The 55,768-nt window shown below is 47.8% G+C and overlaps 8 protein-coding genes across 9 annotated transcripts; 3 read left to right on the top strand and 5 right to left on the bottom strand.

The window, feature by feature from the left end:
• Positions 1 to 4,812: 4,812 nt before the first annotated feature.
• LOC101782226 (transcription factor MYB41) lies at positions 4,813 to 6,763 on the bottom strand. The gene is made up of 3 exons (XM_004957953.3): positions 6,433 to 6,763; positions 6,209 to 6,338; positions 4,813 to 6,046 (listed from the first exon to the last, which is right to left on the bottom strand). The coding sequence occupies exons 1-3, from the start codon at positions 6,563 to 6,565 to the stop codon at positions 5,221 to 5,223; spliced, it is 1,089 nt and encodes a 362-aa protein (XP_004958010.1). The 5' UTR covers positions 6,566 to 6,763; the 3' UTR covers positions 4,813 to 5,220.
• A 9,126-nt stretch (positions 6,764 to 15,889) lies between these two features.
• LOC101782630 (putative PAP-specific phosphatase, mitochondrial) lies at positions 15,890 to 20,260 on the bottom strand. 2 transcript variants are annotated; one of them, XM_004957954.3, is made up of 9 exons: positions 20,114 to 20,260; positions 19,857 to 19,995; positions 18,491 to 18,593; positions 18,178 to 18,413; positions 18,003 to 18,062; positions 16,976 to 17,358; positions 16,480 to 16,558; positions 16,319 to 16,369; positions 15,890 to 16,221 (listed from the first exon to the last, which is right to left on the bottom strand). In XM_004957954.3, the coding sequence occupies exons 1-9, from the start codon at positions 20,215 to 20,217 to the stop codon at positions 16,078 to 16,080; spliced, it is 1,299 nt and encodes a 432-aa protein (XP_004958011.1). In that variant the 5' UTR covers positions 20,218 to 20,260; the 3' UTR covers positions 15,890 to 16,077. The 2 variants fall into 2 exon arrangements, with proteins under 2 accessions (XP_004958011.1, XP_022680246.1); XM_022824511.1 differs by lacking the exon at positions 18,003 to 18,062.
• Positions 20,261 to 22,064: 1,804 nt separating this feature from the next.
• LOC101783042 (chlorophyll a-b binding protein CP29.1, chloroplastic) lies at positions 22,065 to 23,347 on the bottom strand. Its single transcript, XM_004957955.4, has 2 exons — positions 22,777 to 23,347; positions 22,065 to 22,690 (listed from the first exon to the last, which is right to left on the bottom strand). Exons 1-2 carry the CDS (start codon positions 23,281 to 23,283, stop codon positions 22,325 to 22,327), a joined length of 873 nt encoding a protein of 290 aa, XP_004958012.1. The 5' UTR covers positions 23,284 to 23,347; the 3' UTR covers positions 22,065 to 22,324.
• A 1,509-nt stretch (positions 23,348 to 24,856) lies between these two features.
• Positions 24,857 to 29,233, bottom strand: LOC101783442 (protein THYLAKOID FORMATION1, chloroplastic). The gene is made up of 5 exons (XM_004957956.3): positions 28,926 to 29,233; positions 27,319 to 27,589; positions 26,619 to 26,835; positions 25,607 to 25,722; positions 24,857 to 25,313 (listed from the first exon to the last, which is right to left on the bottom strand). Exons 1-5 carry the CDS (start codon positions 29,080 to 29,082, stop codon positions 25,220 to 25,222), a joined length of 855 nt encoding a protein of 284 aa, XP_004958013.1. The 5' UTR covers positions 29,083 to 29,233; the 3' UTR covers positions 24,857 to 25,219.
• A 5,902-nt stretch (positions 29,234 to 35,135) lies between these two features.
• Positions 35,136 to 40,413, top strand: LOC101783846 (vesicle-associated protein 4-2). Its single transcript, XM_004957957.4, has 7 exons — positions 35,136 to 35,592; positions 37,374 to 37,444; positions 37,567 to 37,648; positions 37,746 to 37,861; positions 39,578 to 39,655; positions 39,748 to 39,867; positions 39,959 to 40,413. Exons 1-7 carry the CDS (start codon positions 35,286 to 35,288, stop codon positions 40,016 to 40,018), a joined length of 834 nt encoding a protein of 277 aa, XP_004958014.1. The 5' UTR covers positions 35,136 to 35,285; the 3' UTR covers positions 40,019 to 40,413.
• Positions 40,414 to 41,924: 1,511 nt separating this feature from the next.
• LOC101784258 lies at positions 41,925 to 42,997 on the top strand. Its single transcript, XM_004957958.2, has one exon. It carries the CDS (start codon positions 42,227 to 42,229, stop codon positions 42,650 to 42,652), a length of 426 nt encoding a protein of 141 aa, XP_004958015.2. The 5' UTR covers positions 41,925 to 42,226; the 3' UTR covers positions 42,653 to 42,997.
• A 3,676-nt stretch (positions 42,998 to 46,673) lies between these two features.
• LOC111256292 lies at positions 46,674 to 47,406 on the top strand. Its single transcript, XM_022824080.1, has one exon. The coding sequence runs from the start codon at positions 46,816 to 46,818 to the stop codon at positions 47,059 to 47,061; it is 246 nt and encodes an 81-aa protein (XP_022679815.1). The 5' UTR covers positions 46,674 to 46,815; the 3' UTR covers positions 47,062 to 47,406.
• Positions 47,407 to 49,091: 1,685 nt separating this feature from the next.
• On the bottom strand, positions 49,092 to 50,833 carry LOC101785046. Its single transcript, XM_004957960.4, has 2 exons — positions 50,034 to 50,833; positions 49,092 to 49,711 (listed from the first exon to the last, which is right to left on the bottom strand). The coding sequence occupies exons 1-2, from the start codon at positions 50,493 to 50,495 to the stop codon at positions 49,346 to 49,348; spliced, it is 828 nt and encodes a 275-aa protein (XP_004958017.1). The 5' UTR covers positions 50,496 to 50,833; the 3' UTR covers positions 49,092 to 49,345.
• Between the last annotated feature and the right edge of the window lie 4,935 nt (positions 50,834 to 55,768).

Here is a 55,768-nt window from a genome sequence, read left to right on the forward strand (position 1 = left end):
CCTGTTCCTGTTACTAAGTTTGAGCTATGCTCGAGCTTAGTTGGTTTAATCGCATAGTACAATAGACAATGGTGGACACACTAGGTTTAATTATGCTTAATAGATTCATCTCGCAGGTTAAGATTCCACTTATGTAATTGGTTCTGTAAATAGTCTACGTTTACTACTCCTAATTAGTATCTAAACATTCGATGTGACACGTGCTAAAAATAAGACACGGGAAGAAAACGCCCCCATAGCTCGATCCAGCCTCCAGGAACACCAGGAGACCGCCATCATCTGCCTGACAAAAGCGTAGCCATGGACGCATATATATGCAGCGAAGAATCAAACGTGCTGCTGCTGGTGCAGCTGCATTGTGGCCTCGTTTGACCACAAGGCCCACAGTGCCATTTTGAGCGAGCGATCGACGTCGGGGCCTGTTCTTTTCAGCTTATAAGCCGGCTGAAAAGCTGAAACGACTGATTTCTTGTGAGAGAAAAATACTGTTTGGTGGTTGAGTTGATAAACCGACTGAATAAGCTGAAGCGAACAGACCCGAGGCTGCTTCTTTCGTCGTTATCATGTGCAGAGTGTTTCAAAGTTTCAAAAAAAAAATAATGTGCAGAGTGTTTTCAGATTTGCACCAAGGTCGAAAAGGCGTTTTCTGTAGCGTTCCTCGCTTGCACGCATCGCACGTGCCACGCGTATTGGCAGTTTGTCACACAGTACGTCGACAGCCAATGCAATAGGCATGGGCATATGGCAGCACAGCTGCCTTTCCGGCCGCCAAGGACAGACAGAGAATAGTTTGAAGAATAAAGTGTGTGTTCTCTTGATCTCTTCAATTTCGACGTGACAGTCGAGCATATTTTTTTTCTTTCGAAAGACGACACTCGAGAGCATATGAACCTACAGAGTTCGTTCCAACAAAGTTCCTAGTGGTAATAAGGTATGAACCCCTGTCCTATGCAGTACGAATTCTCATGTTCCCTACCTAAATTCCTAGTGAAGCACATCTTGCTATGTGTGGGATGCATGGCCGCGTCGGTCAATGATTCCACTGCTTCGAGCAACCTCTCCCGCGCGATCTTCATGCATGCACGCTTCACGCGTAGCAGCACTACGTGGTCAGCCTAGTACTAGCTATTAGTAGCACCAACACTCGGGATGCACGTGCTACAGGTCCGACTAGCTAGGCCGGTCCGGTCACAACGAAAAGCGAAAGGATATTTGAGCGCCATGCCGCGATAGAGGACAGACAAAACGGAACTTTTGGTTTGGTACCCCCGGTCCCCCGGGTCGGGACGTCGTGTGGCCCGGGAGGCCGCGTGGCTTTCACCCCGTGCGAGACAGGGCACGGGTCACGGATCCCCGCGGCCGTTTCCGTGGTCGGCGGGGGGCCTGGAAACGGGGGGCCGCGCGGATCGCCCACAGGTCAAAAACGCCACCGCCTGGGCGGCAAGAGCGGCGCTACTACGCGCTGCTGTCACACACGCCCGCGGTGAACTCGCACCGTGACCGAGCCGTAGCGTATTTACTCCCGGGAAAGCGACGCGCGGCCCCCCTCCGTAGCATCCTTCCTCGATCAGTCCTGATCCCGATCGAGTGCTAGCGCCGCGCCGCCTGCCTCCCGCAGTTTCTTCTGCTCCTCCCTGTCTGCTCTCCGGCCGGGCCGGCCCGCAGGTCAAACCGCGCAGAGCGGGCGCAGCCCGCAGGCACGTACAGCGACGTATGGGGCGCGGCTGCACGCTGCTAGCTGGTGGATGGTAGCCCTACAAGGCCGCGCCGAGAGGGGACGGACGCCGGCGGGACCGGCTCGTGCAGATCGCTTTCGGGCCACCTATGCGCGCGTGTCGCCGTGGTCCTGGCCCGAATTCGGAGCCTGCGCTGCGCGTTTCTGCGGCAGGGAGGGGTTTCGTCGAGGCGAGCTGGCCGAGCGCTGTACAGGCGCACAAGTGTACAAACACTACAGCTCCGGTCAAACCAACTGTTTGTAGTGCGTAGACGTAACGTGGAGAACGGAGCGTACGGGCGACTGGTGCCGTCTTGCGTACGTACGTGTGCCGTCATGCTTACATGCAGTAGAGTAGTCGTGATGGTCCCGTGCATGGGTATACATAAATGCGCGATTCAAGCCGTCCTTCCATGCATGTACATGTACTGATGTACACGGCCGAGCGGCCGGCCGTCCTATCACCAGATCTCCCTTCCCTCTACGTGCGCTATCGAGGTCGAACGGACGATCACCTCGGCAAGTACGTGTGGCACGTACCTCCTTGGTTTCAAAGAGAAGCGTGTCACATACTTTGACATGATTGGATGAACGTCGTCGCGCACAATTGCCCCCGATCATGACCGTCGCCATCTATCACCATCAGGCGGCGGCGAATTGAAGCAGCAGGTAATAAGGGGAGAGTTTTCGTGGTAATTCTGTAGTACCACTCCGTCTGGACGATTCATTCAAACAGCTGTAACTAGCACACGCCGTGCCTTGGCTAGCGGAGTAGTACTACGCCCACAGAAACTGCACGACGCGACGCCGCGGGCGGCGGCGAAGCGATCGAGGTGATGTATGAGCCTATGAGGCGCCGGCCCGTACGTCGTCCATCCGTGTCGACCCGATGGGGGGAAGTCAGCCGCGTATATGATTGGCAGATTGGGGCCGGGGGAGGCGACAGCGACGGCCGAGGCCGCGCGCGGAGGTGGCAGCCCACGCGTCCCCGCCGAGGCGCGCCGGACGGCCGCGACGCGACGAAACCGGCCAGCCACGCCACCGCGCGGCGACGGAGCATGCCGCGATCGCGACGGTCGCGCGGGCCCGTACGCACGCACACAGACCGCGACGGCGGTGAGAGGACCGCGCATCGCTGCACGTACACACCCCTATCGCCGGCGCCGGAACGGATGCATGCGGCGGGCGTACCACTACGGCGACCTCACAGCAGGAACGCTACTTTGTTCTCTCGCTCCGCCGGCCGTGCGTGTGGCTAGCGGCTGCCCGGCCTGCTGCTCGATCCTTTTTCTACACGTGAGCGACGTGACACGGTCTCGGCCTCTCGGGTCGAAACGATCCACTAGTACGAACGGAGTACCGAGTACGTACACCCCTCTGGCAACAGCAGTCCGCCGGCATCCACACGTCGATTTGTACCCTCTTGCGCACTGACACACGTCATGCTGCACCAATTCCAAGCTTTTTACTTTCTCTCGGATTTCACATTTTCACTCTCCCTCGCTAGCATCCTTATCCCTCAATCACAACTTTATCATTACGCTTTATTTTGTCCTCTAGTTACAGCTTTTGGTGCATACCCAGTCACTGGACTTGACCAACCTATATCATAAATGTTATAAAAACACGTGACAATTAGAGGTAAGGTGGTCAACCAGCTAGTTACTGTAGCTAGTAGTAACACGTAACTGAATTAACTCCACACTGATGACACTATTTGTTATAATCATTAGTATTGATCAAACTCATATTCACGGACCAGGCCTCGCTCTAGCGAGTACCCTCTCTGTCCCAAATTATTATTTATTTTATTTTTTAAGATATTTATTATGTACCTAAATATATAAATTTTTAAGAAAAATTAAAATGGATAGTAATTTAGGATGGAAGAAATACTAATCATATATAGAAACCCTACAATGCTACAATAGGCATAGTTGCCACGTCAATTTGCTTCCTATTTTTTTCTCCATTTTTATTTACAGGACATCCTTCGTTTCATTATTAGGACAAACCTTTGACACATAACTACTCTATTAATAATTTATTTATGTTATATAAAAAGTATAATATTTAGAAAGTATTTTTAATACAAATCTAATGACAGTAACATTGTGTATTAATAGATTAATTGTTGGTCAAAAGCTTATTCTAACTAAATGAAAGAAGGGGTATAATTTGCAAAAAATGGAGCTGTTAATATAAGAAAGAAGAAGTCTAGCTCATGGTACCTAAGAGGCCAAGATGTTCCACTTTTTTTTTTGAAGGGCAAACAAGATGTTCCACATTGATGCATGTGAATACAGGCCTCTAGAAGGGTACTGATAATTGCTCGTAGTAGTACATACGTGAGAAGACTCCACGTCAATGTGCAGTTCAAGACGAGGTCATGGCGGCTGCATTCGTCGCGGATTTAATCAAAGGGGAAATCTTATTAGCTGCGATAATAAGCTTGTTTATACGTACACGATTACGTGCATGCATGCAAACGTTGACTTTCCGTTTGTAGATACCGTCCAAGAGACAAAATGAATGTATCGATCAGAGGTCAGTTGCGGTGTGCCACTTCCGATACACACTTGGTATCAGAAGATTGGCCGTAGTACATCTAGCTAGCTACTGTATGTGCCGCGCGTAGGCACATGCAAGATTGCAAGTCGTGTCAAAATGAGCCATCCATTACCTGGTGAACATAGCCACACAATATTCTACACAAATATCAAGCTCGATCCGACTTGAAAAGTAATAATGTGTCCATCGATGGAAATTTACTTGACTTGTCACAAAACCCAACAGGAGTCCAACATATATAGTTTATATTTTGTCAGCAGTTGATCGATGCAATTGTACGCCGCTCATCAGAGGGAGCAGGCAAGCATCCGCAATCATTAAGTTACGTTGCACACCACACCAGTGCTAGCTAGTGATCTGTTTTTCTCAACCATTTTAAAGAATTATTGCCTATATCATGTGACTATGACAGTTACTGGTGTCCTTATTCAAGCTTATTTCCCCGTCCTTTTTTGATGATTTTCTCTCCTTTTTTTATATTCGCGCCACACAGGGCCCCCAATCACACAGTGACACAAGGAACCAAAGAAAGCAAGGGTGAATAAACTAGTAGCATTCTAAGAAAAGCAACCCTAATTTTTCTTCGCTGGGGACAAGGCGGTGATGCGAGCGAGAGCGACAGCGGCCGCCTCCACCAATCATGCGAGGACACCTTCGCCGTGGTTCCCCACACTGACACGCACCACACGTCCAATTGAAACGACGAGAATTACAGTGAGCCGAGAGAAAGAAATTCAAGGGAACTGAAGCTTCTAACTGTAACCACATGAACGAACTGGCACAAAGGAGGTGCAACAATAATCCTGTACAAAAATGCGTCCCTGATGATGACATAGATTTCGATGCGTTCGCTCCTTGCGGTGGTACGAGATGAAGTGTTGGACTTGGACCTAGCTTCCACGGATCGTCGGGTCCCGTGGGATTTTCTGGGTGTGTTACATGTAGTCGCTCACATCGAGGAGCTCCGACAGCTGCATGCTGAACAGCGCGGCGGCGTCGCTGCTGGCGCTCGCGCCGCCGCCGTACGTCGTGGCGGTGGAGGCGGCGGAGTGATTCAACCCGGCCGCCACGGGGCTGGACGACGGTGTGGACACGCCGGAGCCGACGTTGTTGTTGTTGCTGCTCGTCACCGTGCTGCTCCACTGCTGCAGGTTCGACGCGTCGGGCTGGACCATTTGCATCAGCGCCGGGACGTCCAGGCCGTCCACGTAGCCGGACGGTGGCGCCTGCATGCTATTGCAGGCGGCCGCGGCCATGTCCTGGTGCTGTTGCTGTTGCGCGGCGGCCGCCAGCTGCTGCTGCTGCACCATCGGGTTCGCGTGGACCAGGTCCGGCATTTGGCACGCGGCTCCGGCCTGCTGCTGCTGCTGCGACATGAACTGATGGTCGGCCTGCTGCGGCAGCGCCATGGCGGCCGCCTGCGCCATCTGCGCCTGCAGCAGCCACGGCAGAAGCTGCTGCTGGTCGCCGATCGCGGCGGGCGCGGCCGCCGAGCCCGACGAGAGCAGGGTGGAGGCGAGGCGGAGGAGGTCCGGGTAGCTGGCGAGCGGCTCGAAGGCGCGGAGCGCGTCGAGGTCGGCCTGCGTGGGGTAGTATGCGGCGGGCTTGAGGAGCGCGGAGAGGTCGAGGAGGTCGAGGCGCGGGGCGTGGGTGACGGGGTCGATGCCCATGCGGAGCAGGCGCTTGCGGATGTGCGTGTTCCAGTAGTTCTTGATCTCGTTGTCCGTCCGCCCGGGCAGCCGCGCCGCGATCGCTGACCACCTGACCAGCAGCCAATCATGCACCCATCCATCAGAAACCGTACTAGTACGCCTACCTACTACTACTGCTAGTACGTAGTAGTAGAGCAGAAACAGCGAAGCTATGCCAGCTAGTAGCTGTCGATGCGAGGAGGAAAAAAAATCACTTGATTGTGATGCTTACTTGTTGCCGAGGATGCTGTGGAGCTGGATGATGGTCTCCTCCTCCTCGAAGGAGAAGCGGCCGCGCTTGATGTCCGGCCTCAGGTAGTTGGTCCACCGCAGCCGGCAGCTCTTCCCGCACCGCGCGAGCCCTGCCACGACAAGGATCAACCAAGCGAGGTGAGCATATATACAAAATTAAACCGAGTCCGGCCAGCATGTACGGCGATCGGTCGGGGCGCTCACCAGCATTCTTGGGGAGGGTGCGCCAGTTGCCCTGGCCGTGCTTCTTGATGTAGGCGACGAGCTTCTCGTCCTCCTCCGGCGTCCACGGCCCCTTCTTCAGCCCGCTCTTCTCGCAGCACGGCGCGCGCCCCATGGATCGATCGACCGGCCGCTACCTCGGGAGGACGACGACGACGCAGCTCGTGTGGAAGGGCGGGGGAGCGAGGGAAAAGGCCCGGTTTGTCTCGCAGCTAGCTGTAGCCGCGCGCAGCAGATGGAGGAGAGCGAGAACAGGACGGACAGGCCGGGAGAGCGTCGTCCAGCTACAGGGGTGTGAAATGAAACTGAGGAAGCAGACAGGAGATCCGAGTAGGGGGTGGGGGCGGGGGGATGGCTTATAAAGGGCGCGAGGGCGACGGGGACCGGGCGTGGGAAGTCAACAGGATTCGGTGCCGGCCTTTGTGCTTAGCGCCCGCGACGTGGCTGCCAGCCGCGCCCCCCGGGCCACGGCCTTCGGAGGAGCGGGGCCGCAGAACAGCGGCTCAGCTTCCGTTCGGCGGGCACCAGGAGACGGCCAGACGGGAGGATGCATCCACCCATCCGTCCGTCGATCGGGTGAAAAAAGTTGCTGGAGCACACGCAGGGGCATCGCCCTCCGCCCCTCCCGGTCCCGGTCCCGAAAAGTAACCGCTGGCGCTGCCCGTACCAGGCAGCTGTGCCACCGGCCCACCGCAGGTCCAGCGCTAGCTAGCCGAGCGTTCTGAGCAAGAGCGTCAGCTCCCAGAAGGCAAGGAACACCAGTGGAGCAGAACAGAACAGAACGACCCTACCATACGACGGCACGGCTAATCGGCTCCATGCATGGGCACAATCTCGCTTCGAGCCTATCGACCCGAAGCTCACAGAATCTCCTTTTTACTGCTGGATCGATAGGAGAAGATTACCGACCAGGCTTGTTACCGCACACGCACAGGACTGTAACCGTGCTGCCAAATTTGTTGGGTATGTCAGCCCCGTTTAAAATATCTATTTTTTAGCTTTGTCAGAAAAAATATCTGTTTTTCTCCCTGTTCTTGTTGGTTATGTTACGTGATCTTTCTCAAAAGTCATGCAACGTAACGCTGCTAAATGGAACTTTGCTGTGGAAAATGTCAATGTAATGGATGGATGTCAAGGCCAGTGATTCGGACCGTGTTGGCCATCCAAGAAATGGCAACTACCTTTCTGAAAAATCATAATTGATTATAAAACCACAAATTTGTATTCGAAATGGTTTCATGTGAGATTGGTTGATTTTAAATTTCTGTTTACAAGCAGTCATGTTTTCTCCCACAGGGTCTGTATATAAGAACTGCTGGCACCCCTAAATAAGCAACAACTAAAACTAATAATAAATGATACCCTAGAAACTAACAAAACGGATGGTGGGTGCGGTGGGTTCGATATTTATGATCTCTTTTTGGCATAACCTTGATGGGACTTAATCGCGGAGAAAGTAGAGAACAAGTATATGGAACCTAAAGTAGTGGTTGAGAAATGTTCAAAAATAGATTGGTCTCCTTTTGCCATCAGCACGCACTTTTTGCGTGGGCCTGTATATGTGTGTGTGAACTCAATTGAAGAAACTATTTTAGTAAAAAGAAAATTTTGAAATGACTACCTATTGGTACTTGTTGCTCCCTAATAAAGGAGGTTACACACCAGCAAGAAGCAGTTCCATATTCCCCAATTCAACTACCATATTGGAAGAATTGGTGAAAAAAATAGTGCGACAACACTCCCTTTACCTTTACCTTTTTCCCAATAACTATCGGGACAAACCAATAATTCACCCCAACTCTCCCCAGATAAAGGAGAGTTGTGACTCTCTCAATATGGTAGTATGATTGGGATGTGATTATTGGGAGACTACAAAAGCAACTCTCCCAATAACAATGAAAGTGATATTGGGACATCCCCATTAACTAGTAATTGGGAAACATTTATTAGGGAACTGCTGGAGATGCTCTTAAGTCCCCCATTAAAAAAGAAGAATTTCCGCACCATATATCAAGATAGATTTCCATCGGTTAGTTTAAGAAAAAATAAACTTTTGCATCCTTTTCATCGGTACTTAGTCAAAACAAAAGTCCTTTTTATTATATAATATTAATAAAATTATAGTCACATTTTAGTATGGAAAAATGACCCAATCTCCAGTTAAGAGCCTTGAAGGAGCCTTAGGAAGAATGAGTCTCTCCAACCTTATCTGAGGGAAAAGCCGGCCGATGGGTTCTAATCCAAATTGACCCTTGTTATATACTTGGGGGTGGAGGCAGCATATCTCCTCTTGGAAAATTGCCAAAGGGTCCCCATATCTCCATGAAAATTACCAACATATTGAATTTTAGAACTTTGCATTAGAGGCCACCGTCACGTTCTGTCCTAACTAGTAAGCGATGTACATTGACCAAGAGGTCGAGATCCCCACTCCAAATGGTGAACATGAGTTGATAGGAATCATGTACACTAGTATTGGTTGACCATGACAATATTGATATCATGGCAGGTCGATACTCAATAACGTTATACGGTGGCAATACCAGCAGTGGGTCGTACCGAACTGCTTTGAAGGGGTACCTCTGCAAAGATGCACCTCTAACTATAATTTGAAATGGAGCGGGTAACTTCTAATTCCGGGCCAAAACAAAATGAGCAAGTAGGGGAGAGAAAAAGCAGCCAATAAACACTATATAGCCTGAAAAGACACAACATGATTAAAGGCGGTTAAGATCAAATTTCGCACAGGTGCTCCAAGCAAACGACAAGGATCCGGGACCGTTCCCTTGGCCCCGTGCGCCTGTGTGCCTTTTCCCCTCTCCGCATCACCTGGCGTTGACGGGCTCTGGGGCGCCTGCCACCTTGGACGGCTGACGGCACGGGGCAGCGCTGGCCCCCACGCGCCCGCGCCCGTACCCAGCCAAATAGCCAATCCCCCCTCGCGAAACCTGCGCGCAGGCCGCAGGGCATGCATGCATGGCTCGCGCTGCCGGCTGCCCCCCGCTGCGCCCATGGCAGCGGCGGAGCCTGGCCTGCCCGGGCCCGCCCTGCCCGCCTTTAATTCCTGCAGCGAGCTGCCAGCGTGGCAGGCACTGCCGCCCGGCCGACCAAACGTCCCAGCGCCGTACCCGTACGCCAGCCACCGCCACGTACCCTGCCCGCGCCGTGAACAGGATCTCCCAGAAAAATGGGCACGCGAAGCCCGTTTCACTATGTTTCAAAAAAGAAACCCGTTTCACCCAGCGCGCGCGCGCTAGCCACAAGGCTCCGCGCGGCTCGTCTCCACCATCCTCGTGTTGGTAGCTCCGACCCTCCCAAAAGTTTTGAGCATCGAAATAAACCACCGGGGATCGTCGACGACGACCGTGAGCGCGCGGCGGCCAGCGCGATCCGCCGAGACGGGTACGTGTTCCGGTTGAAAAGTTGCCGTGATCCGGCCTCGCTCGTGCGCGGCGTGCGTGTCTCGCCGTGCGCGGCAGGGCGCGAGAGGCTCCTTCACCAAAAGATAATATTTGTTAGTTAAAAGCGGGAATCCAAAATGTCAAAAAGTTTGCCCGAGTAAATAAAGCTGAGGCGTAAAGGGACGTGACAGCGACCAGAGAGGGAAGGCAAAAGGCAACCGAGAGAGAGGAAAATCCCATCCAAATGTACACGTCGTGAACGATTAGCGTGCCAATGTAAAGTGATGTTTTTACCGCGACAATATTATATGTTTCGAATGTAATCAATCCGTGGTGGATAGCGCCCACTTGTTAATTAACTCGGTGAAAACTAAGTCTTTTTTAGCTACAAGTCATGTTCGGAAGAAGAAGACAACTACTACTGTTTACCGCGGAATTTCTACGGAGTTACTGTGAGCCTGTGACACGAACCGCCTTAGCTGCACGCACCAAAACTCTGTGATAAGCACCGTTCCACAGCGACGCGTGTCCCGGCAGCCTCCGGTGTCTATGTCAGTTGACTTTGAGGCGAGAAGATCACAATAATTGCTTGGCATAAAGACACGTCCACTTGTACAAGCCAGTACATGCGGTATGTTTCAATATTCGATTAAGGTTTTGACCGTTCAATGCGCGCACACACCCCTCCCCGGACGAAATTAAAAGAAAAATTAAACTAGACACGGATGACTGGGACACTTGCACTTTACTGGTAAACTAACACGTTACAGAACGAAATTGCCTTGTTATATTAGTTAATTTGGATGGCTGGCCTATAGGGAATAGTAAGACTATTTCAAAGATGAAAAAGGACTGCAAAATTTTGCAAATGTCAGCAGAACAGCAGAAAAAAGGACTGCAAGCTGAAAGATCAGTACGTAGCAAAATTATTCTAGAAGCTAGCCTCTTGGGAAATTTTAAGCTAAGTGGGAAAAGCACGTCATAAAAGGGGGAGCGTGAGTTGCTGCAATATTATTTAACTATTTGTTAATAAGCTTGCATGTTACGGTTTTCATGTAGCTGACTGGTAATACAATCATCTGAAAATGGATGGCCAAACTATGTGAGATTGGAGATTCAACCTGCGGCCTCCACAATTCTAGGCATTGGCTTTTGCTGCTAATAGGGGGAACAATTTGTATGCTAGTGCAGTGTGTGCGTTTGGACGATTGTTATATCAGAAAGAAGAAAGAAAATAGCATCAGTAGTAGCTATTAGTAGATGTACCCTAGGTCAGCATTCCTGAAACAGGATGGAGAGGGAAGGTGGAAAGGATACAAAGAGTGTAGCTTAAGAAACAGTGATGTATCCAAGAGGGAGACAGGGTCGGGGGAGACGAGAAGATCTCATCCACTTCCATCAAACGTGCAACTAAAGGAGTCAAATCACATCGAATGCTTGTAATGGCAGTTTTGGGCTAATTGACTTGGTCATCCAACCAGCAGGCACCTGAACGCCACTCCCTAATTTAGCTTAGCCACCAACTAAGCACCCGTATTAGTTTAAGGAAGTGGCTGCTAAGTCCAGATTAGGCAACCGCAAGTTCTCAAGTTGCTCCACTAACGGTACGGATTCACACTATTTTCCCGTCGACTCTTTCGAAGCTCATCATTATGGGAAGGAACATCATCTCATGAAAAGAACCTTGCATCTACTTGGACTGTAGCTGTTTAGACCACTTGAGTCTCGTCCTTCTCGAATTCATGGAGGAACGAAAAGATATTTCATGTGATATACTATGAAGTATTCTGTATTCCCTGTCACTGTTTCAGTCAAGTGAGCTTCCTGTACGTAGATGCTGCTGGTCTTTAAGAGACAGTATTAGACTTCTAGAGAACCTAATTAAAGGTGCATCGCATCGATTTCTGATTCATTGGTTAATTGGTGTCTCTGCAAATGAAATGACACGTAAAATGAGAAATGACACGTAAAAAGTTTTGCACGACATTGCAGTAAGAAGGAAGGAAAGGAAAACAGAAGGGCCGACGCGCGAATCCTAGCTCGATCGATGCACGTTCTTCCGTGTACCCGCCGATTCAACTATTCAAGCACGAAATGCCAGGAAGACATTAAAAAGAATTAACTCGATCAAGAAAAGCTAGCAAATGTGCGCAGCAACTGCTCACGAGATGAATTCTCATTTGACAACGTTCCATTCGCATGTAACGTAACTGATCACGCAGCGCGGCAAATGTGCGCAGCCACACACATCGCTGGCGCGCGGCAATCTTATTTCACAAGGTCAAGTCTTGCTGAGCTCAACAGTACGTGCCGATCCAACGAATTCGGAGGAAATTCAGCTGGTGGGGCTAGATTAGCCGACGCCATATTGACAGTGCCTCGTGCCGCCCCCTGCACACACGTGTGAAGCTCCAGCACGCGATGCGTGCGGACGCGTCCAACCTGCAGCTGATCATCTCGATCGCGCATATTATTCTTACAGCGCATTCTTACTTACTTTAATTCGGGCCGTACACGGGCCGCAATTAAACTAAGGCAAATTTAAATTCATTTCGACGGTTTCAGTGAGATCATCACACACACGACTGGTGATCTCCTGTAACTTCCAGTGATCAGTATAGAATAATACACACACCGGCATGCATACACACATACACGTATTGATATATACATACACAAATACTACTATATACGTACAGTTAGTAAAATACCCTAGCTATGTACTAGGTATATCGTAGCTAGATTACGATAAGTTTCAACATCCCAGCAAGATAAACCGGGCTAGATTTGGAAGTAACCTTTTAAATAGTGCCCCCATGTCTCTCGGCAAGGAGACACCCGCCATCTTCCAAGCACTGTCCAAATTATATGAAGCTAGCACACACGCAGCCCAAATTAACTATGGTTTCGTCAAAGACAACAGCAATTGTTATCTTCCTACGTGGCGCTTCCCAAGTGTTCCCTGGCGTATGGTTGCCCAAACTTAGTATACACCTGTTACTTGTTATATACTCCTTCCGTCCCAAATTACTGTTCGTTTTGATTTTTCTAGATGCATAACTTTTGATATGCACGTACATAGCAAAAATAATGTACCTAGAAAATCTAATATTAATATTAATTTGGGATGGAGGGAGTATATAATATGTTTATATATTTATATATATGCATATGCTTGCATCGGCGGTTTGACCACCCCTACCATACATGCGTACGCGAGCAGCGAGAGCGAGACACGAGAGTTGTTACGAATAGACGCGACATGCACACGCACCACCAGCCTACGTGTCCCGGAGCTCCCCAATAATCTAGTGGCGAGCATATGCTGCCCCGGCCCTGATCCGCGCATTAGTTGGGCGATTATTCGCGTGATCTGCCGTGAGGTCACCGGTCGCGCCTGCTTCATCCAAACGTTGACGTTTATACTATTATACACGTACACCCGCCGGATTAATTATTAACTTGGCCGGGTTTAATTTTCTTTGCTTCTTTTGGGCCGTGCTTTAGTTTAATCGTCTCGGGCCTTTGCTTGGATGATTATTCTAGAGGGGGAAAAGTACCAGGAATGGTTTGAAAATTTGGGTGTAGACATCTTCGTGTGATCTTGTCGTGAGTGACTCGGCGAGTCAAGGCGCTGCGCTGCTAGCTGATGCTGTGGTCTACGGAGCGGATCGCCCTGTAGATACTATATATAGAGTAATGGAAAGTGTCGAGCGGCAACGACGTGCTCTGACTTTGCTGTAATTTGACACTTGGGTGGTGTTCGTGCCCTTTTGTGGGTAACACCGTACCTGTGATCGATGGTCGTGTGACGTGTATGGATCAGGACTACTGCCACCGGGATTGAAGGGGCCGGCCGGAATGAAGTCACATGCAATGGATCAAGGTAAAATACTAAACAAGTACGTACACACGACGTAGCTTATCCAATAATCTACACCTCTCTGCTGGGACGACCCTGCTGGAACATTCATCTGCTGATGATTAGGCATGCATGACGAAGGTCTTAATGTAGGATCGGAGTAACAGCTGTGTCCACCTCTAATCCGGATTCTTTTATGCATGTTTTGGTGTTTTCGAATTGCAGCCGTTCATTACATGGCCTCAGTTTTTAAAATTTTTTGCCCCCGCTCAGATGATCATGTCATCATGTGGCCTGTGGCCAGAACGCTCGATCGAGGTGTACATGTACGCCGACGATGAGGTGTCCAGTTAGCAGCAACAACCTTTGAATTGAAACCGCACAAGACGCACCGTACCTGTTCTCGCTCTCACTCTGCTTGCGTTTGCTGATCGATGTCGTCGCGTTGCACACATCACGAGCCCTAAAAAACAATGCCCAGATATGGGGGCCTGGGAACGACGCGCCTGTGGCTGTGTGCCGCTGTGACCTGGACACGATCCTCTCCCATCTCCGATCCCTTCATTGCCCGGAGTTAGCAGGAGTAGATGGCTGGAGACCATTATGGTTTCGCCCCGTCACCACTTGCATGGCCCATGCACACGCCAGGGCACGTACTTGCTCCGATCCCGCCATTTCTTTATGCTCCATCATGTGGCTCGAAATGGCAAGAACGATCGATCCGGCGAGCAGTGTGTATCTTATGTGGTATTATTGACATCTGGATCAGGAATAGTTGGTGGCACGGACAGCACACTTGCTGCCAGGTCCTTGATTTCTTCCATGCTCTCCGTCCGGCGGCGGCGGCATCATCAGAAGCTTCACGATGAGCTCCCCCAAAAAAAAAGGAAAAAGAAATGGTCGGTTCTGTGACTGGAAATGCACGCGGCTGAGAAGACAGAGAACGATGTCTCTTCACGATTTGGAATTGTATATTCAGCGGTTTGACATCTGTTTTCGGCGGTTCATACACTGATGATATGACGGTTTGGTTGGTCGTCCCTGAAAGCTCGCAGCTGATCTTGCTCTTGCCAGCTCGGAGTAGATCTGTAGATGACATGATTTGTTGTGTTCTTCCAGAAGACGTCGCGTGTTTAACTGAGTTTCTAAGACAAAACTCACCCAGGACGCAACAAATGGACTGTAGTTTAGCACACAAATATCAGAGCCATATATCTCACTTGGATAAAACAAATTAGAAGTTTTTTGACACCGTTTCATCAGTTTCCGCTGTTATCTGAAATAAACGACTCTGAATTGAATCCGGGTTCATTGGTCCACCTGTACATGAAGAACATGTGATTTCCGTTCGTCAGGCAGGCAACACTTGCCGGAATGGTTGACTCGGAGCCAGCATGGTGGATTTTCTGCGATAACAAGCGACAGGTACCCGGCAGCTAGCGCGAGGCCGCCCGGGCGGTTTCAGATCAGGATAAACTCCTCAAACCCCAGGGAATTTTCACCGTGCTTACAGAGACAAGAATTACATTATCCTGAATAATTCCTCTAACGCGCAAAAGCAAGCGCGACTTTTTTTTCTTCAGGAGAAAGAACATCCGATGGATCAGTGGCGCCTCTTATGCAGGGTGGCAAAAGTCAGCATGGATTGCAACGACAAGCCAACCACAAGTCATCTACTGGAGCTTCATTCGTGGAAGCCTGACGCGTCGCCGTTGGGGAAAACAACGCTGATCTGGGCAGGGCTTTTCTGCAGCCAGAGTTTTCGTGCTGACCATGCAGGTTTTTGGTTGGGCTAATCATGCTTTAGAAGCTGCCAATCCTGCATTAGGACCTGAATGAGCAATCAAGGTCGTTATCCTAGCGAAGATGCAGCCCTTTCCGCGTCTTTTTCTTCGGTTTGAATTGGTGGCCAAACATCATATGCCCCTGCATGGCGCCCTGCTGCAAGATTGGTCAGAGATTTCTCCCCTTTGTTATTGGAGGATATCAGGTGTGCGTGCGTGGACGTCGTACGACCATGAGAGCAGAGCATCAGGGTTGCACAACAAATTCACACATTGTGAAGGCAAATGTTCAGGAATTTTGTGAGAAATTGGGCACAGAGACGACGAAGGCGAGCATCACGGCTCGCATGAATTGCGTCTGAATGAAGTTGCTTAAGGAGTTGTTCAGCACATTGCTCCGAGGTAATAGTGTGTTTCCATCCATTTAATTTTGTGGTAATGGCAATGGAAGTCATATGAGTATGTTTTGCGGTTTCTCTGCTGAATCTGAATGTCAGACAGAATACAATTTGATGGGGGGTCAATAAGGTAAATTGGTTCCAAAAAAATCAATGTGTTGATGTGTGAAGTATCAATGCAGCTACTTGTAATTAGCTGAGATCATTTCAACAAGCTTGTCATGCAGAGCTCCATTTGTCACCAGAACACCGCCCGAAGGGTAGATGATTCTGCGAGATGTTAGGTCAGCTGCAAGATCCAACGGTTTTCCACTCCAGTCACTAATCTGTCAGTTTCAGAAAGTTACAAGATCATCGTGATGAACTGGGAACTGGGTTGACATTTGGGATAATCTTGTCTTAACAAGCAAGGAAGGTACAAACCTGGCCACCGGCTTCCTGCACGCAAATTACCCCAACAGCATGATCCCAGGACTATGTAAACAGTATGAAAAGAAAGGGTCATCAGTGCACCAGTTAACTAAGTCAACAAGCTGTTTAACTTGTCATGCAGGACAAGGGGAAATTGTAGGCAAACAAGGCACCTTGATCTGAGTTGTCGTCCGTGCTCGAAGGACAAAAACGGAGGCTCTCCCGGAAGCTACAGTTAGATACTTGCACAAGCTATAGAATAGCAACAAGAAGAGCACATCAGGATGAACTCATATGCAGCCGACCAATCGATAAACATTAATCGATCTAATATAGTCATCATCAACCTCAGCCAGATTTTTATAGGAAATTCAATGATAGCAGGACAGCACAGTAATAGAGAAAGATATTTAACATTTTAGGCTATGCCAGAAAGTCTACGGTACATAAACAAAAGAGCATAGTATCCATAGCTAACTTGAGGATGGGGAGAAAAACAGTCATTGATTTCAAATGACTGTTGGTCATCGTTAGCACCATATGTTGGAGAAATCAGTCATTGTTTGGAATGCCTTAGCTCATTAGCTAGCATCATATATTAACTTGCTGGAGGCATGATAACAAAAATCTTATGCAAGTATCAAATCATGAATGGAAGGTGCAACAAACCTGCCACAGAAAACCGATAGGAGAAGAATTTCATTCTCATTTCTAGGATCAGATTCACCCGTTGTTGAATTGAAGAGAACAGATAATGGTATCATATCCCATGTTTGGCTATCTGGAATGCAATAGCGTGCCATGTGAACAACTGAACATGTATCAACAAAGCATCTTTTCCAAATATCCGGTGCGGTAGTGAATTGGCCAATCTCAGCAGACAAGCGCCTAGTCCATGTACCACAGCCTAGATGAGATATCATAAGAATCCCACGGCCATTACATGCAGCAGCACTGTCATCTTTCCCGTTGGCTACGGTATAATTGGTCCAATTCGGACATCCCATCACTCCAACTGTTACCTTTCCATTCACCACAAGAGCCAGACCCACCTTAAGAAATGGCAAAAATGTATGTTAGAAGAAAAAGAACACGTAAATAAAAGCAAGCCAGGTTAATAACAAATAATTTAATAAAGAATCCTGAATTAGCCAGTCCATGCTGAACACGCTTGGTATTCAGATGCGTGAAGTTTGTCACCAAATAACAAAGTGCTGCGGAACTCAAAAGGCAAAAAAGGTGCCTCATAAAAAATCTGTATGAACATTCTTAACCTCAGTTAATCGTTAATGATGTGAAATCATATAATGTCTTGTAGTAATGAGGGTGAGGGGCTATCTGGAAATCCTCTAATCACATGCCTTGGCATTCCATGAATCTTGTGACAAGTAAATAGCTGAGAGCATCTGGATCACTTATGCTATATGAGGAAATTAACAGAGGCTCTGAACCAACCTACAGTAATATCAATATAGAAAATCCCAAGACAGAGGAACATGCCTGGCACAAATGTGGCACCAAGAAATTACCCAAGAGACCGTGCTTGCAGAATGGAAGACATTTTTCGTGCAAAAATTATTCAGCCTAGGTAAAATTGAAGAATATGTAGCAGGGGCTGAATAAAGCATATCAGTGCCAGATCAACAGCATGTAAAGATGAGTTTTACTGTTTTAGAAAGAAATTAGGGGATCATACCACATAAAGAGCATCATCCCCTCTCAAGAAACCTTTGGTGCCATCAATTGGATCAAGTACCTCCAAACCAAAGCATAAACTTTATGACATATTAACTTGGCAGATACCAATAAATGAATTAACTTCAAAGAACTGAACGTGTATGATAAATAAAACATGACAGCTTACTGATTACCCAATAAGTAGCAGGGTTTGAATCAAATGAGACAGCATCCTTGCCTCCTCTATCAATTGCTCTCAGCACATCATCTTGAGTTAAAGGTGAACCACTGTTGCTCACTTTGTCTGCAACTGCACTAAAAATTGACTCAACAAGTACATCACTACTATTATCGTCAGCTTCTGATGACCTTAGAGATGCCGAGTCCTCTTCTGCCACCAGAGGTATTGATGGGAACAGTCTCTGGAGTTCTTCCAATAGCAACATGGTAAAATATGGCATTAGACAAAGCCACAAAACTGAACTTCGAAATTGTGCTATGGATTACCCAAACTAACAAGGGCCTGCACCCCGAAATCCGCAATTGTGACAGGAGTTTGGTCATTCTTTTCAAGAATACTCTTGCCACCTGAAAACAGTGACCTCTTCACCTGTCAAAACATACAACCGACCAAGCAAAATGGAGCTCAGACATTTTTGTAGTGAGACTTCAGTCAAACATTCAGATTTGTTCCATCATATCTGAATGATAACTCACAAAAATTACATATTGATACAGTGCAGACTATTGGCTGCTCAACATACAAAGCAAACCCTGTTGAGCTTCCCAATTCTACTATGCTTGTTTAGTAATATCTCAAATTCAGACTAGATCAATGTCAATTCTCTTTTTGAATGATCCATGAATAATTTGTTTATGAGTACATTCAGCATTGTGTGAATTATTATACGTCAAACTTTTTATTTCCTAATGTAACCCATATAGTATGAACTTGCCTCTACCATGGTTAGTGTTTCCTGTCCCAGGCATAAATGATATATCCTGCTAAGACTTTGACCCATTTTGTCTAGGAAAATGGAGTGGCGTGCTCTAGGTATAAAAAGAGGGCGTAGCCGGTGCTGAAAGATCCCACACAAGGTCTCTGGGGAAGGGAATTTCTAGAAAGCCTTGCCCTTCTTAATTACAAGGAGGCTGGGGAAGGGAATTTCTAGACCACGCCCACCCTTAGGTAGTCCATGCATTACTAAGCGGATAGTAATTTTTAATCTTTTTGTTTGACAATAACTAAATAACATTTTATGCGATTAATGCACACTTACTCGTAAGGCAAACACAAGCCTCATTGGATGGTTTTACTGAAGCTTGTGGGTACACAGAAAATCAATGCTATTAGGATCACAAACCTATGTAGCAGTGGCGGAGCTTGAAGGAAATAAAGCGGAGGCAATCAGTACTATATTGTTGCCCTGTGCAGATTTATTAATTTCTAAGCATCAGGAAATGTAGAGCGAAACTTTGGATTGACCAAGTTTCATGGCTCTTGAAAGCATGGCATCAGATTGACAGCCTGGTGCAGTGGTGCTCCACAAATTCGTAAAGACTTATGTTTCTAAAGAAAAATCAACACAATGTTGCTCTCAAAAGGTCAATCCTTATGCAAACTAGTTGACCATTTAGATCATTTCTGTTCAGCCGTACTATTGCATTGCCAAGAAGCTGTGAGCTTGTGAGAGCCCAGTTTGTGATTTAGAACATCTAGTGTTTCCCCAATGCTGCACGAATTATATGCACGGCTGCCTATACATCAAGTGATCCCGCCAAACAGAAATTTATCCCGCGCTGATACCTAAGCAGAAGCCTCTAATTTCACCGAACCAGTAAATCAGGAGGAGAGGGGATGAGGTCAACTCACGTCAACGCAGAGGCGGCAGGCGCGCTCCACGGCGGCGATGGCCGCGGCGAGCTCGTGGTGGTGGGAGGCGCGCTCCGGAGGGAAGGGGAGCCCGTAGGTCTCCGCTGCGACTGACACGGCTGCATCCCCAGCCGCCGCCCTGTCCAGGAACGAGCATGAGTGAGCAGAAGCGGCGGCGGCGGTCGGGTTCTTAAACTCGCGCGCATGTGACGACAGGGTAGGGTTAGGATCCGGAGGAGGGTCGTGAGTTTGTTCACCTGAATGAGAGGCGGGTATGACGGGGAGCCGGCGGGAAGCACAGCCGGCCGCGGCCGGCGACGAGGAGGCGGTGCGGCGGGAGCGAGAGGTGGAGGAGCGGCATGGCTGTGTGTGGCGGGAGCGAGACGCGCGGCGCGGTTGCGATGCCGCCGCACGGAATACGTATACGTATTCGGTGGGTATATTCGCGACATACTAGTGGGAAGACAAAATACGCGTTCAAGAGCTGGATACGCTTCTCTCTCTGATACGCGATCACGAGCATAGTAATAAACTAATAATGGCCCAGTCCCTTACTTTCCTAGTTGGGCCTAAGTTTTTTTCTGAGTTCGTTGGGCCTAGAAGTAATCGGGCTATAGCAGGTAGAGAAAGTGTTTGTAGCGAGCACGTTGAATTTGGGGGTTTTTTTTTTAGAAGAACGTCAATGTGCTCCGTCCATTTCAAATCTTTCTCCTAAATCTAGTCTTGATCAAATTTATCGAAAAATGTAAAAATATCTATAACATCAAACTAGTCTCACTAGATGAACCATGAAATATATCTCAATAATGCATTTTATTTGCTATTGCAAATGTTAATATATTTTTATATTAACTTAATCACAACTAGTCACGTAAGTTTTCTACGTTGCCTCGCTGGTTGTGTTTGGTAGTTGGAACCTTCGAAATGGACTATAGTAGACGAGAATAGTACAGATACATTCAATTGAATACGACCATCATTGCGCATTGCTTGCTAATCGTCGCCGTTTTCGTGGAGGGCTTCATTTAGCAGCAAAACACTACCACCATTACCAACGTTTCACCATCACGCCCGGCCTGGTCTAAGTTAGTATCTTGGTGATATGCCATTTATAGTGAGAGCATGCCATGAGACTGGAGGTGCGAGGTGTAAGTGCAATTATTTAATTTGTAGAGAAAATTTTGCAATGTTTCCAAATCGTCGATCGGTGTTTGTTGAGAGCCGATGCGTATACTATCTACGCTGATTGCATCAACACAGCTGCCAGGGATAAAGGCACGGATAAGGAATACTCAGACCCAATGTTAGCCTACACGTTAAATGGTAAATAGTCAGTCACCTATCGTTTAGCTGGACATTTAAACAGGTTACACGGTCATTAAATGGGTAAGCGGACGATTAACACTACTACAGAAAACGGCTTTAGTACTAGGAACCCCCTCTAGTACCAGTTGTGCAACCTGTACTAGCAATTCAGTACTAAGGGGGTCCCTTTAATACCAGTTGAAGATGTTAAAAAATTAAAAAAAATGAAATCCCCATCGCCCGCCCACTCCCCCCTCCTTTGCCGCTCGCCTCCTACTCCGCCCCACCCGCTCCGCCGCCGCCCGCCGTGAGGGCCGGTGAGGGTGCCGGGTGAGGAGGAGGTAGAGGAGGAGGAGGAATTAAGTTAAGGAAGAGGAGTAGGCAGAGGAGGAGGAGGAATTAAGTCAAGGAAGAGGAGAGAGTGAGAGAGGAGAGAGAGAGAGATGAGAGGGCAGGTGGGAGACGGATAAAAAGCTGGCAACAGCGGGTGAAGGATAAGAAGACAAGAGAGAGGATGGAGCTTTAGTATCGGGTGGTAGCTCCACCCGGTACTAAAGGTAACCTCTAGTACCAGGTGTAGCTATCACCCGATACTAAAGGGTCTCCGAGGATCTCAAATTTGGACCGAGTACTAATGCTAACGTTAGTACCGGGTCCAAATATGACCGGTATTGAGGCTGTGGACGAGAGGTCATTTTTCTAGTAGTGTAAACGGACACGACTTACCACTGTGTAGCATTTAAATAGTGTGTAAACGGACTAAACGACCGTGTTGGCGAACACTGCTCAGGCCAAGCCTTCACGACTACAGAATCGGCCAGTTGCCAGTGGCCAGAGCTCCATTTTTTTTCCGGCAGGGAATTGTTGTTGCGTAGGTAGTGGTAAGATCGATCTAACGAATTAATTCAAGATGTGTACAAGTGAATGCATTAATTCATCACTGGTTCATATATTACAAATCACAAGTCCCCATCAGCAAGCTCTCCTAATTAACGAGACCTCCATTAACAAACTATCGGATCGATCTTCCCACCATACCCTCTCACTCATCACAAAATGATATCACGCACGCATGGGTTCATCCATCTCCGCCAGCTGATAGAGATCACAGTTAATTAATTCAAGAACACGTTTCGATCGATGGACGACGGAGCAATGGCGGCTTAAGAGGATCCTCCGAACGTGTCGAAGATGGTGGTGTGGAGCGGGTCGCTGAGGTGGGTGGCCCAGTTGTTGAGCGGGCCCTTGCCGGTGGCGGCGGCCTGCACGGCGAAGCCGAGGAAGGCGACCATGGCGAGGCGCGCGTGCTTGATCTCCGCCAGCTGCAGCCGCTCCTTCTTCTCCGGGTCGGCCGCCAGGCCGAGCGGGTCGAAGTAGGAGCCGCCCGGGTAGAGCCTCTTCTCCGGGTCGAGCTCGGCGTTGCGCTGGAACTCGATGTAGCCGATCACGAGCACCTCGATCCAGATGAGTGTCGAGATGGAGAAGGGCAGCGGCTGCCCCAGGTAGGACGACCCGTCCACAAGCTCAACCTGCCAGCCATCAATAACGTTCAGGTTAGACGCTTGCATAAGGATGGAATGAAACAATTTTGGTGCACATATGTATATATACATACCTTGCCGGCGTCCTGCCAGGTGACGCCGGTGAGCCACTCGACGGAGAGGGCGCCGAGGGTGGCGAGCATGGCCCAGCGGCCGTGGATGAGCTCGCACTCGCGGAAACGCTGGAGGCCGAAGACCTCGCTGTAGGGCTGGAACGGGGTGGACTTGACGTCGGAGGACTCGAAGCGGGTGCCGATGATGCCGCCGGCCTCGTTCTTGGCCAGGTTCTGGTCCAGCGAGTCCAGCTCGAACTGCAGGTACTCCACGGGCTTCCCGAGCCCGAACGGGTCGAACCCGTAGTCGCCCACCAGTGACCCGTCGAGGTAGTCGGGCGCCACCGCGCCGGGGAACCAGAGCGGCCGGTCGGAGACCGACGACGTCTTGGCCGCCTTCTTCGGGGCGGCGGTCTTCTTGCCGCCGCCGAACCCGAACCGGGCCACGATGCGCCCGTTCTGCGGCGCTGGGTCCGCCAGGCGGGTGCCCAGGAATGTGCTCGCCGCGGCGGCCACCGACGAAGCCATGGCTGCTGCTCCTCCTCCTCCTCCTGGGTGTGCTGAGAGCGTCAGGTGGTGGTGGTGTGTGGCGTGGAGAGGGCTCGTCCCGGGGTACAAATAAGAAAGAGTTCCGGTGCTATCTCCTGCGTGGCAGATCGGACGGCCCTGGGACGGATGTGATCTATTTGACGGCAGCGATGGGCTCTGCCTTATCCGGGTCTTATCTGCATGGTCCAATGGATGGGCTGCTGGCGGAGGGCCTCGGGACACGTGGAGGGCCGTGATTGGGAGGAGAGCGTCTGGAGCGCCTGAGATTTGTGGTCTTCGGAGTGCCTGGGGCTGGGAAATATCGGCCAAAATGATTTTGGAGATCACGTGGTTTTGGAACTCAAAATGGGCGTGAAGCTCTCTGCTTCTGTTGTTGACGGTAACGGATCTCAAAGGCGTGTTTGGACCGCTTCGCTTTAGATTTTCTAACTCCACTTTAAAATTATCTTGCCAAACATTTCTAGCTCTAATAATACTAACTTCAAGGAAAAAATATGCATCTAGGAGCTAACTTCAAGATTTTTTCTGGAGCTTCTCAAAGGGTGCTTCGAAAATACAAGTTTCATTCCAATAGAAGTTAGTTGAAAATTACTCACTAATGTCACCAATTACACATACCGATTTAGGGGGAAAAAAGATTGACACCTCCCCGTGCTTGTTCATCTTCCATCGCTGCCGCCTCTCCCTCCCTCTCACACTCTTCTATTCCGTCGTCGCCGCCATCTCCCCTTCCTCTGGCGTCCGATTTCACCCCAATTTGGTCATCTGCATCCTTGGTGAGCCCGGTTTGCTGAAATGCTGGATGATTCATCTCCTGGGCCCAATGTCGCAGGCCACATCAATTTTCAATGCTTTAAGATGGTCGCAATCTTCGGGTGGCATAATTTTCAACGCGTATGACGTAAACTATTCTGCAACATTTGAGAGCACTGGATTTCTTATGGTAGTCCAAATCAACTTACTTTGTGAAGATTTCTGCGGATTCTTTTTGGAAAAGGATACAAATCACTTTCAGTATCATGGACTACCGAATGACCTCATACGAACACATGACGATCGTGCTGGTTTTCAAAAGTGATCCTTTATTACAATGACGCGGAGTTTTATTCCAGAAAAATTCCAACGGTCAGCTGCGCACAATGAAGTCTGCAAAGTAGGCGAAGCGATGTAGCAAAGTGTTACCGTAGCGATCGGTACTGTAGCAGTCGGTTAACGTAGCTGGTAAAAAAAAACATCAATCCCAACCAAGGGCAAGAGAGACCATTCTCGCCAATTCCTATAATTTTTGGAGCTGAAGTTTACACTATTAACCTCGTAGCTCCCTATTTTCTTAGTTGGAGTGGAGCTTTAAGTTGGTGGAGTGAAGTTATTTTTTTTTTAAGCGGAGCAGTCCTAAAAATGCCCAGCCAGGCAGCCAATGGAACATGGCCTTGCTTCCTAGCTAACAAAGTGAAAATGTTGCAGTTTTCTCACACAGGTGAATCCAGCGCAAATGGTCTAGTGACTTGTGCTTTCCACCTAAGATATTTTCCAGTTCACTGTGCCAGGTACATAGAAATTCAGACAAACAACACATCAACTGATTTCATGTTCACCACAATACATCTCCACCAAAATACAAAAGAGGAAAGCTATATTTCTCTGCTTACGAGTAACATTGGTTCCCACATACTTCTTCATATACTTTCGAACAAGCGGTGAGAATGAATACATTTGAAGATACATGAGAAAATACAAATATCTGTTCAATAGCAAGAATAATCTGGATACTTTGTACGGCAGAACGCTACACCACACGACGAGCAGCCAAAGATGTCTCTGTGGTGAAAGGGGATGATCGATATTCTCTCAATACAGTCCAGAGGTTACTGTTAAGTCTGTTATCCACGGAAACTCTCCTCTGCGGAAGGCTGACCTAATGCCTCATGGAATAAAGGTCTCCATCAAATTTCGTAACAGCTTCATTCGGCTTTGGAGTTTCTGATCTTTCCTCTCTCTTCTTCTTTTCCCTGCCAATATATAGTTAAGTTGGGTGAGTTTTCTGTCACTGGAAACGTATTGGCAAGAGGGACAATGCAAAAGGGTAGACCAAGTAAACTAAGAAATTAGCAGTCCTTAAATAAAAGAGGAGAGATTCAAGTGGCCAAAAAGGGTAAAAAACACTGATCAAGTTATGTATTCAAGAAATTCATTCACAATAAGAACTTCTCAAATAGCTTAGCATATCATTTAATGAAGGTGTCCAACTTAAATGACACGTAAAGTGACAAAGAATTAATTTATTGCTGGGACACGGTATTACCTATCCACATATTCCTTGAGAAGTTCCTTGGCTTGAACCAACTTCGAGAGTATGTTGCGGTAAACATCGAGGTCCCTGTCCACACTTCTTTTGTTGACGTTTAATGCAGCGCAAAGCTATCAAGCAAGAAATGAAGTCAGTGCTTGCTGGAAACATTAGTGATGTAACAGTGAATTAGTGCATTCAAATCTGATATCAACACCAAGCACTACCGAAAATGCTCACATGCTTTGCTGAAATATTTGTTATACGTTGCAAAAAATGACTTTGCCACGATGTGCTACACTGCCTCACATATGCAAAAATAATAACTTACAATTGAATGGCAACCTATCATATGCCCAAGCACCAGCCAATAACATTATGAATAAAAACAGTAAGTACAGTTAGTTGTAAGGCTACCCGACTGCACTAGGTTTTGGCACACCAAACCAATCACAGGTGTCAAGTCAAGGTCAAATGAAGTTTGTAGAAGGAAGCCTAACTTCGATGAGTCTGCTTATAGAAATATCTGGATAGGTCCTAGAGGATGCTAAATGCTACCTAGCACGACTTACCTTGAACCCGAATTGTCATTTTCTAGTTCGTTAGAAACATCATAGAACAAGGATCAATTCTAAACTGACTTGAACGCCATAAAGATTAACATATATATAATCTCAACCCTTGGAGAACAATATTGAAAAGACCAGTATAAAAACGAAAGCTATGTAAAGGCAATAAGATCTCAGAAATGAGTCCAGATCATAAGTGGCTCAATGTTTTCTTGTAAAGAACACTGCATGGATCCTAAAGCGGTTGTGAATATTAAATATTAGATTCAGACCGGACACCGAATTGATTTAGGCTAAACTGTGTGCACTTTAGCCAAAAATAAGACATACATAAAAAAACAAGTCCTTTCTGTAAAAATTTTAGTAAACAAGTTTATAGGTGAATAGGAAGCATAATTAAGAACACATGCAATGACTAATAAGAAATGCGCAAAAAAGTTGATAGTGGCAGGAACAACCTTGTCTAGTATTGTTGGCTCCGTTGCATTTGCAAGCTCAAGCAAACGGAACAAGCCAACTGCAAAGAACCGACTGTAGCTGAAGTTTCCCTTACCCTTGGCCCTTTCTGATATATCTTTCAGAATGGCCTCTATTTCTCCATCTCTGGAAGAAAAATCAACTAATGAGCTGCCATTCTGGGAACGTGCCCACTCTTCCATCTTTTGTGCATCAGCTCTGTACAGTGGACACAAAAGAATGCTTATCCGGATTGTTCAAAATAGAAATGCTACTTTCTGAGGAAAGAGACTATGGATGCCAAGTTGCCAACTAGTAAACCAAAATGCATAAGCTGTTATTGATGCCAAGAAAGATAGCATATAGTGACCCAAAACAAAACATGTAAACATTTAACTACTGTACCTCAGAAATATAAAGGAGGTATAGCAAACAAGCTGGTAAAATCTCTCTCTAAGAAAAAATCCAGGTTTCACAAAAAAGTTAGAGTAAATATGTTTCATGCAACATTGATGTCTTAGAATAACAACAATTTACCATAAAAAATAAGGGCATGCTTCGATATTACAGTATTTGCAAACCACAGTATCTGAAAACATCTTTGAAGAACATATTATGAAATACCACAGTTTCTGATTGCCACAGTACTAACTGGATGATAATATGACTTGCAAAGCCAGATATGTGAGCTATGAAATGTACCTATATTGATCAGGATCTTCATTTAACGCTGTTATATATGCCTTGAAGATGGAATCCCTGTCCTCGTTGCTGGGATAACCATCCATGAGCTGATCATAGACAGTGACAAAACCAAGAGCAAACACAGGATCATACTGATAGGTTCTTTTGTATCTCATCAGATGCTGCTGAACCAAAAGTTCTTGTAGAACTGTACTGTAAATGCTTGGGATAGGGCGTTTGTATGACTTAAGAAAGTTCAGCTTTGTTTCTGCGACAGTAGGTGGGACATCTGCACATATTATAAATAAATTAGAAGGATGCAGAAATAAATTTCTGTATTATGCTACTTACACAAATAAGATGTTCTACATCGAATCCAGCCAGTTTTAATCAGAATATATTGGACAGTGTGCAGATTACCATGGCCTAGTAGAAAATACTTGACAAGTGAGTTACAATTTGTTTGAAAATAGTCATGACAAAGTATTAGAACAATGGAAGAAGCCACAGAACAACACAAGGAGCTTCTGGTATGAGATGATTATGTGAAAACTATTAAAGTTTAGCAGAAAGAAGCATTTCATTTTGTGCCAAGACTACCAATGAAACCTGTTTTGGTACACCAGTTCAACTCATAAGCATCAAAAGAAATTGTGTTTCTTTGGTAATCGAATTGTATGTGAAGATAGTGCCCAGAAACCTATGCACGAAAGGGTCTCATGATTTCAGAAGCAGGTATTAGCAAAAAAAATGTATGGCTAAATTAATCCAAAACTAGTACACCTCCAAAATATATGGGGTTTGTTAAACTTTTTTTTCCTCAAATAAGCAGGACTGCACATCATTATATTAAGAAGGAATAAAGATTGGTCTTACAAAATAAAGGACTGGGCTTGTTATTTCATTGATCTCATTCAACACTGGATGTCAAAAGCCTATACTCTATAAAATTAACTGCTCATGATTATTCCTACACGATTAAGCTTCTTTAGGTGACTTGCTCACACCAGTCCTCATTTTCCAGAAGGACCTCAAGCCAGCCTCTTCATGTGGAATTCAACACATAAAAGTTCAGCGCATTGCAAAACTGCATTTTCTAAGCACCAAGTGGGACTATGATCCTGACTAAATCCAATCAACTGAAAAAACAAACTTATTGCATCTGAATTCTGCTGTCTCTAGCACAGGCAAAGGGTGAAGAGTTGAATGGAGCTATGGATGCATATATTGGATTGGTACGATACCATGCAGCCAGCAAACTCCCGACTGATTGGATTGACGGAAAAAATATTTGGATTTGATTGCTCATAGCAAAGAAAGGTCCACTAGAACAAAACGATTAGAACAATTCATCCAAGCAAGCTAGAATTTATTGCCAACAAAAGCCACACCAGCTCACTGCAGGGAGCATGACGACGACGACAGAAGAATCTGAGGTAGTGTGCCTCGGTGAAGGAGGCACCACCGCTGGCGAGGCCAGGAATCGCACATTGGTGGGTGAATTTGGGATGAGGAGGAGGAGGTCTTTTGCGGTGAGTCGCACATGCTGGATGGTGATTTGGATTCACTAGCTTGGGATAGCGCTGCAGCTACACGACCGACAGAACAAAATAGAGATAGCTCACCGCCCGCCGTGGCGACGCAGCGCACCACCGAGCGCGAGCCCCGCCGAGCCCTCGCGCTGAGCACGACGGCGCCGGAGACGGCCGCCGCAGCGGACGACGGCCTCCACTCGGAGGCTCCACGCAGCGCCGCGAAGGGGAGCGACGATATGGCCGCCATGGGACACCCCTTTGGTCCTACAGCCGGTTGTTCCGCCGGACGCGGCGGCGGGTGGTCGGCGCCGCCGACGAGGGCAAAATGGTAAATGCAGAGGGGCGAGACGGCGAGTGCGAGGAAAGGCTATTGTTCGTCTGGGACTCTGGGTAGCGAGGGATGGGATCTTTCTTATCCAGTAGGCCTACGCAGGTTTCTCGGCCACTAATAAGTTGCCACGTGGCATGCCATTCTTTTGGTAGGAGATTCAATTTTGTATTTTTGACACTTTTTAAGGTCTTTGGGGCAATTTTTATGGTCATGAGAGGTTGGATTTGCTTGCGGTTTTGCAGTTAGGATCTGGAATTTAGTGGTTTGATGGCTTTGGCTTAGACTTTAGCAGCTAAATGTCGACCAAAACGTTTGGTCTCTGTTACTTTCACGTTTGGTCTATGTTACTTTCCTAGTGGTGTTGAAACAACTCGAATTCCCAGAATTCATGTCTCTGCACCTTTGTGATAGCTTCAGGAAGTGGCTATTACGTGCAATCCTTATCTCAGATAGTACATTTCCATACAAAGGTGAATATAACGGAAATAATCAAGATAATACATGCCTATATTGTACAACATCTCGGCTCATGCCGGTACAAGTCCGGCAGGACCGAATCAAATATAAGAAAAGATCTACGAAGCGCAGCGCATCAAGCGAGTGGATCTCCATATCCAACAGGCAACTTGAGCGAAGGACAACACCCTAGTCTTCTCATCCATCTTCGAATCACGGTCGAAACCTGAAAAGCTAAAGTCTACCCGAGAAGCGGGCAGGCCATGTCAACTCCCAATAGCAGCAAGCTAAGGAAACGGGGAATAATACTATATGCATGAAAAACCTATATATGGTTGTAGAGGTTTATGCAGCAGTAGTAGCAGCATTCAAGGATGCATCTCTGAGGTCAACACCTCATATCAAGGAAGTCGTCACAAATCACCAGATCCTTCACCCAAGAATACAGCACCCAAACACACTAGGCAATGTGAGAGCTCCCTTCCCTCACATCTCAATGGCAAACGCCGATCTGTCTCAAAAGGGGAAGGTAGAAGAGTAGTAAAGTCTAGTCAGAAGTAGTGGTAATCAACAGTACTATCCATAACCAGTGAACACAGACTATAGCTATAGGTTTATATACTCTGCAGAGATTGTACATCTGTACCCGCACGGATGGAGCCTGAACGAGGATCAGCCGTCCAAAACCCACCTAACAGTCGAAGCTCTAATAGGTGGAAAACACTCTCCTGTTTCCTCGAGTCTAGAACCATTCTCAACTACAGGGCACGCCGTCACCAGTTGAAGACCTCAAAGCTGTTAAACCTACCCATGTCAGGGTGCAGTCAGGTCAAAGCAGGACAACGCCTTGAACTCCTTACACTGATCCTCCAATCCGCCTACAGGCTGAGCACTATCCACCACTAGTCTCGGACCGAACCCCGCCCATAACAAGGCGAATGGTATGTACGTAAATAGATACTGTGACCGGTGGTAAACCGACTCAGTCCTTAGGGGCTGAGAGCGAACACTCAACTCCACAAAGTATGTGCCGAAGCACTTGTAATGTACAAGCCCGCCACTTGCTAATCAGTATCAAACAAGATACCCACCACAAGCACAGGGGGTGGAGAGAGTCCAGAATGCTCTCTCCTAGCAAGGCACTCCAGTACTAACCGCGGCTCGCTCTCGTCAAAACACGTCAAGGGATCACGCTCACCCAAAACACACGCGAGTATACAAGGAATCCCATCACCAAATCCATGGTATATGCCTATCCATAACTCAAAAGCATGTATATGAATATAAGTAAGGTGAACTAGCTAACGTTGTGTAGCTAGTCCACAAGTAGGTATCAAGGAAATAGGGTAAACAATTATCAAGGCATGGCTAACAAATTAGCTATACAATCAACCATCATCCAAGTATCATAAATAAAATGCTAGCAACTAAGCATGCATAGGATCTATATAATTAGGAGTGATATAACACCTTATCCATTGTCGTTGAAGTCCTCCTCGGTGTAGTCGGAATCGCAGGAGTCCTCAGAATCGTAGCTCGAGTCTAAATAAAACAAGATACGATGCACATATATAAATTAATCAGCATTGCATCTAGATAAAAACTCCAAGAAAGCTAAATTTAGAATATCCAAATAACACCAAACTACTACAAAGAGCACAGGCTCAGTTTTACGAATTTAAATCATCTGGTTTCATATTTTTCTAAGTCCGAATGAATTAGTTATGAATTTTTAGAGTTCAAATCAATTTTTGGATTTTTAAATAATGGTGAAAATCAGAAAATACCGGAGAGCGACACGCGGCAGCACCAGAGCGTGCCACGTGTCTTAGATCAGCAACGGGTCCGGATGACATCAGCGTTGACCTGGTCAACGGATCAACGATCAGCGAGTAAAGTCAACGGTTTACTATTCAGCGCATCCCATGTGCTGACGTGGCATCTACATGTTGGTTGTAGGCCAACTGCAGGTTAGCTATAGGCCGGCTATAGGTCAGCTGTAATGCCTGCATGTCAGCTACGTGCCTGCTGAGTCAGCGGCCACGTATGGTCTTTAGGCGGTTATAGGGTGGCTGTAGGCTAGCTGTTAACCGTGCGTAGCGGTCCACGCGGTACTAACGCGGTTGCCACAGGTTCAGATCCGACGCGGCGATCCTCTATGGCCTGTGTGGCCACTTCAACATGTGGCCACCAGTGTGGCCGCTCCAAGCTGGGGTTAGGGCGCGCACGGGGTGTTTGACGGAATGCCCTAAATGCATTCCGCAGTGGTGGCGCACGGCCGACGACGGTTAACTGGTGGCTCGACGATGGCTTTGGGAAGCGGAAGCCTCGGCCTTTGGCCGGGTTTAGGCGGCGACACGGCGGGAGACTGGCATTGGCGGCGAAGGACGGCGGTGCGCAGCTGGGGTTCTCGGCGGCGGCGCCTCCTTTTGGCGCAACGACGGTGGCTCTGAGACGGCAGCAACTTCCTCTTGATGCAGCCCTCCTTCTTTCTCATCCTCTCCTCTTCTCTTTCCCCCTTCACGAACTAACGGTGGCAGCTTGGGAGGTAGCCCCGGGTGGTTTGGGATGGTGAGGGCTATGGCTGGACAGGGTATTTATAGCCCTTGCTGAGGCTAAGGTTAGGGTTTGCAGGGCGTGCGGTGCCGGCGAGCTGGCGGCTGGGATGTGGCGGCAACTCGGCGGGGTGGCGTGGCGGCCATCCGTGATGCCAGCACAAAAGCGAGGGGAGCGGGGCGAGGTCATAGGTGTGCGCGGCTGCGCGGTAGTGCGCGCCAGCATGGACGAGGCCGACGAGCCCATCCCATCGGGCGCGCATGCACCCAGCGCGTGATGCGTACGGCCGGAGGTGGAAGACGGTGAACAGGGCAGCGGGTGACATGCGGGTCTCGCATATCGGTGGGCGAAAGGGAAGAAGAGGTGGCGTCGGGGGTTTGGTGGGCTGGCTGGGCCGCCTTGACGGGCCAACTTGCTAGACCGCTTCGGCCGAAGTGGAAGAGAGGTTAGACGGGCCGGCCGGTTAGCTACAGGCCGACGTGGTTTGGTTAGGTGTGGTAGTAGGATTGGGCTGGTTAGTTTAGTTTGGGTTTTGCTTTCATCTTTAGTTTGAATTTTGAATTAGATTCAGAATTCAAACACATTCAAGTTTGAAATCTAAATTAAATCCATGAAGAACCAAATCAAACTAGCACACAAGTTTTGAAAAATAATTGTGCAATTTATTTATTAGGAATTTTAGGAGAGGAAATAGAAGTTGACTTTCATTTTTTTTAATGAGCACGCAATTCAAACAAAAAAATTTAATTTTTTTTGCAAAAACTGGCACAATTAATATCACTCAATTTTGAGGGATATTATAGGTGTGTACGCAATAAAGACATATAATAACATTTTCTGAATAATTTATTTGTTTGTAGAAGTTGATGTTGTCTTAAAGTGATAATGCTCCTTGAACTCGAGTGAGAATTAGGATACGGGACCTACTGATATTCTGGAGCACAAGAACACATGAATGTTTGGTAGGTATAGACCATTTGTTGCAAATATGCTTCTTTGAAACTTTTTGTATATCTCCAACCTGAGTTGTGAAATGTAAGACGGTTTATTTTTTTGTACATAGCATATATATGAGCAAAAATTGCAATATGTTTTCATGAAAGCTTTTCATCTCTAAATGTGAGATGTGAAATGTTTTCATAGTATAATTTCTTGTTATGTAGCAAAAAAAATAACATATAGCATGCAATATTTCCACTTTAGATTGTCAACTGAGACAAAATATCATCCACTTTTATGAACAAAAACTGTATCAACTCTTGTGAAAACTATCTTACGAGCAAAACAAAGATATTTGGGTATTTTTTTTATCTAATTAGCTTATCCTAAATGTTACATATTTAAAAAATAAAAGGAGTATGATGGAAGAAGTGAACATATTTTGGTCATGTGGTGTGATAAAGTTATAAGTCATATACTAAACTTTGGGGAGCCAAAGAGAAAAGCGAACGAAAGGGGTAAACAGGTAGAATCAACAAATCATAGGAGGCTTATCATCCTATATAACTTTTTAGCTCCGATGTTATTAGTTCTTACTCACTTTAATAAACACCTTTTAACAACCATTAATACTCATCGCTACTGGCAATGAGCATGGAGAAGTAGAATATCATAAAAAGGTATGGTAAATTCAAAACTTCTTTAGCTGAGAATTTTGCTATACATTTGGTAAGCACGGTAATAATAGCACAAAATAAAATATAAATGTAATGTATTAGCAATAGGTAGTGTAAAATTAATAGAACATCCTTAACAAATAAATGCATCCCAAGAGGTTAGTGGTGTAAATTGTTATAATTTATTCATTTCGCACTAGAAGTTATCGACATACAAAAATACAGAGCTTTGTGGAACTCAATGGAATATTCAAAAGAAAACTTGACATTTGAGTTTGATTGTTTAAGGTCTTTGATATCCAAACTATCTGGTTGCTGGTTGCTTTCCTCTTTAAGCAATAATAGAGATTTGACTTTTCCAATCGCACGTGTTGTATTTTCTCTTCTAAAGATGGCGTATTCTTTCCCTCTCATACTTTTTTCCCTTCCAAGTGTTGTGTTTCTTTCCTTTAGACGTGTTTATGTAAAGGTGTGTAAACAATTAGCAATATTATTTGCATCTTTCATTTGCATGCGAAGGTGTTGTCCTTTGAACAAGAGACTCGATTCATGCCTTTTAGTACATGAATACTATAAGATAGATGTAATATTATCTTGTAGTATGTATGATAGATGTTCTTCAAAAATACAATTTTATTATAAGATAACGTTATCTTGCTGCCACCATATTATAAGATAACAAAAGCAGTAACGCCTAAGAAAAAACAATAACCCATTACTAGCTTGTACATTATTTTTTTTGATACTGATCATGCAATATCTTGCTGCCGCCATGGGCATACTCCTTATTTTGTTGGGTTTCATTCCCGCTTTATCATCTCCTTCATTGGTGGTTCACTCTCCATATCATTTGCCATTATTATCGTTGTCCATTGCCACCCGAACTTGTTATCAGTTGTATTAATGTCACTCAAACACCGTTGGTGTGATGAAGATGAACCCTAAACCTAGAAGAAAACCAATGTTGCCGCACATTTTTAATTTTGATGAAGCAGCATTACAACTTTAGCTATCTAAGGTTGTCAAACTAAGCTGTTTACCGCAAAGAAATTTTTAGCTCTGTGCCCGTGCATCACCATGGATCCATCGCCGGGGAAGAATTGACAAAAGCAACGCTTCAAGCTACAACTGGACGGGAACATGTATGCTTTCAGAGTTTCACTGCTGTCACCTCCTTCCTCGTTCCTCCTCGGTCCGGGTGGTGCATAGAAAACAGTAGCAGATCCATCACGGGCCCATGATTAGCTTCACTGTAGCAGCAGCAGCATAAAGCCGCGGTCCACAGGCCATCAAATAAAAGTCAACTGGAAAAAGACGCGATAAAAGGGGCGAGATCAAGGATGCAGAGCGCACTGTAGAGAAAGCTGGAGGTGAAACGGTGAAAGAAAAGGAGATCACTTTAGAAGAGTGGGGAGAGCGTGAGCGCAGCAGCCACCCCGGACCACAAGCCAAGCCACACCGCGCTTGGTGTGGTAACTGGTAACTTGCGTCATGGCGATCTCCGGCGAGGAGAGGCACGCGCCCGCCGGAGGCGACTCCGGCGGCGGGAAGCTCTGGAACCTCTGCCGCATGCCCTTCCGGCAGGCGGGCGGGGCGCCGGCGGCGCCGCCTCCGCAGTCGTCGTCGTCGTCGTCCGGGATCCACCACTCCGCCGGCCGGTACGGCCACGAGGCGCCCGTCGCTGGGGACGGAGGCGCGCAGGGGGCGTCGGCGGGTTCGATCTCGTCCGTGGCCAAGTCGCTGCTGCCGGCCCGCCGCCGCCTCAGACTCGATCCGGCCAACAAGCTCTACTTCCCATGTGAGGACGCGAGAAATTAAAGCTCTCTTTTAACTCCTGCTTGTTTAATTTTGGGATCTCCTGTCGAGTAGTCTGGAAAGTTGCCATTTTGCCCTGATCTGCTTAGTATGTCGCATGCCTAAAACCCTTCGATTCCGCTATGTTCTTTCTGCAATTATTTATTAGTTTTGCGCGATCTTAGCTATTCCGAAGTTATCTGTCGAGGAAGTGGCGGTCGATTTGGTGAATGAGTTGCTTGATTCTTGGAATGTATTCGTTGGGGTTTGGTTTTGGTCGGCGACTGGGATAAATACCTTTTTGAGCATGACCGGGATACACACCTTGGGTCCATTTCCACCCGGTTTTCTTGATCTTGGTGTAGAGGTTAGGATATCATCAATCTGGAGTTGGATCTAAATCTTAATGGACACTTGTTGTGCAGTAGAAGTTCCAGCAGGGAGTACCATTAATGAATTTTCAGTAGAAGACTTGAACTCACAAGATTCTGGAACTGAACTTCAAGTAGGATTGTTTTCATAGCATTAACTACGTTGCTGCCTTAGATTTTTAGCTGATTTGGCACTGTATTAAATAAGGGAGAGAGGGATGAGAGGACAAAACCGGGTCTCATGCAAAACATTGGGCATGTTTTGATCTCATAGGGATTATAAGAATCTGGATAGTGGATAAGGATTATTATCTGGATTCTGCCCTAATAAATGCTGTCTGTCCCTTTCTCTCTCTCTAACCCCTCTCCAAATAGTAGGGTTGAGGGAACTAATTGGATTCTTATAGTCTGGGTGGTTGGATTCTTATAATCCACACAAGGGATGGTGTCTGGGTGGTTGGATTCTTATAGTCTGGGGGTGTTTGGATCTCATAGGGATGCTGTCTTCATAATAGGTGGGGAGGATTAGATGAGTAATAGACAGGAGGGATAGAATGGAGTGAGTAACCAATTTCTTGGCCTATGGATAGGCATGGTGCATTGGAAAAAATGGTGTCTAGAGTTGTGTCCACGTGACATGGCAGGGTATGGAAACTACTTGATGGTGTCACATTGGTATAGCCTTAATGTGGTATGTGAGTATGTCGGTGTAATCAAGTGCCTGTTTGCAGCAGTTGTTTGGTATGTAACACTTGGGCGACAGAACACCTACCCTGGTAGATGGGGGTGTGAGATTATGATCTACTTTATGTTGCAATTTTTTTTTTGGTTGATTGTTGATGCTATGATGCGCAAGTTTGCTGCGGCTGAACATGTAAATGATACATACATAGAAGTCTTTATTTCTCAAGTTGGCTGTGAGCCTGTGATAGAACATAGAATCGAAACATAGCTATTGAGCAAATTTACTGCAGCTTTCTGATGATCTTACAATACTCTTAGATTCTGTTAGATAATGTTGTGTTTGCAACACACTGTTACATGAGTAAGGCAGTTATGGTAGGTTGCCATGTTTTTAAAATCGGATTGTTCTTCTTTGCCTCGAGCAAATTCTCAACTCTTCGGATGCCAAATACCTTGTTACTTTATTGAAGCTGAAATGTCGTCTAGGACTAGAACCCTTGTCAGAATCGGATAGCTAATTGAAAGGACAAGAAAAATGCTTGATTGGCTAAATCACTCCCAGGCTTGATTTATTTTCAGCTTAATACTTGCATAATCACTAGTGGTCTTATTTTTTAATTAGTAATAGCAGCAACAAATGAGAAAAATGTTTCCATTCAACCTTGTATTTGATTAATGTTTGCTATTTTGTGATGAGAAGTTAATGACATTCCTGTCTTGCCTTGTATAGATGAACCAGGAAAGCAGGTCAAAAGTGCAATTAGGATAAAGAATACAAGCAAGTCCCATGTAGCATTTAAGGTTTGTATATTGCATTGCACAACTCTACTCCAACAGAGTATGTGTTGAATCAGCAGTGTTTACACTAGTTTTGTTGGTAATGATTTTTTTTTCTGGCCGTTAACTGATATTTGAATCTCTAGTTTCAAACAACTGCACCCAAGAGTTGCTTCATGCGCCCTCCTGGAGCTGTCCTTGCCCCTGGGGAGACTATTATAGCAACTGGTAATACCTCTATAACCTTGGGTCTGTATTTGAATAACAACAAGGCCTCCCAGTATTCTGTTTTGGTGCTTATTGTTTCATGTTTCTAACTTGCCAGTTTTTAAGTTTGTGGAGCACCCAGAGAATAATGAGAATGTTCTACAAAAGTGCAAGGTCAAATTCAAGATTTTGAGCTTGAAGGTGAAGGGACCAATGGAATATGCACCAGAACTGGTTAGTAGCTTGTCCTGCGTTCTTGTTTGATTTATACCAAAATCATGGCTGGTTAAAGAGGTGGGAGAGTATGGTAACTTTAGAGGTTAGTGCCTTGCCGCCTTAGTCACAAATGATGCCCTAGGTGCGAGGTCACTTGGTTGACCTAGGTGGTACCCTGGGAGGTCGCTTGGTGGATCTCCATGGAGGCTAAGTAGGAAAATATTCCCAGAGATGATAGTGTTTGTGTTGAAAAGGAAGGTTGTGTGGTGGCAAGAGAGTTGACACATTGTTGGCATACACCTTGGGTAGGATGAGCTTGGCAGGAAGTCTTATTCCGAGCTTATGGCTAAAGTAAGCCCACTAAGTTGGGTAATTAATTTATTGGGTGTGTGATTTTGGGGACCTGCTCAACTAGGGTGGATTGGTCCTCCATGGGTATGATTTTGGTAGGATGACACCATTCTTACTTTTTTTTGTGATAGTTACTATTCTTCCTTATTGTAGTAGACTTAAAAGCTTATGAATGTTTCAAGCTGTGAAGGACTAAACTCATTCGTTCCTCAAACTGAACGAGCGAGATACATTTTGAGTTACGGTTAAATAAAATTTACTGACCACTCTATTCCTGGAAATTAAACAACATATATATTAATTACGCAATTAGTGATTCGGGATTTAGGGGCTGCTAGGGTGGATTATAAGGTTGTTATCGGTTGCCACATAATGAAAATTTATGGCATCTGCCTGTAATTTGATTGTAGAGAGTATTTGGGCTGAATCCTTACACGCCCGCAAGGCCCGTATCATCCCCTTACCCTTACTTTGTATGATATATTTCATGACATAGAGCAAATCTCATGTGGTCATTTTTTAGAGCCTTTTCATGTGATGCCGCCTGTACAGGGGAACTGAGATTAGCTCAGTTGGTGGGATGTGTGGGTGTGCACTCCCACCACCTAGGTTCGTGTTCCCTTCAACTTAAATTTGGGTCCTTATTTCTTCTTACTTAGAATGCCATCGTTTCCTCCTAGGTTGGTCAATGTCTTAGCTTTGCTGTCCAGTAAATTCTTTACTCTCTATGTTTCCAAACAATGTCTCAGTATTGTATTAATTTTGTAATACAATGCATAATTTGGGGATTCAACTAAAGGGGACATTTTGTTTCTTAAAACTTAAAAGCAATTAGTTGATAGGGTGATCCTAGTTGAACAATTTGCTAACATTTTGCATCTTACGAATCTGACCCATTTTGCATTTGGTGTTTTGAGTTGAATGGACATGGGACAATTCATGTTTCATATCCTTGATCCAATACATGATACTATTGAGATCCATATGCTATAGGGTTCCAGAAACTCTGAACTTATGAAGGGGCTCAGAGCCTTGTGGCAAGTACAGTTGTGTTCTGTGGGTCATGTTCCTGTAAAGTTAATATGCATCTTGTCTTATATTCTTCACCGAGGTGTGTTCATGTTTGTGTGAGGGTGGTGTGGTTTTGTTACTTTTGTGTTTGGAGGAGTTTGTGTTTTTGGGCCAACGCTCTCTCTTCAATACAAAGTTATGCAGCTCTCCTGTGTGTTTGAGAAAAAAAAGAACTCTGAACCTTTTTTTTTCCTGCAATTTTTTGTTTATATCATGTGGATGTGAGTTTCCCCAATTATCAGTAACTTCTGTTGTGGACTCAGTAGTTCATTTTTCTGTTTGGAAAACTAACCTTTTTTTTTATTGATGCAGTTTGATGAGCAGAAGGATCAAGCTGTTGTTGAGAAGATCCTGAAGGTTGTTTTCTTGGATATAAACGGTCAAAGCCCTGTAAGTAAATGATAATAACAAAAATTTTCTTTGTGAATATTTTGATGGACTCTTGAATTTGAACAATCTCACTCACTCATTCTTTTCCAAAGCAACTGGAAAAGCTCAATAACCAATTAGCTGAGGCAGAAGCTGCACTTGAGGCACGGAAGAAACCTCCAGAAGAAAATGGCCCAAAAATAGTTGGTGAAGGGCTTGTCATTGATGAATGGGTATGCCTCTCAGGCTTTCTCAGCTGACATGAAATCTTCTGGCTCTGTCCGGCTCAGTGCTAAAATCCATCATTACTTGTGTTCATTGCAGAAAGAGCGGAGGGAAAGATACCTCGCGCAACAGCAGGTTGAAGTGGTCGATTCGGTGTAAATTGTACCTTCTGCTGCCCCACAATCTATGCATATGGCTTCAACAAGGGCTGTGACATTCCTGTAAACTCTTAGGTTTTGTTGTAGTGTAGTGTATGTGGTAGTCTAGGGTTGTGCTTGCAGGATCAGTCCCCAAAGGACAAGCTAACCTCCGGTATTATCGGTACTTCTTCGTGTAATTGTGTTAACAAATTTGTTGGTGGGTGCTAGTGCTGGATGCGTTTGTTTGTCGGAGCAAAATAAAGCGTATAATTGTTGGCATCAGAACAGGTTGAGGCGAGTGCCATGTAGGATATCTGCTTCCTGTTTATATTGTCGTGCAAATGCCGTGCTGATTGGGGGTGGGGTGGATCATATTAATCTGAATTTATAGAAAACTTAAAACCTGTTGCAGCATTGCTCACCTTTTTCTTCATCTGTCTGTTGTGTTGGTATGTAATCTTAATTTTAAGAAGCCAAATTACTTTACTGTTTAGGTTGCCCTTCTCATGATAATTGGTTTGAGTATTACGAAACTGCCCTATCTTTTTCTCGAGCGTGAGATCTGTTGTTGATAACATCGCCGGTATCGAATGTAGCTATTGCCATGGTAATTTAATCTGTGATCGGCCATGACTTTCTTGATTCCTAAACCATATCTCCAAGATTAAATTACACTGCACCACATGTACAGCCTACTGATGCAAGTTTTACAATGCCACGGTATAATGAAATATAAATGATTTGTATTGAGCTCCAAGCTTCGGTTGCATATAGAACCAAGAAATATGTTAGGGGTATACTAGTTCAGAAAAGATCTATATATACATCGATTGCACTGTGAATATCACATTTTCTGTAAGTGGCCACCTGGATGAATCTTCTTGGTTGTTAAGTAGCACAGGCGCCTGTTTCTCAACTAGTTCGATTCCATTTGATGAATTTGTCACCTATTTACACTCGATGGAAAGATATGTTCATAGGTATAGAATCGATAGCTTGATATTATGTGAATACATGTCACTGTGAATGGTACTGATCTAGGAGTAATGAACAAGGATCAGACGTCCTTATCAACACACTAGTGATTCATTTAACTACCTAGCAGCTATTTTAATCGTGTAAATCACCGCAAGTCGCATAACACAATGGTTTGTCTCCTAACGCAATATAAAACCGCTTGATGTTTACCAGTTTATTCGATTGCGACATCCACTTGTGTGCAAAATGTAGGACATGACCAGAAAGCTACAAGTGATGATATTCCACGATGAGATTCGTGAGATCTTTGTATACGCATATAATATCTGCAATGGATCTCAGATAGTCTGTCTATGCAATTATCTGTGACCATGTCACTTTAATCATCGTTATTGTTTATTAGTGATCCAGCTAATCTTCTTGTTAACTACTGTTCTCTTTTAGAAAGGTATGTAGTTTTACATTGACACATTACTGACAGTTACAAGAAACTATTTACTGTGTCCTTTGATGCTAATTTTGTTGTCCTGAAAAGAACTAAAGCATATGCGAGAGGTACACTACCATAATGTTACCGAGGGTTGAATTCTAAAAATAATTTTACCGAGGGAGATTTTTTAAAGAAGTCAAACTGGTTTCTCATGCCCGTTAGAGAGATTGATATTTGTCTCACTCGCTTCTTAATTCATGTAAGGATAACCATCAGGTCCTAGCCGAGTACTATATTGTTTATCTTAATGCAGCGTCAGGAGCAAAATTCAAGCGAGCACATGCAGCAAGAAGCTAAGGCTTGATTCTCGGCCGCTTCTTGCATGTTCATAACGGATAATGCTCCAGATCATAGAACCTATCCATTATCCATCTCAGTCGACAGTACTCTCTAGTCTCTATCTGCATTTCATCTGCCATATCCGCAGGTGGTTTAACTTCAGAAAGACAGAAACCAAAGCGACCAGCTTACTCCCAATTCAAATCCAAAGCCCACTGAAAGTTACTGCATTGGAGACTCGAAACTTGGCGATTAGTATGAACCGACAGGGACGTGAAGGAACTGAAGAGCTGAGCGTGACGACTTAAAAGTGATGCGAGAGCAAAGCAGGTTCAGGCAAGATGAACTGGATGCTGCAGAGAGGACAAGCGCCTCTAACTGCAGTGCCCATCCAAATCAGATGTGGCTTCATGACTCCATGAGCCAGGAGCCATACCATGGACTCGGAGGCCGGCAGGAGCTCCCGGTTTGGCGGAACCAATGGTCCGCCCGCCCACCTGTTTCCCGAGCTGCCCGCAAAACCATTGGCCACTGACATCAACGCACGGCACGTCAACACATATGACATGTGTATATATAGCTCATTCTGCTGCACAATACTCCATGTACGCTCACGTTCTTGAGGAGTTTGTCCAAGTTTTTGAGTCAGAACGCAGCACAGCTGCACAGGGGAGGATGAGGTTTGCAGTGGCGAGCAAAGCGTACATGGCGGTGACGCTGGGCGCCGCCATGGAGCTCAAGAAGCAGGTGGCCAAGCCGTGCTCGTCGGCGGCGAAGCGGGGCGCCGCGCCGGTGCTCGCGGCGCGGTCGTCGTCGTCGGCCGGCAGGGTCGACGGCGGCGGCGGCCACGGCGCCGAGGAGTCGCTGAGGATGGTCATGTACCTCAGCTGCTGGGGGCCAAGCTAAGGCTCTGCAGTCTGCAGCCGCGGCGGAGTGGCCAGTGCCGCAACTGCATCTGCATGTACATGTTTCGATCAATGAGATCTCTCGATAACAATTGCAACATCTGCGTTCGTCCTCGCCGAGCTCCGAATCCAGGAACCATCGTGTTCTTGGTTGGATGCTCGTCCAAGGCTCAAGCTAGAGCAAAGCTACAAGCCTACAACCAAGCTGACATGTACATTAGTAACAAGATGAACTTATAAATATGGATCAGTTAGTTCTATGACCAAGCTTGACATGTATGGATATGCACCCCTTTTGTTGTGTGCTTTTTTTTTTCTTGCACACAATTGCAGAAACTTTGATGAATATGACTTGGCCAGGCCAAGTAGTAGCAGGGACTGCATCATCAAGATAGAATCCCAGGGTAATATTATCGTGTGTTATCCCAAGAGTAGGACCAATTATCGGTGTCAACCATCACCATAATTTAGTCTGAAATACTCTAAACAGAAGAGGTGGAGAAATGGACAAGAGTGGGACGCGGCAGCATCCAAAGCGACAAAGCAGGAGGTGCCCACTGCCAGATGATGGAAAACGATGACTCACCACCGCGCCTCGGGATAAGCCTCGGCACCTGTGGTAGTCTCACTCAAGCGGGTACGAACCGATAAGGCAATCATCTCGCGCCATTGCACCCGGGTTCTCCCGCGAGCCGTCTCGGCAGGATTATGCTTCAGGAATGTTTTGAAAGTCCAAGAATAAGACCAGCAACTCCAAGGGATCAACTAACAGCATGTTTGGTCTGTAGAAGCAATCGGTCCGGGTTGGAGTCATGCGGAATGACATCGTCTGCCGTTTTTATGTCGAATGATGCGGACCAAGGAAATATGCTCGTTTGTGGCTTTGGAAGGACATCTTGAGGTTTAGGCTCGTATCGCAAAACCAAACAAGAAGATTAGCTTCAGGTTTAGGCTCGGATGATTCCGGACAATGTCATAACGCCATCCAATCGTGCTGTAAGTTATCATGGATAGGATGGTCTATCATAGGATCATCATAATAATACTTTTTGTTCCAAAGGTCATCACAATAATTCTAGTGAGATCAGACTACGGTTCATCCTATATTATTTCTCAAACCAAGAAAAGAGTAGCCCATAAAATTAGAAGATACTAGTAAAGGACCATTGTTCACCGCTCCATTAATGTTTTGCTCGTCACTCACCAGCTACAATTCTACAAACTAGTTAGGTGGCCCGCGCAAATAGTGTGGGCTAGATTGCTGTGACATATTTGTAAGGTTTATTTAGTGGAGCTTCACTCGGCTTCTTGATGTGCACACATCAATCTTGTTTCAAATTTTGTGGGTTAACATTTTACCATTGATCCAGTTTCCATGCATTTGAAGTTAATTAACCGCTTCATCTTAGTTCCTCTAGAATTTTGATCATATCATAGGGATGTAAAATCCTTAGTGGTGCTTTTTTTGGTTCTGACTCACGCACGCTTGCACTACCCACTATTTTCACTCAACAAATCCGTCCTATTCCAACCTCCCCATCGTGAGCTGCGATGGGCGGTGGCTTTGGCTTATAATTTCACATGTCTGACCTCACAATTGCCAACCATGCCTCAGCATCTCTCGTTGTTGTGTTCATCTCTGGCGCACCAAATCGAGTGTCTGGTTTGATGAAGCACCATTATGCCTGCATCTCTTTTTTTTTGGCATATCAGATATCTTGGAGCTCCTCCTTATATTGTCGGTCATCTCCTGCCCTCCAGGAAAATTGATATCCTCCTATGTTTCTGAAATTGTTGGATTTCTATGCTATTTCTTGTTTAATAAAATTAATTAAAAGCTAATATATGTAACATATTTATTTTGGGCTTGTTATTTTAATTTATTTCTGGTTGGGTCGACTAATTGAAAACCTAGTATACTCATGGCAGGGGTGGATCTAGGGCGGCTAGGGGAGCTACGCCCCACCCACCCATATTTTTTAGCCTTGGATGGAGAGTGTAAGAAGAAGATAGAGAGGAGGAAGAAGAGAAAGAGGAAGGAGAAGAGGAAGAAGAAGGAATGATGAGCAACCCACTGACTCATGGCAATAATATGGCATCCGTGTACAACAATAGTTTTACCTATAGCTTTCACTTAACAATGCTAATTTTGTGTTTCCATCAAAAAATGCTAATTTTGTGTTCGTTAAGTGTTGGAGTGGAACTGGGCAGCTAGGAGGAACCTCTTTCCCCTGGTCCGTACATTGGAGAGGGAAGCTATTTCAAAAAAAAACTTTTCCTCGTACCCATAAACCAAATCGAATTAATCCAGCCGGAAATTGCTAAATAAAGGAAGCATAAAATGCTCTATGAACTGCGATCATGTAACTAATATACCTGGTAAACCCAGCAAATGCTATTTTGCTTTCTTTATATCTAGAAGTGCAATTGCTAAATCCGGTCACAAATAGTACATGAAAAATACCTTGTGAGTAATATGATATTTAGCTTCTAATATTATTCTGACGGTAGCTGCTCACATGGTTGATCAGCATCGATGATGATGACATTCCAAATCCTTTCCTTTGCTGAATCAATCTCTCCTTGCGAGTTGCGACGGCAGCTACGCAAGCAGGCTTAGAATCTGGCCAAGCCTTATCCTGCCGTTCCAGCAATCCAGCGTTCCTTGCGACTTTAATTTCTTTTACTACATGAAAACTGAATTTGGTTCCCTTCATGGAAAATACCTGGAAACAGTTCTTTTTGGAAAACCCATCAACTTGGGCTGAAACTAAGACCTTTTCGCCTGTTCGTTTTAGTGCGCTGACCACGCTTGCAGCCGGCCACTGGCGAGGATATTGTCAACACCAAACTTACAATCCGTTCTAGATCCAGGCCGCTTGTCTACCATTGCAGACGGCCTCCGGTCAAGTCCTGGCAATACATAAGATGAGATGGCACTTTGCCCGTTTGAAAGTTGAACCAAAACGGATTGTCACCGATAACTGTAGAAGTGCCTCCAATCGTGTGGACGCTGAATCTAGCTACCTCCATTGCGGGTGCTTGGAGAACTGCGAGATGTCTCCAATTAGCATCGTTTTTTGCTTGTGACTGCTCTAGAAGATTTCGTGTTGCGATTGTCTCTGTTTTTTTATACACATACGTATATATGGATAGATTAGTTTCGGAAACCATGTGTCTCGGAGATGAACGGTGTTGGTTCTAAGTTCTAACTTCCAACATGTCAAGGTCGGAGGAGCTGCCTTATGTTAGCTTCCATATATACGTGCCTAACTCATAGTTATGATTATCGGAATATGATAGGGTTGATTTTATGATGGCTATGGTTTCATGCATAGTTTATATTTTTTGATTTTTTGTGTTTTTTAATATGGGCTCTTTTGATAATGATCGTTGGATCATCATAAAATCCAATGGTACGTATTCTTATTTTTTGATTAATGTGGGAATTTCTAAACCCTCAACTCTTTTGGTTAATATAGACCGTAAAATCCGACATTATATATATTATTCTCTTTTTTCTAATTAATGTGAAAATTTCTAAACCCTCTCGGCGAACGTGATAGCTTCTTTTAACACTATTGTAATAAGACAATAGATAGATAGATGTGGCACTGCATAAAGCTGTATACCAACCCTACTATAGAGATGACAATATGATTTATGACTTACGTTGATTTCACAAGAGAATCCATGCCTCAAACAGACATATAAGAACAGTGTGCTTAGGGTGCTGTGCTCCGGACTCAACCTGGAACGGAATCGATAGCGAGCGGAGCAAGTCGAAACGTGAACGAGAAGAGGGAACCACGTGACGGGCTGGGACTTGGGACATGGGAGTTGGGAGTTCACGGAGCTCTCGTGAGAAGCAGCCGAGAAACTCGCCGAGATGCAGCGGCAAAAGCGGCCACGTCCTCATCCTCTGCCCCGCAAGCAACTGGGCCAGGAAAAAGAGACGCAGGAAAGGATAATACCAAAACCACCAGCCGCAATTACCCTCCCACCCGCTACAAATACCACTCCCTCTCCCACCCTTCCACACCTCCCAGCTCCACCACCACCAGCAGCAGCGTGCGAGTAGCACAGAGAAGGAAGGAAGCTAGTAGGCGCGAGCAGCGGAAAGCTGTAGTAAGAACACTACACGGGGCTCGTGTTTCTGACAGGATGGCGCACATGAGCCGGGTGTGGGCGGCGGCCACGGTGGCCGCCGTGCGGGCGCAGCGGGAGAGGGCGCCCTCCGCCGCGGCGGCGGGGGCGGGTGCCGGGGCGCGGGACCGGCTGGCGGGGCTCGCCCCGCAGGCGGCGGCGCTGGCCGCGGCGCGGGCGGCCGCCGACGACGGCCGCAGGCAGGCCGGCGCCGACGAGTCGCTCCGCAAGGCCATGTACCTCAGCTGCTGGGGCCCCAGCTGAGAGGATAAGGCCGTTTTGTGAATGTGACGGGGCGGCGGATGGGTGGGACAGGCGGTCGGTGTAGGGGCCTCGGCCTTTGCGGATGCTCAATGGCCGGACCGGGCCTGCTGGGGCCTTTGATGAACTCGCGATCGCGAGATGCGTTGAGGGGTTCGGTGATTTGGGATTAACATCTGGGAAATTTGTGGGATCATCAAAAGGGTTACTGTACTGTAATCTTGTACATATGCTTCCTGTAGATATCGAATGGAACTAGGGAAAAAGAAAAAAAAATCTTTCGGCTACTTTCTCTCTGGAACTTTCGATCGATCAGTCAGAGCAAACGCTGTCGAGTTTGAGCGATTAGAGCTCTCTGCCAAAGTGCCAAGTGTCCAGCGTCGAGCAACCATGTCAAAACGAAGGGCGGGAGCGGAGTTCGTGTCGCTCCGGCCCGGGCATCACAAATTCACAAGGATTTGTATATAACAACTTTTTAAGTTCGTCGATCAATCACGTAGCCGGCATCCTGATGGATCGGCACAGCAACGCGTTGAGTTGAGCCCGGCGCCGGCCGAACAGACTCCTACGAGCCCATGACCAGGCAGCACTTGGGCGAACGCCGATCTCGGCTTCAAACTCTGAAGTTCAGGCGGGTTCCGTTCCTACCGCAGATAATTTCAGGCAAGCAAGCGGCTCGATGGACCGATGGCCGGGCAGGGGACGGGACGTACGCGATTACCCACACCGCACGAGGACGTCGCAGAGGTGCGCCTCCCGCCGCCCGAACAGGTCGCAGCTGCCCCAACCGTTGGCCGCACGGGTTCAGAGTTCATCGGAGAAGTCGGCCGCACGGGCACCAACCGTTTTGGCGCAGATCCTAAGGTCCGGTAAGGCCTGGCAACGCAGCCGCGAATCCCCTAGTCGATCACTCGCCGTCCTCTCCTCGATTCGTCACCACTCACCCCGCGCGCATCATTCCTTCGCGAGCCGCGCGGCACCGGAGCTCGACACGGCGACAGGATCGCACCGGGGAGAGCGAGGCAGCGAGCGCGAGGGACATGCCGCGACAAGCGACGGATATGATTGACTCGCGTCGGACAACGATGCGGAGCTGGAGCCTGACGCGGTTGGCTTTTGGCCTGCGCCGGCTTTTTCACGTGGTGTCACGTGACGCTGGGCCACCGCGGTCGCGTCCCGGGACGGGTGGCGCGACGCGACGCGACCGAGTGACGGAAACGAAGCATGGGCGAGAGAGAGGGCAAACGACGCGACGGGACCCCCACGCCGTGGTCTCCAGGACGCGTGCTCGCGGCCGGTGCATGCACCGCGCGTGCGCCGTCGCTCCAGCTCCTGCAATACGTCCGGAGAGCCAAGAGTGGGAGCAAGATTGCAAGTCTGCAAGAGCAAGTAAGCAACTCTCACTCAGCGGCTGGCATCATGCGTGCCGTCATTGGCGGAGGCCGGTGGCCGTAGCGGCTCTCCTTATCTCCTACGTTCCTGGGCTGGCAGTGGCAGGAGTCAACGAAACTTGCGTTGGCAACGACTCCAACCGCGGCGTACGTTGATCCGGCACACCACGTGCCCTCAATTTAGGCGTCGTGGAGAGGGTTCTATAGCGTGCCTACCGCCTAGCTCTAGCTGAACCGTATACGAATCGTTCCACAAGCTTCCAATGCTCCACGAAGCATATGATAGGAAAAGAGGGTGCAAGACCTCAGGCCTGATGTAGTGATGTTGTGTGGGATCGAACCTACCTGGAAGCCTGGATAACCATGATTTTTATACGGTATCAAAGTTAACATGATTCTGAAACTCCCAATCCATCCAACTAACGAACGAGTGAGAGATTTTTAGAAGTAATCTCTTCTCGTTTATAAAGCCCAACAGGCTATAGCCCATGTGCTATTTCGAAACTCCTACGCACAGCCAAGAAACACCACATACCCAGAGAATTGGGCCCATAAAAGAGGTGGCACCCGCAGCCCATTAACCACCACGCATCGCGCGCGGATATGAGAAGCCCAGGCCCATATTCACAACAGCAGAAGAACTGAAGAAGCGACCAACATCCTCCCGAAGAAGACCGACACTCCAACAGCCTCGAGATCATTAGACCATTACCACCAATCGCAATATAGTACGTAGTAGCAGTAGAGTAAAAGAATACTGTGCTCAGGTTTGCATCTAACCACCGTGCGATAATCGCCTACAATACCCACGCCAATCAAACGCTGCGTACAAAGAATATCACGCACGCCGCCGGCCGCACCACCAACGCGAGCCGTGCGTCACACATCCACACAGCTCAGACGTTGTCGGGCAGGTCGAAGTGCTGGACGCCGAGCACCTGCAGCGCGGCGTTCTGGACGAAGAGGACAACGCCGCACTTGGCGGCGCGGAAGCCGTCCCAGAGCGGGAACTGGACGGTCCCGGACACGGACTTCTTCGCGGAGGCGCCCTCCCGCACCGCCGCCACCTTCTCCAGGCGGCGCACCACGTGGTCGTTCAGCAGAGACTTGCCCTTGTTCTCGCCGCGCCCGCAGTCCGTCACCAGCCCGCTCTCGTACAGCGCCACCAGCACGCTCGCGCCGCCGGCGCCCTCCACGCGGCTGCGCAGGGTGCCCGTGAACGACGCCTGCAGCGTCGTCGGGTTCGGCCGCTGGAACGTCGCCTGCACGTTACGTAACGTACGCGGATCAGAACAGATCAGGTCGTGGTTTCAACGGTGCATCTACAGTGACAGTGACACCGCATCTACAGAACCCAGATGTATCCGGTAGATCTGAATTACTGTTCATTGCAGATCCGGCATAAGAACAGTGGCTGATGAGACGTTCTACAGCAACAGGCAATCAGATATCCTGGTTGTCGCTTCTTAAATTTGCAGACCGCTTTGAACACTTTCTACATGATCCAACAATCCGTATCCGTGTAGATGACAAGGTGGCAATGGCAACAGGATCGGATGTGCAAGGAAGTTGTAATTACAGTACCTTCATGGCGGGCGCCGGGTATCGCGGCGCGTCGCGGACGGCCTGCGCGAGCGCGTCCTGCTCGGTGCCGACGCAGTGCGCACGGCCCTGCACGACGACCTGCGGCGTGAAGAGCGTGTCGAGGCGGAGCGCCTCCACGTAGGCCTTCTGGCGCACGGTCCAGGCGCTGGACGCGAAGGGGTCCTTCCACCCGCTGTGGTCCCAGTAGTCCACGTGGAACGCCAGCACCACCACGGCCGGCCCGCCGCCGCCGCCTTCCTGCTGAGCCGCGGAGTCCTGCGCCAGCCGCGCCGCCACGGCGTCGGCCTCGGGCGACGCCCCGCACCCCTGCGACGCGAACAGCTCCAACAGCACCGGCCCCGGGGCTACCTGCTGCTGCTGCTGCTGGTCCTCCTGCTCGTCCGGCGCCGACGCCGTCGCGCCGCCCCTCCGGCCAAAGCACGCCAGCAGCCGCGGCGCCATCGATGGTTGTAGGCTAGCTAGTATCTGCCTTAGCTAGCGAGCTGCCGGCGCCGGCGGTAGTGGTGCAGCTGGCGAGGGAACGTCGTGGCGAAGGGAATGAGGGAAGATCAAGTGACGAGCTCGCTCGCGTGGTGGCGTGTGGCGGGCAAGTAGTAGGTGTCCCGGACGGTATGGTGTGTGGTGGCCTGGTGGGATAGATGATTGGTGGGTGGAACTGAACGTGGCGGTGGCGACGGCAACAGGACACCAGCCTGTCAGCACGCAACCCCTCTTGGTGTTGGAACTTCGCCGGCTGGCCGCCATGTGTGTGTTCGTGCCCGCCTAACCTCCCAGCTCCAGCCTCTTCTTTACTTTGTTTTCTCGCATTCTACCTTTTCCGCCGCAGACTTTGCATTTCTAAATCTGGTTTCACCGGTTCAGTGCGATCCGTGAACAGATTATTCTGTGGCCATGTTCCTTTGGGGAATGGAAGGAGGAAGAGGAGAACCCGCTTTTGCTTTCACGATCGGCGCGATGCTTTGCTTGGTCCGGTGTGTTTTGTGGGCGCGGCCGCGGCGGGCACCGTGTCGGCGAGTGGTTGGATCCGCCGCCGGGGTGGCTGTAATTTTTTAACATACAAACAGCAAGACCACGTTTGAGCCGCTGCTGAATGCTAATCAATCATTGCCACTAGATTACAGTAGTAGCCAGTCGTGCGTCTATTACGTGTATGCTGGTTGGGGTTAGCAGACGAGCCTACAGAGTACAGACAGTGCTGTGGGTGTCGCTGCCGGTTTAGTTTTACACGTTCGCTGTTCCTGCGTGATCGTCACGGTGCAGTTCGTGGAGTTTTGTGTCGATCAGATACCGACCACGGCTGGCTTCGACACTATGAAACTTGCGGAGACAGCGATCGGATTTTAATTGGGGTGCGGTGGCGAGTGTGGCCGTGCACCTGATCGTACATCGACGTCCGACCTGATGATTGTCACCGACTCACCGTCGGCCGAACCTGTCGGCGGCGGGCCTGGCAAAAATTATCGAGACTTATCTCTGTTTTCTTCTGTGGGTTGGCTGGCAGCCTGGTGCCCGTCCGCTCTGTTAAATGGGCCGATTATTAATACCTGGGCTGGCCTGCACTGGTAAGTTAATGGGCAGCAGGCCTGTTTAAAACTCAGTCCAACAACGCCTTTGGTTCTCGGCCTTTCTCTTTCCAGAAGCAGGTTCATGTTGGGTCGAGAGGAAGGAACAAGGCTCGAACGAGGCCGATTTGGGACAGCCCACAAGACTCGAAATGGGTGGTGGTGTTCCCGAGTCAAGGGACTGGTGTTTGCATGCTCAATGAGGCTCATCAAGCCCACCTAACATTCTGCGTCAGTCGTTTTGAATTAAAGAGAGAAAAAATGGAGTCCTCTTCCATCCTCCACGTCTTTGGTAGCCTTCATGCCTCTAGTTCGGGGAACCAGGGTCCGACGTCCGCATGTATATACGCCTTCCTAATAAGTAACTTTTGGGTAGGTTAGTTTGCCCATGGCAGGGTTAGTGTTGCATTCGGGTATTTGTCGGTGATGGCATCCTCTGTGATGAAAATCCCCTGTCGCTTAGCATCAAGGTACGTCTTCCAGTTCCTGATGGAGTTGGAACTGGGTTGGTGTGTAACAGTGTAAGGATCCTCTTCTTTATTCTTTCATTGCTCGTCTATCGGATTTTGCCATCGTGGCGACATGCATCTGTTTCTGATATTTGTGATGATTTTACAGGCGCCCATACGGTGGAACCTTCAGTAGTTCAAGTATACAGCCACTTGGTTGTCGTGCCACCGTTGCCCTTTCATCAATTGAAGCTCCTTCGTCCGCTCGGGCCTCGGGAGCTTGCTTCCAGCCTCTCCCTCGGTGCTCTACTCTGCTGCCTGCGAAGGGGAAGTGCCAAGCAGAGGCGGATGTGCTGACCGGACAAGCATGAGTTCGTTGAGAGGTTCACTCTGCAAGTGACCGGTTGTAAAGGTATTGTTTTCATATATATACCCCATCACTTATAAAAAGATCAAAGTTTAGGGGATCCAACCCAATATTTTTTTAAAAAATAAACAGACTGGACTAGAAAGTCGTTTGCCGCCATCACTGATCAAAGTTTCGAGCGCGTGCACCGTGCACGTTCGTCCACTCCGTCCAAGTGGGAGTCGCCGCCGACGGGTGACGCATGCGTATCTGCGGAGCGCGGAAACTTTGGCCCGGGCTCCACCGCGGTTTCCACCAGCTGTACGCCGTCGTGGGACGACCGACTCCCCCCGGCCACGGCGCCGGTCCGCCGGACCCGCTGTGGCGCTGTCACAGTCCGCGGCCCACACCGTGCGCCCACACCGTGCCGCACTTCCGCACTTGCCTCCGCCCCCGTAATCCGCACGGTCGGTGGGCGTCGCCGAGCCCACCCGCGGACCAGCCCGAAGCCCCGAATCAATTCCGTTCCAGGTGCTGGCTGAGTCACCGGGTGCTTGACTTCCACGGCTTCGGAGCACACGCGGCGGGGCCTCTGAATTCGCAGCTTCAACGAAGACAGCGTCATTAGTCCTCGCATTGCCAATGCCAACGTTTCCGTCTGATCCAGTGTTGACGAAACCCAGCTCCGGGCACATCCAAAAGCGGCGTAAACCTGTGCCTATCCGATGGAAGATCGAGGAAATTCGTGCGCAGCCGGCTTTGAATTTTGTTGCGCTCATTCTCGCTCAAGCCAGACATGCATCATGTGCTGGCACGTCTGCATGCAACCTAGCCAGCCTCCTACACTGTGGGGGTCGTTGCTGATCCGTCCCATGCGTGTACCACATGCGTGCACCGCTGTGCTGCTGCTGTCCTAGGCCGTTGCAGGGGAGTCAGCTCCAGCGCGCGCCAACGCGCGCACCGTCCGTCCTGCAGCTCCATTGGGGCTAGCTTGGAAGGCACACCAAAGGCCAGGTCACGAACCCGTGATGTGTGTGGATATGGTAGCACGTAGCAGCGATACGCTGACGGAACGGGCCCGTCGCCGCCCAACGATGAGCGCGATCGTGAACGCGAGCGAAACGCGCGGCCGGTGGCGCGTCCCCGAATCGGATCCTGTCACGTGTGGCATGCGCGCGTACCCGGAAGGAAACTGGTGGCGGTAGCTGGTAGATGCTGCCTGCTGGCCACGGCCGGGATCGATCACTTTACACGTCCGCCGGGAGAGAAAACAAAGGGTTATCCACAAATTTATCCGGATCACATTTGCGTAATCCGGCGCAGCAGCGCCGAGCCAACAACCACCTTTCGGGCTTGCCGATGGATCAGATTATTTTACGGGGGTGGACTGGTGCAGCGGATTCGCAGGTTTTTCCTGGAAAAAGTTGTCGCGCACATCGCGGCCGCGTGCGCGCAATTAATAATCCGCGCTAATCTAATCCAGAACGGCCGGGGCGACGCACATCGCTTTCCCGCTACGACGAGCCCGTGACGCTAGCACGTCGCGGTCGCTCGAAATCGCCCGCTAGTCATATGATCTCGCGGGCCTAGCTCTCGAGCTGGATCTGCTGGTCTGGTGGTGTTCTCTATGGGGTCGTAATTGCGTTGGGCTTCTTTCGATCCGCTCTCGCCCGCTTTTCCGGATCCCGGAACACGTGGGAACTGAGGAAAAGCGCCTGGGCCCCGGATGAGACCGAATCAGGCGTGGATAAGACGACAGATTAGCAGTAGTAGCAGTGCTCTGTTCACAGGAGTCCTCTCGTGTCCTCGCGTTGCTGTTGCCCGGTGAGAATGGATGAGGGATCGCCGAGTTGGTGGCTCCATTTGCCTACCTTTGTATTTACTTCCGCCACGCTCTTCTTGTTCCTGATTCTGTGATGTAGCACTGCTTCTGTCGTGGATAAGACGGAGACGCGCTCTTTTTCGACAATGTTTTGTGGGTTAGGACGTGCTCGGTGTGTGTGGTTACAAAGAAAACGATGGATAAAGATCCTGAATGAGGTTGTCAGCATGGTTAATTGCCACAATAAACACACGCTAGTGGCGCCACATGAATTTCCTTGAAATTTTTACCACATTATGTTCCTGTTCGTTGTGCACAATAGCATGCAGAATGAGAAAACTAAGCCACGCCATCTTTTGAGGCCACCAGCTTATATTTGTTAGCTCGTTGTTTAGGCGGGGTAGAAGAGTATTCTCTAGCTTGGTAATTGGTATCTTTTTTCGTGGTTTGTGTTCACCCGCCGGATTTGCATGACAAGCCAAGCAGAGTAATATGCATTTCTTAAACGGGAAACTGAAATTTTTAGAGCGCGTTCATTGCAGATAACGTTCAGACAAGATTAAAGTGTAAGCGTTCAAGATCTTATTTGGATCCATCCATCCAAAATTTAGCTAGCTGAATTTATGGGTGTTTGGATCCATCATCTTAATAATTATTAAAGAGGTATTTGTTTATCCTGTACTGCAATTCTGGTAACAAAGTAAAGGACCCGTCAAACTTGCCTGGCCTGCACGGCGGCCGGTCGACAGTGTCGATTTGCTTGCGTCTATTTCTTTTTGATCGGTTGTAGATGTGCTCTGTTAATTGGATGTTCCAGGGGTTTGGATGGAAATTTGGTTTGCTGGTTCGGATTGAAATAAATAGTGTCTGGTGTATGTAGAAGCGTCAGCGCGGCATTCTCTTTCAGAACCATCGCCGCTCTAGACCAGAGAGAGGGACGAGGAACTCCGAGGAAGTCTCTGGACAATGTTGCTAACTGACGGGCCTGTTCTGACCGTGCGATTAATTAAGGATAGTGAATGGACGACGCAGATCAGTAGTCGACGTGGCACAGTGGGCGCTCGAGAAAGGCCCAATTGCCTGACCGAGATTCGTCTATTAGAGACCGTACGTCTTCGTCTACAAGCATGGTTAACCTGCTCTTTTGGATGATCGAAATGGCTTACCAACGTCGTCGACCTGGCGCAGGTTCTAGAAGACAGCTTGCGGATCTGTCAACAACAGGCACAGCTAGTAGTTGAGGGCTTCAGGTAGTGGATAACGCATAAAGCACAACGTAGTAGTCCGGGCGTACGCCTAGTCCTACCTGACGGAGCCGGTGGTTCGGCCGCGTGTCAGCGTGCCGTGGTAGCGCGGCAGAGCCGGCGCGGAGGCTGACGGCGTGAGGTGGCGTTCATGATGCTGACGGCGTCGTTATCCCATCCATCCAATTCTAATAAGCAGGGTGCTTCAGAGATTCATCGAACACGACACCCCCAGGATCCACGTGATGCCACACAAAAATGGAGAAAGAGAAAGGAAAGAGGAGAAGAAAC

This window comes from Setaria italica, chromosome II, assembly GCF_000263155.2.
Source record: "Setaria italica strain Yugu1 chromosome II, Setaria_italica_v2.0, whole genome shotgun sequence".
Classification (NCBI taxonomy): Eukaryota; Viridiplantae; Streptophyta; class Magnoliopsida; order Poales; family Poaceae; genus Setaria; species Setaria italica.

Bases quoted from the DNA above. Each gene is read 5' to 3' on its own strand.
- LOC101782226 (XM_004957953.3), bottom strand. From the start codon at position 6,565: ATGGGGCGCGCGCCGTGCTGCGAGAAGAGCGGGCTGAAGAAGGGGCCG. The intron at 6,339-6,432 runs GTGAGCGCCCCG...TTGTCGTGGCAG, and splicing joins CACCCTCCCCAAGAATGCTG to GGCTCGCGCGGTGCGGGAAG. The intron at 6,047-6,208 runs GTAAGCATCACA...GCTGCTGGTCAG, and splicing joins CACAGCATCCTCGGCAACAA to GTGGTCAGCGATCGCGGCGC.
- LOC101782630 (XM_004957954.3), bottom strand. From the start codon at position 20,217: ATGCCGCTCCTCCACCTCTCGCTCCCGCCGCACCGCCTCCTCGTCGCC. The intron at 18,414-18,490 runs GTAATCCATAGC...TGCTATTGGAAG, and splicing joins GCAGGCCCTTGTTAGTTTGG to AACTCCAGAGACTGTTCCCA. The intron at 16,370-16,479 runs GTGCCTTGTTTG...CTGTTTACATAG, and splicing joins GGACGACAACTCAGATCAAG to TCCTGGGATCATGCTGTTGG.
- LOC101783042 (XM_004957955.4), bottom strand. From the start codon at position 23,283: ATGGCTTCGTCGGTGGCCGCCGCGGCGAGCACATTCCTGGGCACCCGC. The intron at 22,691-22,776 runs GTATGTATATAT...GATGGCTGGCAG, and splicing joins CCTGGCAGGACGCCGGCAAG to GTTGAGCTTGTGGACGGGTC.
- LOC101783442 (XM_004957956.3), bottom strand. From the start codon at position 29,082: ATGGCGGCCATATCGTCGCTCCCCTTCGCGGCGCTGCGTGGAGCCTCC. The intron at 26,836-27,318 runs GTACATTTCATA...TCCACTGTACAG, and splicing joins GAAGATCCTGATCAATATAG to AGCTGATGCACAAAAGATGG. The intron at 25,723-26,618 runs GTTGTTCCTGCC...CTTGCTTGATAG, and splicing joins AGCCAACAATACTAGACAAG to CTTTGCGCTGCATTAAACGT.
- LOC101783846 (XM_004957957.4), top strand. From the start codon at position 35,286: ATGGCGATCTCCGGCGAGGAGAGGCACGCGCCCGCCGGAGGCGACTCC. The intron at 37,649-37,745 runs GTAATACCTCTA...CTAACTTGCCAG, and splicing joins GGAGACTATTATAGCAACTG to TTTTTAAGTTTGTGGAGCAC. The intron at 37,862-39,577 runs GTTAGTAGCTTG...TTATTGATGCAG, and splicing joins TGGAATATGCACCAGAACTG to TTTGATGAGCAGAAGGATCA.
- LOC101784258 (XM_004957958.2), top strand. From the start codon at position 42,227: ATGGTCCGCCCGCCCACCTGTTTCCCGAGCTGCCCGCAAAACCATTGG.
- LOC111256292 (XM_022824080.1), top strand. From the start codon at position 46,816: ATGGCGCACATGAGCCGGGTGTGGGCGGCGGCCACGGTGGCCGCCGTG.
- LOC101785046 (XM_004957960.4), bottom strand. From the start codon at position 50,495: ATGGCGCCGCGGCTGCTGGCGTGCTTTGGCCGGAGGGGCGGCGCGACG. The intron at 49,712-50,033 runs GTACTGTAATTA...CGTAACGTGCAG, and splicing joins ACCCGGCGCCCGCCATGAAG to GCGACGTTCCAGCGGCCGAA.